We start from the raw sequence: 72,089 nt of genomic DNA on the forward strand, positions 1-72,089 counted from the left end.
AATTTATGTCTCACTGGAAAGCTTATGCTTAGTACAATAGGCTTGAGTTGTTTCTGGTGACAATCAAGAGATTATTATCCTGACCCACTTGTGTATGTCAATAAGGGGAGGGGGACAATTTTCTCAGGGACCTGCAGGATACATTCCCCCTGTATATAATCAAATGACCTAAAAGTATTCTACTTTTGCCTTATTATAATTCTATCAGCTTTTCACAAGAAGAGCACTTATGCTTATTCGGCACATGTGAATAGTGGCATCCCTAGGCAAATAGGGGCACGCTACTCTTGGAGTGAGTGTGACAACAGGGACATGCCCCACCAGCCCGTATATGGTGTGACTACACATTGGGGAGGGCAGCAATAGGGGCCTCTCCAGTCAAAGGATAGGCTAGTAGGACTGCTCTATACATCAATGAATGACTATACAAACATTTCTTTGTGTAATCACAAAGGATGTTTGAATGACCTAAACAATAGATAGGACAGCAGAAATACTGCATACAAACACAGGGCATTGAATGAAAGCAGTCCTGATGAAACCCTAGGACCTTTATATGGTTGTTTAGAAGGACTAAAGCTGTCAATACAGCAGTAGGGTACAGGGGTAGTAACACTCCCCTAAGATAATATCCCTAAGATAATATCCAAGTAGTAGTTTTTAATCGTAGCAGTTGCACCCAACATTAAAGGGGAATGTAGGTATTTGTAATAGTTTTATAGTCCCAGTTAGTTTAGGAACAATATCCAAAGTGCTCCCTGGGGTCTGGTTGAGCGCACCTTAGGTTTTTAGGGACTGGGGTGCAACCGGAAGATGAAGCATGACACTAATAAGGTGTGCGAGGGTCCATAAAGAATGACCATAGTGCCCTTCCTGAGAAAAGGTTGGTAGGATTACACCAAGGCAAAATAAGAAGGGGTGGTAGGATACTTTTAGGTAATTTGACAATCTGCAAATGTCATATGTCAGATGCCCTAGGTCTGATCTATTTATTATAAAACATTAGGAAAAATGCAGAAGGCCTGACTTATTTATTGCAAAAAGCATATATAAAAGCCAAAAGCCTTCAACTATGGATTGTTGTTACACTTTGTTAAAGCATGGTGATTAGTATTTTAATACATTAAGGCCCGTATTTATACTTTTTTTGCGCCGCATTTGCGTCGTTTTTTTACGCAAAAACGGCGCAAACTTGCAAAATACCATTGTATTTTGTAGGTTTGCGCCGTTTTGCGTCAAAAAGCGGCGCAAATGCGGCGCTAAAAAAAGTATAAATACGGCCCTAAATCTCAGATTATTGTATTAGGTAAAGGTTTTGATGTTGAATAACCTTCCTTCTCGAAGAGCCCTGTAATGTGGATTCTGACTGTGATAACCCTTCTTAGACCTTTTCTGGAGTTTTGAATGCTGTTTTGCCAACTGTTAACCTGTAAATATCTGTAATTGCCTCGGGGAAAAGTTATACTCACTACAGTAGACTTGAGTTTCTTACGAGTGCAAGGCAGTGGTAAAGGATATAAATATAATTTGTTCATTGGGAAAAAATATGTCAAATACTAAAGGAACCTAAGACACGGCGTTCCTTAAGTATATCTTCTTTATTCCATTCCAGGTGTATACATCCAACCCTGGCAGATCCCAGCAGCTAACTGAGTCCACCTCACATTCTACTCAACATTCCACAAGTTGCTAAGCACTAATAGAATCTTAACTAACACCACTATAATACAACATATCTCCCCCCTTACAATAACAACAAATTCAACACTATAAGAAAACTGATTATTCATAATACATTTCTATAAATAAAATAAAACATATATAGTTGAACATCAACCTTACTCAGTATAGTAGTTTTTCAAATATTCAGGTCTCTTTGTTACTCTTTGTAGCCCTTTCCTAAAACACCTATCAGCATGACCATCACCCATCTGTACCTGCTTTTCCCACATCTCCATCTCCTTAGCCCAACACTTAACTACATCCACCATGTTCCACTTCTTTCCATCATTCAACACCACACTGTATTTCTTTACCTTGACCACCTGTTTAGGTTCAGACCACTTAGACAGACCCTTTTTCGTGCCTTGCCACAACCTAGTACGCACCCAATCACCGACAACAAAATGACATGCTTTAAAGTTTCCCAGACATCTCTCGTCATATTTCCCTTGTTTTTTTTCTACAAGCGACAAGACACTTTTCACATTGCACATTCTCTTTCCTGCTCTTCCCATCCATCCAGGAACGGCTTTCGTACAAGGCTTCCTACCCTTTAATAACACAAACGGAGTTTCTAAAGTTGTTGAATGTGGAGTAGTGCGATAATTCCACAACATTTTTTTTTATTTCAGATCTCCAGTTCAAATTGTTCTGTAGTGAGAGTTGAATATTATCACCTAAAACCCTATTAAATCTTTCAACCAATCCATTTTCTCTAGGATGTGCCACAGCAGACCTAACGTGCTTGACACCACATTCCGCTAAATAATTTTCAAATTCTTGTGACGTAAACTGCGTGCCATTATCCGTTACAATCTCTTCTGGATAACCCTCCCTTTTCCAAATTTCTTCACAGAATTCAATCACTACATCAGACTTCGTATTCCTCACCATACTAACCTCTGGCCACTTTGAGTGATAATCCATCATGACTAAAGCAAATTGTTTTGCTCCATCACCAAATACAAACGGCCCACACATATCCATTCCCACTTTCTGCCATGGTTTCTTAGGAAAAGGTATTGGTACCACAGGTGTTTTTTCACACAAATGTGTTTTGTCACTGCAAGCACAACTCATGCAGTTTCTGACAAATCTTTCAACTTCCCTGTCCATTCCCGGCCACCAAAAATCCTCCCTGGCTTTCCTTTTCATACCTGACATGCCTCCATGCCCATTGTTCAATATTTCCAGTACTCTCTGTCTCAAATCACGAGGTACAATTAACTTGTCGCCTCTTCTAACCAGGTTATTCTGAATCGACAATTCCGACCATACATTCTTGTAATTCCTTACCGAATCTACATCATCACCTATATCAGACCAGCATTTGTTCAAATTCTTTTTCACTGCTAGTAACTCCGCATCTTTCATTTCTGCTTTCACCCACTCCTCCTCATTTATAGCATTTATCTTCACGTCCTAAATACTCGCCACAATCCAGTCTTCTTCTTCATCTACATACATATTTTCTAATGGCAATCTAGAAAGACAGTCGGCATTGACATTCATTACCCCTGGAACATATTTCACAGTGAACGTGTATTCTTGCAATCTATATAACCATTTTGCAATCCTTGAAGATGCTCCTGAAGTAGTGAAAATATCTACTAACGGTTTATGATCAGTATGCAACTCAAATTTCCTTCCCCAAACGTAATTTCTAAAATGCTGTATGCCCCACCAACAAGCAAGAGCCTCTCTCTCTACAGCCGAGTACGTTGCCTCAGCTCCCTTCAGCGTACGTGAAGCAAAAGCTATCACCCGCTCTTTCCCATCATGCACTTGCTTCAACACAGCACCTAGTCCATACATACTAGCATCAGTTGCTACAATCGTGTGATAATGTGACACAAACGGATTCAATTCAACAGCATCAACAATGTTTTTTTTCAACTTGGCAAACGCTTGTTGACATTCTTCTGACCACACATACCTTTGATTTGTTTTCATCAACATCCTCAGAGGTTGTGCAATATCGGCAAAGTTCCTCACAAACTTGGCATAGTATTCAGCCAGCCCAAGGAAAGACCTTAATTGATCTTTATTAGTCGGCCTAGGTGCTTTTTCAATTGCTTCCATTAAACTGACCTTAGGCTTAACACCATTTCCAGAAATCGTATGTCCTAGATACTACACGCTCTGACGTGCAAATTTACACTTGTCCGGTTCAACCGTTAACCCAGCATCCTCTAAAACACGACATACCTTACTTAACATACGATCGTGCTCATACATATTTTCTGCCCAAACCAATACATTGTCCTGAAAAAACCTAACGCATTTCATGTCTCCCAACAGATCTTGCATAACTCTCTGAAAAACTGCCGAAGCAGATGCAAGCCCAAATGGCATGCGTACAAACCTAAAAGCCCCTTCAGGAGTAACAAATGACGTGAGATGACGAGAATTAGGATGTAGCATGATTTGATGATACGCATTTGAGAGGTCCAATGTTGAATACACTTCACCCCCTTGAATTCCACACAACAATTCATTAATGTTTGGAATTGGATGTCTATCAATCCATATATTTTCATTAAGATCTCTTAAATCCACACACATTCTTAATTTTCCATTGGGTTTGCGGGCCAAAACAACCGGGCTTAACCACTCTGAAGTTTCTATTCTTTCAATCACACCTAAGTTTAACAATCTTAATAATTCCTCTCTCAGTGCCTCTCTCAGAACAACCGGTACACTCCTCACCTTATGCACGATCGGAACCGCCCCTTCCTTTAACACGATGGAGTGTTGAAATTTTTTTAAGCATCCTAACTTACTACTAAAAAGATTTGGAAATCTCTTCCTCCACTTGTCAGCATCCTCTTGTATAACCGATATAACCTGTTCCTTACTGTTAGGGTCCAACACTACCTTTAAACTCCTCTGTTCACCCCAACCCAATAGACATCGCCCACACTCCACAACATATACATCACAAACTACTTGTCTACGATTTAACATCAAATTTCCTTGGAAATACCCCAACACAGGAATTTTGTTACCACCATAACCCACCAAATCCACATCGGCATTAACCAACTCTTGACCACCCACCTTCTCCGATGTTGTTTTATCTATAAGAGTATATGGTGAACAGGAGTCAGCCCACATGCATACCATTACACCATTTACACTGATTTCACACTTGGGGGGTGAATACCTAGTAAGTTCTAATGTAGAAATATTCTTTTCCTCACACACAGACATAACATCAAGCATCAATATTTCAATATGGTCATCTTTTAACTCCTCACCACTGCTGGAACTTTCACGTTCACCTCTTGCTTGTGTACCCTCATATAAATAATTCACACTACTCTTTTTGTATAACCCTTTCTTTTGATTGCACATTTTTGAAAAATGCCCCTTCTTGTCGCATGAGAAACATTTGACATCTTTCGCAGGACAACTTGTCGAAGATGCCAAATGTTTTGTACTTCCTTATTTATAAAATTTTCTTTTTCCATCCAACTTGTTTAAATTTCTAGAGATCTTAACAGAATTCACTGCTTGTATTAATGCATTCTCATCATCTTTCATATTCAATTCTCTTACATACTTCGATGTACTTTCTACCCGTTTTGCAACCCTTAATGTCTCATCCAAAGATGGATTCTTCAAATTTAATAACTTTTCCTGAATCTTCAAACACTTTGTACGATTAATTAATTGATCTCTCATGATTTCCTCATGTAAATCTCTAAATTTACATGTATTTGCTAATGTGCGTAATGCACTAACAAACTGATCCACAGATTCATGCGCAGCTTGAGTTCTGGAAAAAAAACAATGTCGCTCAACAACGATGTTCAGTTTCCGACCAAAATGTTCTTCCAAAGCTTCCAATGCTCTTGTATACACATCGTCTACATCACCATTCTCTTCCTCATCTGAACCCCTACCTTCGCTAGTTGATAAACTTGCAGCCAGTAATGTTTTCAAAATTTTCCTACCTTCCACCCCCAAGTTGTGTTTTAATAAAGCAAGCTTCCTTTTATCAGTGAAAATCGCCCCACCTAAAGCTTCCAAATAAGTTTCAAATGTCTCTCTCCAATCCTCCCATGACATGCTTGGTTCACCAGGTGTGCCCAAAAATATAGGTGGAGGTGAAATAGATTGCATTTTACTACTTTATACAATATATTATATTTTAAAGTTAAATATAATGTAAAATATCAACACTGAATTAATGACTCAATCAAATAAAACAATAAACTAACATAAAAAACGTAGTCACCGTTGTCTTTCGATGAATCCACTAGAAAAGTCCTGAAGTTCCACGCGTGATCAAAAACGATGCTCTCCCATTTAAAACCACTGATCCATGTCTTTGTAGGAAAACAAACCAATGGGTTTGTTTCTATGGGCGGTTTCCCTTTTATTCACACACGCAGCGTTGTGACGTACCCACATCAATCTGCATTCTCCTTGCGGACCCGGTGAGTCAACACACGAGATAAGAGACGCGCGACTCGTAACCGACTGACACGCGACTTGTAACCGGCTGACGCGCGAGGGCCTCGCAACGGCAATCGCGCGAGCTTAAACAAAATTAAAATGAATAATATGTCTTCTTACACGCTGCCGCGTTTTCAATCAATGCGTAGACAATCAAACACGAACAATGGCACAGTGTCCCAGCTGTTCACTGGGCAAAACAAACAGCTCCTTCCGCTCTTCACAACGTCCGTCCACTGCCTCCAATTCGCGGGACCTGAAAACGTGTCCACTGCCTCCAATTCACGGGACACTGTGAAATCCAACAGTTTCAATTCGCTATTTTCCAATAAAAATGTTCAGTTCAGCAAATAAATGGGAAAAAAAATACCACATCCATCCAAATCAGATGCTCTGCCAGGGTTGATTCCTATATACGACATCCCATCCTCGTCGCCACTAAAGGAACCTAAGACACGGCGTTTCTTAAGTATATCTTCTTTATTCCATTCCAGGTGTATACATCCAACCCTGGCAGATCCCAGCAGCTAACTGAGTCCACCTCACATTCTACTCAACATTCCACAAGTTGCTAAGCACTAATAGAATCTTAACTAACACCACTATAAGACCATAAGTCTGACCTGTTTATAATGAAAGTTTTTAACAAATGCGGAAGGCCTGGCTTACTTATTGTGAGAACCAGATGCTAAAGCCAACCGACCTTCAACGGTGGATTGCAATACACTTTGGTAAAGCCTGTATATTGGATTGTATTGTATTGTAATAGTATTTATATAGCGCTTACTACCCCTGACGAGGCGTCGAAGCACTTTTCGGTGAGTAGCACGCTACTCTGGAACCCAACAAGAATTAGTGATGGATTAGTATCAGGAAATAATGAGTACAGTTTTAGTATTATTATGAGTTAATTTGAGCCGCAGATTTTAGAATTAATTTGTTAGATTGACTGGAGTAATGGAGGGGTGGAGGAGGAAAGAAACCCAGAAGTGTTAATTGGGAGTATATCCTTCATTTACTCAACCCAAAGGCTTGGGATGAGTAAAGGGGGATGAGGAGGGAAGAGTCTGTGGAGTCTGTGGAAGGGTTAGGGAGAGCATAGTAGCAGGGTGAGATAAATGAGGGAGAATTTAGTAGGGTTGTGTGGGAGGTCATGGTAGTAGAGTGAGGTTTGGTGAGTTAGATGTGGAAGCGGAGGGAAGAGCTTAGGCAGAGTTATTTAGGAGATGAAAGTAGTAGAAAGGATTTGGGATGAGCCAGAGTGGGAATGGAGGATAGTTTGATAGAGACATGACATATGATGATGGGTAGATAAGTGTGATAAGATGAGAGCAGGAATTCATAGATATCTAGTATAACAACCCATCCAGGAGCCATGCAATGACCCACGAACATGCCAAGCACAGAAACAACATAAACACATACATACATACATACATATATATTTATACATACACACATACACACACACATACAAACACACATGAATACACACACATATGCACATACAATACATAATTAGAACCATATATAGGTCTTTAGTTTCATGGAAGCTCACAGATTACGGTATTAATGGAAGCTCACAGATTACTGTAGTAGACAACATTTTTGGTGTTGAGTATTCTCTTTGACAAATCCTGGGGTAGAGGTTTTGCACTATGAGAATCCTTTTTAGGGCCTCTTAGGCGGAGTTGTATATTGTGTTGCAACTGTAGTTGTGTACATTTGTAATTTTATGATTGTATGTCTGATGGATGTCTAGTGAACCATAATATGTTCATTGCTATAATCAGAGTTGGTTATGGTGACAAACCAATGATAAAGCCGATAAGCCTTATTTGTTTGTTTGGAAAAGTCATGTCAGATGCCACAGGTTTTAGTATGAAAAGTCATGACAAGGCCAGTATGGATGACTTATTTGTACTGAAAAATATATGTTAAAGCCTATAGACCTTTAGCGATTAATTGTTATACTACTGTGTTAAGGTCTGTAAACAGGTATTTTGTTTCATCAAGTCATTCATAGTACCATAGTAGGCAAGGGGTTTGGTGTTTAACTGACAAGGTGGTTAGAAGATTTGCATGTGATAATCTACGCTTGACCTCTTAAGAGGGGATGTACGTTGTTTTTCTGATTTTAATTCTGTATATATTTGTCGTGTTTTGCTTAGCATTAAGCTGTGTATGCATTCAAGTAGTTTATAGAGCTGGTCTGTCCCACAGGCTATTGTAATAAAAATAAACATAAAACATATTTGTGTACATATACATACAGAAGAGCTTTGTGAAGCCCTCCTGAACCAGTTACATTTGATTTCTGCTCATAACAGCATGTAACATGAGGCAGTGAGTCAGATCTCTTCAACCACTGGTCTTTTGCCCTGAAAATGACCGTATTTTGCCTGGTCACATGTTCACATCTCCCTGAAAATGAGTGCAATTCAGAATCCTGGCTGGTAGTATAGTCCTTGAGTTTTCCAGGTTTTCCCTTTTCATATCCCCATTCAATCCTTTTATTCTCATTTTCTTGTTTTGTTTTTTTGTATGCTCCTGTTAGCTCTCCAGACACTACTACCAAACATCTTGATTGTTGTTCTTTTTATGTGCAGAGTGCCGCCCCATATGCGGGCACTGCTTTTTAACCAGGCACCCATCTTGTAGGGGTATTGTACTTAGTTTATAATTGTTTTACAGTTTCAAGATGATTACCATATTTGGAAGCAACACGTCAGCCATCTTGGGTTGATGCAGTGATTCCACAATGACCGCCTATTGTGAAGTTTACTGGATGGCTATCTTTGCATATTGTATTATTGTTTTACCCCTCCAAATGCCAACCAATTGCTTCTCATTGTGGTGGCGATGTCATCAATTTAAAACAATGATACATTATGCACACTCTTTGCCAGTATTAATAGTACCTTGTTACTTATAACAAGAGTTATTTCCAGTCAAAGCCTTTAAAAAGTATGAGTATAGTTGGATTTGTAACTCGCAGTTTCAAAATGTTTTCAAAGTAAATCCCTATTGCTTTTAACTGCAGAGGTAATGTGAGAAGAACTTCCATGATCTCTGAACCGGAAATGCAAAGGCAGGCATAAAAGTATTTCACAAAAATACCACTATTTTGAAGTGACGTTTCTTTAAAGCACGGTAACATATGATTTGTTTTTAAAATCGTGCTTATTAAATATGCCATAATGACCACATTAAATTTTACTGTGTGCCGTTGTAAATGATAGTTTGTGTAAATGCAAGAGGTGATGCATTTCCTTTAACACTAAACAACTATGGCAGTGAGAGGGTCTAGCAAGCTCAGCAGGGGGCTGGTATTTGTTGGTAGATTGTGAGTTGTACCAAATTATGGCATAAGTAGACACTACTGCCTAAAGCTGGTACTCTGCCTGCGTTCCCGAGGGATTCCTCTGTCATGGCTTGGGTATGTATGTGAAGAAGCTGTCCACTGGCTGCAGCAGGAAGACAGCTGAAAAGTGGCTGTGGCGTCTCACAAGGTCTATGTTGGTCAAAGGGTTTGCTGGGTATCCCCGTGATGACTGATATGGTGAACTAGCAGATTTTAGTTACTTGGGGTAACCAAGGGTATAGCGACAGCGATCACACAGAGTTCTGGAATCACCTGGGGCCAGATGTAGGTGCATTCCGAATTGTGACCTGCAAATTGCAAGTCAGAGCGACTCGCAATTTGCGAGTCTCAATGCGGAATGTTGGGGGGGTCGCAAAGGCCCACCTCATGAATAATCATGAGGTGGGTCGCAATTTGCGACCCCCCTTGCGAGTGGCGACCCTCACAGGGATGGTGACAGCAGGCCACCATGTCTGTGACTGCTTTTTAATAAAGCATTTTTTTTTTTTGTAATGCAGCCCGTTGTCCTTAAAGAAAAACGAGATGCATTACAAAAATGAAACGTTTTCGTTTCATTTTTTCAGAGCAGGCAGTGGTCCATTGGACCACTGCCTGCTCTGAAAATATGTTTGCAGTGCCATTCACAACGGGGAAGGGGTCCCATGGGGACCCCTTCCCTTTTGCGAATGGGTTACCACCCATTACAAAAGGGTGCAAACTGCGATTGGCTTGCAACCGCGTTCGCGGTCACAAAGCAATCCTGCATTGCACTGTGACTTGCAGTTAGGAAGGGAACACCCCTTCCTAATTGTGACTCGCAAACCCGTTTCGCGATTCGGTAACCAGGTTACCGAATCGCAAAACGGGGTTTGTGCATTGCAAAGTGCTTTTTGCACGCCGCAAACAGTGAAATTCGGTGTTTGCGACGTGCAAAAAGCTTTGTACATCTGGCCCCAGGGGTCTAGAACAAGGGTACTATCAGAAGCATAAAGGCTCAGAGGACATACAAACTAATCCTCCAAACCAGGAATCTTACATGGACCAGTCAAGACCAGGAGCAGCAGACCGCTGGTATGCCCTCTCAGGATCTGGGTGAGGTGCCAAAACCACAGGATCAACAACTATGCTGAAGTACAGGATTTGGGTTCTAGGCCTTATTGACACATGTTGCGTTCCGTGCCCAGCATGTCCTTACTATGTTGTGTGAGGGAGTCAGCATGATTAGGGAATAGTATTTATTTAATTTTCAATTGCTTTCAAATAAGTCTCGCGGCTTCCTCTCCGAGGTCGTGCTGAGCTTTTGCGAGTGTGCTCTACCGGCGCCAAATCCAGGTGAACCTCTTCGTCTGTTTTCCCGCGCGTTTTGCTTTGCTGTGCACTCTACAATGCCTCAGATGAGCCCAGCCTCCTGGAGAGGGCCTTGTAAAAGGCCAAAGTGCGTTAGACCTGCTTGCCTGAGGTAGAAGAAGGTGCACAGGAAGGATTTTTATTAACTGCATTTCATCTGTCTCTCTCTCTCTCTCTCTTTCTCTCTCTCCAGCAAAATCTCTCACCCTCCATCTCTACCTACTTCTCTTCTTCTCGTATTTGGTGAAGGAACACAACATGAAGAGAAAAGGACGAACCATACAGTTGAGATCATTGGTGAAGCACTTATTTGAGAATACGTACAATATAGTTTCAGATTATAAAATGACATATTACTCCAAACCTCACCCTGTTACTGGAGGAAATTCCACAGTTGCTGGGGTCGACTGTGATGTGCATCATAACACTCTGGCCAGTATACTCTAGGCTACATCACTACTCCCAGCCCTGAGTGGTTTGTTATGTATTTCTGACTTACAGCCCTGATGTGTCCATTGAGGTGCTCTTCACGGGGCTGATGAAGCGAGATGAACGAAGCACGAACATATCCAGGTTACAACATGAACAGAAAAAAAAAAATATCCCTTCAACATATAAAATCCCAATTCACTTCACGAGAATATTATAAACCTTGAAGGAGAGCGAGGCAGACATTAGTGGGGAAAAAAGGGCAGACAACAATAAGGAAAGAGTGGAAAGAAAGAGGTAAATAATAAACACAGTTAAATGCAGGATTTAAGACAGTGTTCTCTGAGATCCCCTGACGTGTTTCAGGCGGATCAAGATGCATTTTGCCAAGATTGTGCATGTAACACTTTCTAATATTATACCTTAAAAGTGCACATATGCCGTAACACTGAGAACTGACCACAGAAAAACAATACACTCGTAAGCTAAAAAAGACACCATATGCCTCATAGTCATTCTTATTAATAATGTCTTACTTGGCCTTATTCTATCAGTTTTTGGCAGTCCAGCCTAGTATATGTAAAACTCGTCTTGTCCAAGGTACAGTGAGGCATCTCACATTCCTCCCAGAGGGACTTTGATCCGAGGGTTACTGCGCAAGCATCTGGGTCATTTCCTTTTAACAACAACCACTGGAACAAACTATTGTGAAGTTAGAAAGAAAATGCTGCACGAAGGTTAAACGTCTCCTTTACTGAAAATCAGGCACCAACAGCTTCACAGTCAGCATCCCCTGTAGAACCCTCGCAGGCCTAAATCTGTTACAGGATTCTAAAGGGGGCAGCTATAAGTAAGGACAAATATAGGGTCAAAGCATCACACATATTCTCTTTGTCACTCAAAAACAGAAATCCATGAGAAACATTTTCCCCACCAACCGAAATAATAATGTAAGTCAATACTAACCACAGTTTACCATGAGTAAAGAAAAAAGTTAGTCTTTTAATTAGTAGGTTATCTTCTGAATTCTTCCAGCTCTAGTGAGAGTGAAATGAACACCCTTTAGTCCTTTGCATTTTGTTCTTTGAAGGAATCTCAACGTTCACACCATCTTGTTCAGCTTCACCTACTGTAGGACCTCCTCCAATACAGTGGTTGTGGTTAGGAGGCCTTTGAGGCCTTCCACTAGAGATACTCCCATTTTTCTAGTGATCAGACTGCTTGCACAAGATGCAAGACTCTGCTCATGTTCTGAATGTGGCCATCATTTGTCTCCACAGCATTGGTGAACATGTTCACAACCTCTCTCAGTTCAGGGAACTTGGTCCAGACAATTGTTCCTTCTGGTGCTCTAGTTCTAACCAAATCACCTACTTCAACATTCATATGTATCACACATTTGCTCAATTCATACCTTTACTTCCTGGCATCCATCTTCTTCAATTCTACTTCTCTCCAGCTACCTGAAACAGAAACATTAACCTATTATTTTCTCCATGGCACCCACCCTGTTAATAATAAAGAATGGGGCCTTCTACCATAGAAAACCTCTAACTGAGTTTCACCAGTGGCATGGGAAAGGGAGAGCATGAATGCTATCAAACATTCCTGAAGCACTCTCTTGAAGTCCAGCCTGTCCACTTTAGCTAACTTGATGCCCTCCTCGATTGTACCGTTAAAGCATTAACTATCCCATTAGTTTTGAGGTGCTTTGAGTATAATGCCACAGCTCTGAAGAAATCACTCTAGTTCCCTGGAACAAAGTTCAGCCCCTTTTCTGTTAATAAAATACAGGTAAAACCTTCTTGACGGAACAAACTTTGTAAAAAATATATAACACAGCTACATGTGATGCTACTCGCACAAGATATGTTAAGACAACCTTGAGAAGAGAGCCATAGACACAATAAGGCATGACGTGGTCCTCTAACACTTAATGGAGCTACAACAACTACAGTTGCCTCTTGCCATGCACCACTGGGCAAATCTCTACATACTGTGGTGGAACATGGTATGCTATATACCTTGTCACTGAAGTATACAAAAAGGGATGGATGAAATGCTTGACTTATTCTTAGCCACTAGTCAGTTCTTGGCAAATCTGTCTTGACCCTGCTGCAATGGGAACAGTCCAGACCGAGCTGCCAGGCCAGGTCCTCCCTGAACCAGAATGCAAGCAACACATGACTGTCTTCACCCTAGTTAGTAATCATCAGCCAGGTATAGCTTTGTTCCAGTGACACAGTGAGCACAGAACCCATATTTGGGCATTCCCATTCAACTTAAAAGACACACTAAAGTATACACAAAAGTGATGGATGGAAGGCCTGAATTAATCTCCACCACTGGTAATTACTCAGGGATGCATCTTGGTCCATCGTTATCTAGTATACTGTGTCACTTTTAATTACAGAGTAGTTAAGTTCAGCTCCTCTCAGCCCTCTGGAAGCATGAGCTAGTTCCTCTTTAAAAAAATCAAATTCTCTTTGACATTCTTCACTCCATACAAAAGCCACATTTGTTTTGCACAATGTTGCCATTCTGATTTGCATAAAATATGGGGTGTGTACTGGCTGTAAAATTCCACAATTTCAAAAAAAGGAGAACACTCCTTCTTTAGTCCCTAGTTTGGCTAAATCACAACTGGACTCAATTTGCTCTTTCTTTAGTTTAATTCCTTTGTTTTTACACAGAATAACACAGGGAAGTAATCTCCTTTTTACCAAACCTGCATTTGTCGACTTTCAGAGTCATACCTGCCTCCTCCAAATGCTTCTACACAACTTGTACCTTGGGATTAAGCTCTCTCCTTAGGCTGTATAGATGAACACATTATCTTGGAAGTACCTTACTCCAACCAGGTCTCCTTCCAGGTTGTGAATTACCCTTTAAGAAAACTGAAATAGCCAATAGTAACCTAAAGAGTATTCTAAGGAACTGGTAAGAACCCATGGTTTTGATGAACACTGTAAGCTTTAGAGAATGTTCATGTAATCTGATTTGGTGAAAAGTGGATGCCAAATCCAAGTTGGTGAAGAACTTTGTGTCCAAAATGGTTGACAACATTTCCATCAAACTGGAAATCTACTCCCACGTTGTCAGTCAAAGCTCTAAGGTCAGAGCATAACCTGATGTTTCCAATGGGCTTAAAGGCTACCTCCACAGGTACTAACCATTCAGTAGCCTCTACAGATACTATGATAACCCCCTCACATAATCTGCACAATTCATTTTTAATTGCCTCCCACAGATTCAATAACATTCTTCTTACTACTACTACTTGAGCTGCTCCTTTCTGCAATTTGATGTGGCGGGAATAATTCTTGGAGATGTCCCAGCTTTGAGATGAACACCTGGGAAATAATTTTGGAATATGCAAATAATCACTCACTACTTAACACACACACACTTTGGCCCTCATTATGAACTTGGCGGTCGAGACCCCCATGCCGGTGGTGGCGGAATTTACTGCCACCGTCATGGCGGTCTCGACCACCACATAATGAAGCCAGTGGGGACCGCCACAGGCGGCCTTCCACCACTGCCAGGATACCGCTGACAGGCAGCCTGACAATGGTGGAATTCTTCATCCGACAGGTCAGCGCTGCAAGAAGCGCTGCCCTGCGGAAAAAGAACCCTTGTTCCGCCAGCTATTCCCTGGTGGGTTCCCCACCAGGGAAAGGCTGGCAGAAGGGGTGCTCTGGGGCCCCCCTGGGGGGCCCTGCACTGCCCATGCACTTGGCATGGGCAGTGCAGGGGCCCCTGTGCAGTGCCCCGCCGTGCAGCGCGACGGGTGCTACTGCACCTGCCATACATCGGCATTGACGACGGCTCAATGTGGAGCCGTCGGCAATGTCCCTGCCCAGCAGAATGTTTATTATTCGGCTGGCGGTGTCTGAAGGGGCTGGTGGTCTGTGATAAGACCGCCAGCATGAACACAGAGGGGATTCCTTCTGTTTTCATAATGACCCCCTTTATGTTCAGCATTAGGATCAAGAAATACCCCAAAATCATTTTTGGGAGAGGCCACCCAAGGATGTTGTCACACCTTCAGCTAGGTAGACCTTACCTTACACAACCACCCTCTAAACTCTTTGAGAGCATGAAAAAAATGAATATTTTTTTCAAGTGAACTTCATACCCCCCTAGATGAATATTCATCTTGTTCAGAGGCATAAAAACCATCAAAGTGCAGTTTGTATACTTGCATTGAAACAATGGTCAGTCTAGAACATAAATGAAACAAAACTGTTATTTCATAATCATAGATATTCACTTTACCACAGATACTGCCTTTGCAGCTGCACCCAACCTGAAGAACCATAGCTATACACTTCCTTACTAACTCTTTTGATTCCTTCCCACACCTGCAATAATTTGCGAAATGACCAATTACTTTCATAGATGGATAGTCTTTAACATTGGCTGTGTGTTCATGCACCCCACAACAAAACATATACCACTGAAAACAGAGGAAAATTTAAACACATTTTCTACTTGCCTCGATCCCACCCCATTCACACTCATCTGTTTTCAAGTCCACATCACATCCTAGTACCGCCACATGCTTGAGCAGGTGCTCCACACGTTTTTCAGTAGCAATCACTTCACATACAGAAGGCTCATCTTTAAGCGATATCTCCTTCCTAATTTTGCCTGACTTGCACTATGATACAAATTGATCTCTTATTCACCCCTCGGCAAGAGCACTAAATTTTGAGGTTGCTGACAGTTTCCAGAGTGCTGTAATATGCATTCTCCCACAATTTCCTCTTCTTTCTGTACTCTTCTGTCAAAATCAATTTTTTCTTGGCTTGTACTGACTTTTGAGATCTAATGTAAATCCAGTTCTTTAAGAACAACTTTAAACTGATTAAATCCGTGTTCAACTTCTTGGTCAAGATCTGGTTGTTTTTCCAAAACTTCTTGCCCTTCTGTGACGAAACAGGGTGTAGATAAAGCCAGTTTTCTTTCTACTCCTAGACGTGCCCACACATATGAGCATAATTGGAAAAAACGTTGTTCCATTTACTCAAATTGAATATTGGTTCACCTGGATGAGAAAGAAAGGTTGTGTTGATACATTTTGCATGCCTGTCTCCAGTCTATTATAGCCGTGAACACCAGTCACAACTTAACGACTCCCATGTATGAAGAGACACAGAATAATAATACATTTTATGTGACTATTAAAATATGCAAGACAAATGTAAACACATTAATGAAATTTTCTGTCCACCAAATCACAGTGCAGTAACACACTGTAGAGCAATAGGCCATCTGTAGTTATATAAACAAGCCATTAACAGTTTTAAATTTTGTTCCAAACAAAACCCACCACAGGATCAGAATATTATCCAATTCCAGTTTGCTTCTTAGTTTTGTTTCTTCATGTCAACAATATTTCTGTCCTTTTGTTTTAAAAAGCTTTAGTGATCTCACAAAACCGCTGCTATAGTGATGCATTCATGCATTGTACAATGACAAGGTGCTCATTAAGTCTGCTTGATGCATGCAAGTGATCCCTGCATTCAGTGATGCAACATTGGGTCATGCACAGACGTGTCCAAAACACCGATCTTTGCTTGGAACACAAGGTTGTTGATGCTTGGTTTTGTCATCAATGTGTCCTTGTGCCGCCACTAAACTTTGTGCAGAGATATACAGGAAGTACCAGTCATTGCATGAATGCTGTTCAATTGATGCTTAAACTTCTTGTTGGAATGTGTTTTATTAGTAGGTGTAGGTAGGTACCCACCACTAGTGATAAGGCCACAATCACTATAAAAGGTCGAGTCAAAGTCTCAATAAATTATTCTCTTTTAGAAGACCGGTTTGGCTATCAGCCTTCTTCCTGACTTTTGCTCTGCAGCTTGCAGATCTCCACCCACCAGATGTCCTTTTGTCGCAATGCAGGCCACTACACACCTCATTAAGACAGGTTGGCTCAGTCTGGCAGAAGCTGGTCCATCAGAGAAGGTCTGCTGGAAGGCTGGATTTTGGCTCTTCAGAAAAGCAAGTTCTATAACTTCTTTTCTCTGATAGTTATTTTAAATATAACAGTGGCAGTTTGTTGGATTTATTCAAACTATTATTTTAAGTCTTTGTATGATGTTTGTAGCCCATTCCTAACACTAGATATACTTTAATAAATTATTCCCATGTTAGCATTTGGGGCAAATGTACTACAATGGGGGAAAACAAAATTGTTTTTCCTTCACCACGTCATATAAAACACATTTAATAATGTCCCTGCTTATAGTTACGAGGCACCCTACCCCTAGGGCACCGAGGGGAGACCTTAGGGGTGAATTATATGTACAAATAAGGTAGTTTAAGACTTTGGAAGTACCTTTAATTCCAAAGTCGAATTTGTATATAATTTACTTTTAAAAGCAGCCTGCAAAACAGGGCTGCCTGTAAAATGACAGCAGGCACCATAGCAGTGCACACTTAAGTGCACTAAATCTAGTGGGCCTCTAAACCTACATGCCCTACCATGTACTAGGGACTTACAGGTAGGCTGGCATGCCAATTGTAATTACACCTAATTACCATGTACATTTTTCTGAGCACACACCCTGGGTCTGGTAGCAGTGCCCAGGGCACAATCAGATTCAGAAAACCAGCATCTATTGGTCAAAATGGTGGCAAAAAGTGGGAGGGACACTGCAAAAAGTCCTAGTTTCTCACACTTTTTGAAGCTTATTTGTTTGTTCCAACGACGTTTCCTTGGTCGCTTAATGACCCGCAAGCCACACCGCCCCATTATTACTGGATTCCACTCCTACAGAAAAGTCTACTTGCACAGTATTATAAAACAGTACATACCATGTAATATGTGTTTGAACTCTACCATCCGGTACCTCATTAATAAGTAAACGATTACACACTTTCTCTCATCAGCTTTTGGAATATCCTAGTTGTCTTACACTGTGCCAATGTGTGCCTCACCAGTGTTATGTTGAGAAACCACTGCCCAAAGTTTGCTGTAATGTCTACTTCACTGAACCTCAGCAGCCAACAGCTTCAAAGTCAACTGTCCATTCTATAATCCTGTGCACAACATTAGAACCGTGAATAACTTCATACTCTCTTATGTCTATGTACGATATTAGTACACTTTTCTTACTTGCTAAGGCAGGGTGCTAGTTTTTGAATTAAAATCTATTCAAATGGATAGTGCGCTCACTGCCGCAATGCTACACCAACACTCATTAGGTGCCAGGAATCCGAGTTATTGTCATACTATTCACAGTTTCCTTCGGGGTTACAGAACAATGCTAGTTCTACTGAACCTCCTTCAATGCTTCAGAGCTGCACATGGGATGTTGTAAATCACACGCGCTCTCAGTCTTATGATCTGTTGTTAAAAGTAGTGGCCAGTTTTAGTCAGGATTGGCACCGAAACATAAGCCCTGCGCCTCTTTCGATGTCTATCCACCAAGTGCCCTTAACTAATATTGATGCATGATCTAGCTTTGTAAATCATGTAATCGACTACTGCCCAGCAGCCATTGACAACAGGTAAAACAAACAATTCCCTACTAATACATTTCCTGCTTCTTTATCCAAAGAAAATCACAAAAAGGCCTTGTATCCCTACAATCTTTTATGAACACAGATATGTAGGCACTCCACAGTCACATGAGCATAATTTATCGTGCTGCATTTCTTGAAATTAAATATGGGGGTCTGACTTTCAAGTGTAAAAATAAATAACTTACATCCTCCTCCATGAGGCAAGAATGTCTTCTGTCACTTGATATAAATTGCTGCCCTTTATGTGCCAATTGTTCTTCTTGAGTCCTACCTACATGCTCTGAAGGAACGAATCTGCATTATAGTACTTAGTCATATCCATAAATGCCTAACAACCATTCTCATGCATCACAGAGATCCAAACTACAGTAGGTATTTAGAGCCGCTGTAAATTTTAACTAACATATAGGGCCTCATTCTGACCCTGGCGGTCTATGACCGCCAGGGTGGAGGCCGGCTGAAGCACCGCCAACAGGCTGGCGGTGCTTCATTTAGTATTCCGACCGCGGCTTTGAAGCCGCGGTCGCCCAGCCGGGTCCGGCGGTTTTTCCACCGGATTTCCCCCAGCTGGGGGAATCCTCCATGGCGGCGCTGCTTGCAGCGTCGCCATGGGGATTCCGACCCCCTTCCCGCCAGCCTGTTTCTGCCGGTTTTCACCGCCAGAAACAGGATGGCGGGAACGGGTGTCGTGGTGCCCCCTAACAGGGCCCCATACAGATTTTCACTGTCTGCTTAGCAGACAGTGAAAATCGCGACGGGTGCAACTGCACCCGTCGCACCCCTGCAACTCCGCCGGCTCCATTCGGAGCCGGCTTCCTTGATGCAGGGCCTTTCCCGCTGGGCCGGCGGGCGCTCTTTTGGCGGTCACCCGCCGGACCAGCGGGAAAGCCAGAATGGCATCTGCGGTCTTCTGACCGGTCTGTGCATTTTATCAAGACTCTTGCCACAGAGGGTGTTTACTGGTTCTTCTTTTGACTATCTTGCCCACCCTGTCAATCTCCTTCTTCCCTCTTGGGATTTTGGTGAGGTTAGTTTATGTATAATAAGGAGGGAAGAAAGAAAAAATATGTCAATAAGCAATCTGTATGGTGTCTGTTACCTTTAGCTACTGTCGAAGTGATTCTTTTATCGTCTCCTTCAATCAAGCTTGGTTAAGTTGTAAGATGAGTTGCCTTGTTGGGTTACTATAGAGTGTGCATATACTTTCATGTACTTTGGGGTCTCACCTTTAACCATTTGTCCTTCAAATATGTCCAGTTCCTTTACACGTTTCACATCGGCTTTCTGAACCTCCTTTGAAATATTTTCTTAAAGTAGAGTGCAAAGGAAATGTCAGGGAGAGAAAACAGATGAAAGTAAGGAGAGAAGGCTCATGATTAAAGGTGCCACCAGGGAGCTACCCATATGGTGAGTCACAACCCCTCCTGGAGCAGTGATCGTTTAGGTATAATGAGAGGTGGGTGCTCTCAACCTTCCTTTCTGCTACGGTAGCACGTTTCTGCAGCGCAGAGATGAGTGGCTTCTCCTCTCTCTCTGCCAGAGGTTCCTCATGTGTTTTTGTCTTCAGGCCGGAGCTGGTCCCGCTCCTCTGGTGACATCAGGTCCTTCTCCTTTTGTTATCTTATTTCTTTGATGTGAGATGATCTCTCTCTTGTTCTCCATTCGTTGAGTGTTCCACCAAACTATTGGCAGTGAGACTCTGTTTGAAAAAACGTGTAAGTGAAGGGTGGGGTTTCAGGTCTCATAGAATTGCACGTCTAATGCAAACCTTTCTTTTGTGTTTTTCTTTCTAGGTGCAGGGCAGCAGAAGATGGAGAAGCATGGAGCATGGACCTGATCTGTTCCAGATAAGTTTCCTTCACAAATTTACTCCATAAGATTCTTCCAATCGGGAAGAGGTCTACGAAATCTCAAGAAGAAGCCTAGTCTTCCCTCTGGTTGTCCCTTCCTATAGAGCACTAGAAATTGGTATGGCTGAAGTGAAAGGAGCCACCTAGGAACTCTAAGATTATCCCCTTTATTCTATGCCAGTCTAGTGAGGAGTACATGGTCCGTACATAAGGTCAATTCTCTACCTTCTAAATTGTAGTTAATCTTCTACATTGCCCATTTAATGGAAAGACATTCCTTTGTAATAGTTTGATAAGCCTTTTCTTGGGAAACAAGCTTTCGACTAATAATGAGTAGGGGGTTCTCTAGTCCTTCTGTATCTGGAACAGAAGTGCAGTTATGCCCAGGTCTGAGGCATCCGTTTGTAACACAAACGGTTCAGCAACATCAGGAACCTATACAACTGGCTCTGAGGAGATGATCTCTTTAAGCCTTTGAATCACACTGATTATCTCGGAGCTGAGGGGGGAAATGTTCCGGGGTTGATTTTATTTTAACAGTTCAGATGGAAGGGCTGATATTTGTGAGAATTATCTGAATTTAAATGGATATTCAGAAGAGCATGACAGTTTGGTGTGTCAGTGTCAATGATCATTTCTTATAGGAGGACTGGCACCACTCCTGTCTGTTTCTGAATTCAGGAGGAGCTAGGTGGCTGTAGGAGCTCAACATGGGCTAAGGGATACTCTCGTACATCTCAGTGGATGCAATGACTTTTCACGGACTATTGAAGAGAGATGTGCTTCAGGGAGACATAAGAATCTTGGATTGCCAACAGCCATTATCTGAAAAAAATTGTACAGTAAGAGGAAGAAAGTAAAAGGAAGAAGATAAGGGGGAGAAAGAAAAAATGATAAAGATAAAGTAAGAGCTAGATGAAGATGGAGAAAGACAGGTAAAAAATGAATAATGGATAAAAGAAATGTAAAGGGCAAAAGGGGGGTGACTAGGACAAACAATAGGAGTTTGTGGGAGGATGAAAGATAGAAAGAAAGCACAGGGAAGATGTGAAAGAAAAGGAGGCAAAATATGTAAGGAAGAAACAGAAATGGACTGGACAAACAAGGAAAAGAGAGAAAGGAAGCAAGAAGGGAGGAAATATTGAGAGGAGTGAGCGGAATAAAGAGGGAAGGGATCTGCTGGAACATTTTAATCCTTCGCAGCAATCAATGCTCATCGAGGCCGACGGATATTTGGACCCTGCAATAGGGTGTGGAGGAACCATACAACTCAATTTCAATACAAACCAATTATTTTAAACAGTATGACCCAATTGGCCATACAAGGAAAACTCCAGCCAGTAATAAAGTTAAGGAATTTATTGCAAGCTCAAACTCAAAGTCATGTAGACAACTCTCAAGACATAATTATAGAGATACAGCATCACCAAGGGTTGCCCAAGGCCCGGAATAGGTTCAGGTGGTCCAACATTAAGAAAACTAAGTATTCAACAAGAAGAGTACAAAACATTAATACAGTTATCTGTGGTACAGAAATCAAACGTTGCTCAGGCTTGCAAGCATCAGTCAGTTTCATATCATCAGCGTTATAATTTTAGCTGAGCAAGGGATTAACCCTACCAATGCCGAATTAAAGGATTAACATCACATGTGGGCAAAAGACAAAACGGACAAAAAAGCAACAATAATTTGGAAAAAGGTAATCTCGGGCAACAAGTTAATAACTAAGGTGCACAAAAGATAAGTAAAAAGGGAAAGTGTCAGCATGTCAGAAGCTCAATCAAGAGCCTTCTGCAGGGGTCAGGGAGAAAATCTCAAAGTCTCAGCGGGGCATCTCAAAGGGGCAAAGCAGAGAGGAAGATACCTCTCCAAAGGGCTCAGCATTCAGGGATTCTTCACCAGCAAAGGTTCTGGTGGAGGGGCATCTGGAAATCTGAAGGTCTGACCAAGGGAGAATCTGACAAATCTATGATGCAAATCCAACTGGTCAGTGACATATTAAAGTTCATAAAATAATCTGATTTACTCTGAGAGACAGTACACATTATGTGGAAGGGGCATCATCCAATAACAATCGATTTCACGACTACAGGTTGTATCATTGGCACACATTCCCAGGACTGTTATTAGAGCCTCAAACAGGATTGAAAGATTTGTATAATTTGTCAGTGCATGATTCCAGATGTTCTACATTTAAGGGCACTGTTTCTCGTCTCTCTATGTATAAAACAATCAGGGTTTATCACCAAAGCTAGTTTACTCATGGGAATGAAGTCCTAAAGAAAGCTCACGTTATTAAAATGAATCAGCCTTTTCTGCACAGTCCCAAAATACAACCTAACACCCCTCACTTTGGCTAATGCAAGTGAAATATAGCAATAGAATTAATTAATATGTTTTAATAAACACATTTTTAGATGCAAACATGAATTCAACATTACTAATGCTTTATTAATATGCACGTTACATTCATTTTAAATCAAAAGACTCAATACATTTCAATTGGTATAACGCAGAACTGCAGTTCTCTATTTTTGCACATGTATTAAAACCTTTAATCTTTAGAAATTCAATATTGCTTCAATATAATCTGTTAGTCTAAGGTCTACATCATAACATAATATCAATTAAATCTTTCAAACATTTGATATATGAACGATACAACAAGAGTTTCTAATAATAGTTTATTTTTTTAATTTTTATTTATTTTTTAATAATTTTTTATTGCATTATAAACACTGCAGTACACTACAAAACCAAGGGGGGATCAAAGTCCCGACGTTTATAAACAGTTGTACATCAAAGAATAGGAAAGAACGGACGAAATAATAGGATAATGGCCTTTTTAGTACGAGAACATGATACACTGATATACTGTTCAAGTCGGACGTGCAGTGGGAGAAGGGGGATAAAAGAAATATAGATAGGGGTGAGAAAGAGGAAGTAAACAAATAGGCGGACAAACAAAGTTTCATATTGACGGTCACTCAGGGCGTGAACAAAAAAGGATAATGGAAGGAGACAAATGGACGAGCTAGTCGTGTAGCAGGGATTTGAGGGCAAAAGCGCCTGGTTTCCCAGGGGCACAAAATAGGTTTATCGCTGTGCCGATAATTGAAATCGGAACAGGTCAGGGAGCGCCGGTGCCGCGGGGCGCTCAACCTGACATCTTAACCTTAAGGGTCGCGACTCGTATATATTAATATACTCTAGGGTTGTAGATTGTCAGGGGAACAGCATGGTGAAAATAATAGGATACGGGTCTCCTGTTGCCGCTTGGCTAGTTCAGGCTGGTGCCATGTATTCTACTCGTGGCACGTGTTGAGGGATCTACGAAAAAGGTCACCTGAGGATGATGGGAAGAATCAATCAATATGTAGCCTCTAGTGAGGTTAAGAAAGAGAAAGGAAAGAAGAGGGAATCGGAATAGAGGAGAAAAGAAAAGAAAAGAGAGGAATAAGAATAATAAGGAGGAGAGAGAAAAAGAATACTAGATGGAGGAGGAAGAGGGGGGTAGGAAAAGGTAGGGAGGGGAGAGGGCAGGAGGATGGGGAAGAGTGGGGAGGGTGTAGTTTCCAGATGCTTTGCTATCTTCCCACTGTGAGGAAGGGGGCCCATACCTGAGTAAATACTTGAGCTCGGTCCTGTAGGTTATAGATAATTCTTTCATGTGTGGCCGTACGGGTCATGGCTACGATCCACTCCTCCGGGGCTGGTGGGGCCTCTGACCGCCAATGTCGGAGTATGCATATTTTTGCATTAGCTAGCGCAGTGTGTAGCAATCTTTTGTGTGGTCTAGAGAGGTCTGGTAGGGAGGTCGTATCATGCAAGAGTATGAGAGAAGGGGGGAGTGGCGACGGGAGCAGCATAGATCCGGCTAGAGTGGAGCTCACAACGTCCCAGAGTGGTTGAACTGTGGGACAGTTGGTCAAAATGTGCTTTAGATCACAGGATGTCTCTGGGCATCTCCAGCACTTCGCATGTGGGATGAGCCCTGTCCTGTGTAGTTTCGCTGGGGACCAGTGCTAGTCGTGTAAGACCGAGAACTTTAAGCGTGCCTCCCGCGTACCTCTGTCCAAGGCTTCCAGAGTGTCTTCCCAGTCGGCTGGGTCTAGGACTACCTGCAATCGGGTTTGCCATTGCAAACGTAGCTTATCTGCTAGGGGCTGGGAATAAAGTTGTCGGTGATTAGGTCGTAGAGGCCTGCCATTACTCATTTATGTTGCCCCCATTGTTGCAAATAAACCACTACGGGGGAGGTCTGGGACCCCCGTCGGACAACGTCACCTCCCAAGGAGATACAGTGTTTAAGTTGCAGATATCTCCATTCCTGGCTTGGCTGGAGACCGAACTCTTCGCGCAGCCTGGGGAAGGGTTTGAGCGTGTCGTTTTCTAGGACCTGCGAGAGGGTAAGGATGCCATTCCTCCTCCATTGTAGCCAGTTGAGTACCTCACCTCCTATCCGGAGGCCGCTGTTGCGCCACAAGGGCGCTTGGGCATGGATAAGGGGATGAACCCCAAGTAATCTGTGGACCCTTCGCCAGGCTGCCCTGGACGCTTTCAGAATAGGATTCACAGAGGTGACAGATGGAAGATCATCACGGTAAGGTCCCCCGAGGCCCTCATTCGCAAACAACAGCTGTCTTTCCACTGTGGTCCATAGAGGCGGATCAGGTGCTTTTGACAATGTTTGGGACAGTTGGGACAGTTGTAAAGCTAGAGAGTAATGCTCCACCGAAGGGAGCCCCATGCCCCTGTGTGAACGGCGGGCTAGGAGCTTGGCAGGTGATAGTCGCAGTTGCATTTGGCCCCATACGAATGATCTAATGAGCGCATCTATGCCTCGTAGTGTGGAGAGGGGTACCTGTAAAGGGAGGAGTCCCAGGATGTAGGTGAAGTGGGATACTGTAACCATCCTGACCGCCTGCACTCGGCCCCACATTGAGAGGCCCAATTGGGTCCATTTTGCAAAGTCCAGTTTCGTCCGCGCAATGAGGGGTTCGATATTGTCCGCCACCATGTGTGCCATGCCTGGGTTGACTAATACAACCAAATATTTGAGGCGTTTCGGCATCCAGCGGAATGGGTAACCTAGAAGTGCTGCCTTTGTGGTTACTCGCGAAAGGGGGAGTGCCTCGTTCTTATCCCAATTAATGCGGTAGCCAGAGAGGGTTGCGAATTCCTCGATGACCTCTAGCAAGGCTGGTATGGATCATTCTAGGTCCACGAGGGTTAGTAGGACGGCATCGGCGTACAGGTAGATTTTGGAAATACCTCCTCCGGCTAACGGTAGGCCGGATATAAGGGGAGAGGATCGAATAGCTACGGCCAAGGGCTCCATCGCTAGTAGGAACAAAAGGGGCGAGAGGGGACAGCCTTGTCGCATGCCTCTATGGATAGGGAAAGGGTCCGAGAGGAAGCCTCCACAGTTGACTCTGGCCGCTGGCCGATCATAAAGCAGCCGTACCATAGAGATAAATTTGTCTCCCAGGCCGAATCTCTCCATAGCCGCGAACTATGCGGTCAAACGTCTTTTCAGCGTCTAGAGACAGGGCTAGCGCCGTCTCCGGTGAGTCCCTTGCAGTCCATAGGGTATGACATAGGGTGTGCAGGTGGTTCCTAGAGGTGCGGCCTGGTACAAATACCACCTGCGTATGGTGAATTTAGGACGGTATTACTTTGCGCAGTCTGTTTGCCAAAACGCTTGCAAAAATTTTGATGTCTCCGTTTAGGAGAGAGATGGGTCGGTGTAGGAAAGTACCATCTTGCCTGCCATGTTACCCCCATATTTCACTGTATATATGTTGTTTTAGTCTATGTGTCACTGGGACCCTGCCAGGCAGGGCCCCAGTGCTCATAGGTATGTGCCCTGTATGTGTTCCCTGTATGATGCCTAACTGTCTCACTGAGGCTCTGCTAACTAGAACCTCAGTGGTTATGTTCTCTCTGCTTTCCAAATTTGTCACTAACAGGCTAGTGACTAAATTTACCAATTCACATTGGCATACTGGTACACCCATATAATTCCCTAGTATATGGTACTGAGGTACCCAGGGTATTGGGGTTCCAGGAGATCCCTATGGGCTGTAGCATTTCTTTTGCCACCCATAGGGAGCTCTGACAGTTCTTACACAGGCCTGCCAGTGCAGCCTGAGTGAAATAACATCCACATTATTTCACAGCCATTTACCACTGCACATAAGTGACTTTTAAGTCACCTATATGTCTAACCTTCACCTGGTGAAGGTTGGGTGCAAAGTTACTTAGTGTGAGGGCACCCTGGCACTAGCCAAGGTGCCCCCACATCGTTCAGGGCAAATTCCCCAGACTTTGTGAGTGTGGGGACACCATTACACGCGTTCACTGTACATAGGTCACTACCTATGCACAGCGTTGCAATGGTAACTCTGAACATGGCCATGTAACATGTCTAAGATCATGGAATTGTCACCCCAATGCCATTCTGGCATTGGGGGGAAATGGCATTGGGGTGACAATTCCCTGATCCCCCGGGTCTCTAGCACAGAACCTGGGTACTGCCAAACTGCCTTTCCGGGGTCTCCACTGCAGCTGCTGCTGCTGCCAACCCCTCAGACAGGTTTCTGCCCTCCTGGGGTCCAGGCAGCCATGTGGTGCATGCTCTGGGGGTAGCCTGCCTCCTCTCTGCACCAGGAGCTCTGAAGAAATCTCCAGTGGGTCGACAGAATCTTCCCCCTGCAACCGCAGGCAACAAAAGACTGCATCACCGGTCCTCTGGGTCCCCTCTCAGCACAACGAGCGTGGTCCCTGGAACTCAGCAACTCTGTCCAAGTGGCTCCCACAGTCCAGTGACTCTTCAGTCCAAGTTTGGTGGAGGTAAGTCCTTGCCTCCCCACGCTAGACTGCATTGCTGGGTACCACATGATTTGCAGCTGCTCCGGCTCCAGTGCACTCTTCCAGGATTTCCTTCGTGCACAGCCAAGCCTGGGTCCCCGACACTCTAACCTGCAGTGCACAACCTTCTTGAGTTGTCCTCCGGCGTCGTGGGACTCCCTTTTGTGACTTCGGGTGGACTCCAGTTCACTTTTTTTCTAAGTGCCTGTTTAGGTACTTCTGTAGGTGCTGCCTGCTTCTGTGAGGGCTCCCTACATTGCTGGGCGCCCCCTCTGTCTCTTCCTCCAAGTGGCAACATCCTGGTCCCTCCTGGGCCACAGCAGCACCCAAAAACCATAACCATGACCCTTGCAGCTAGCAAGGCTTGTTTGTGGTCTTTCTGCATGGAAACACCTCTGCAAGCTTCATTGCGACGTGGGACATTCATTCTCCAAAGAAGAAGTTCCTAGTCCTCTTCTTTCTTGCAGAACTCTAAGCTTCTTCCAACAGGTGGCAGCTTCCTTGCACCCTCAGCTGGCATTTCCTGGGCTCCTGCCCACTCTCAACACTGTCGCGACTATTGGACTTGGTCCCCTTGTCTTACAGGTACTCAGGTCTGGAAATCCACTGTTGTTGCATTGCTGGTGTTTGTTCTTCCTGCAGAATCCCCCTATCACAACTTCTGTGCTCTCTGGGGGTAGTAGGTGCACTTTACACCTACCTTTCAGGGTCTTGGGGTGGGCTATTTTTCTAACCCTCACTGTTTTCTTACAGTCCCAGCGACCCTCTACAAGCTCACATAGGTTTGGGGTCCATTTGTGGTTCACATTACACTTTTGGAGTATGTGTATTGTGTTTTCTTTTGATATTGTGCATATGACACCAGTGGTATAGTAGGAGCTTTACATGTCTACTAGTTCAGCCTAAGCTGCTTTGCCATAGCTACCTTCTATCAGCCAAAGCTGCTAGAAACCCCTCTTCTACACTAATAAGGGATAACTGGACCTGGCACAAGGTGTAAGTACATCTGGTACCCACTACAAGCCAGGCCAGCCTCCTACATTGGTTGTGCAGCGGTGGGATAAGTACTTGTAACTACTTACCACTTTGTCATGGTGTACTTTTCATAAGAGAATAATATACAAAACAAGTTCAGTGTATGTACACATAACCAAAAAGTTTTGCTTTTCTCCTCTTACACTTTCTACTAAGTGCTGAAAAGTACTCTAAAACTTCTAAAAAGTTTTCAAAAAGTTAGAAAATGTTTTTCTCTGTTCTTTAAAAAGTTTCTGAAACGTTTTCTTTCTTCTCACTGTCTCTAAACCTTCTTCTATCATGTCTGATGTAGAGTCTGCTCTTAAAATGGTCAATACTACCTATGACAATTTAAATTACAAGAGCCTAAGGAGCCTCTGCTTAGATAAAGGTTTAGTGATAGGAAAGAACCCTACAAAAGAGTTTCTATATAACATGCTTATTGTGAATGATGAGTCCCAAACAGGCACTTCAAATGAGAAGTTAATAGATGGCTCCCATTCTGACTCAGGGGATCTCCTTGATGGAGGTGGGGAGGGTTCTGTTCCAAATCTGCCCCCTAGCAGACCACCTAGTAATGCTGGTAGTAATAGAAGCTCCCATCATAGTAGGGGTGTTTTTATTCCTGGAGGCCAGGTTGTTAGAGTCCAGTCAGTTAGGGACAGATCTCCCTCTGTTGTTTCCAATTTATCTTCTGTGTCCAAGCATTCCCAACCCACCCACCCTGAAGACAACATGTTAGAAAGGGAACTCAAAAAGTTGGGAGTGGAAGAGACCAGACTGAAGCTTAAATAGCAACAGCTGGCTCTAGATAGGGAATCCCTAGACCTGGAGAAGGAGAGACAGAGATTTGGGTTAGGACTGCATGGTGGCAGCAATAGCAGTATTCCTGATAGTAATCCTGTTAGAGAGCATGATTCCAGGAATCTGCACAAGATAGTTCCCCCTTACAAGGAGGGGGATGACATCAACAAGTGGTTTGCTGCACTTGAGAGGGCCTGTATGGCACAGGGGGTCCCTCAAAGACAGTGGGCTGCTATATTTTGGCTATCTTTCAATGGAAAGGGTAGGGATAGGCTCCTTACTGTTAGAGAAAGTGATGCTAACAATTTTACAGTTTTGAAGGATGCACTCTTGGATGGATTTGGCTTAACCACTGAACAATACAGGATTAAGTCCAGAGACACCAGAAAAGAGTCCTCACAAGACTGGATAGACTTTGTTGACTGTTCAGTGAAGGCCTTGGAGGGGTGGTTACATGGCAGTAAAGTTTCTGACTATGAAAGCCTGTATAATCTTATCCTGAGAGAGCATATTCTGAATAACTGTGTGTCTGACTTGTTACACCAATATCTAGTGGACTCAGATCTGACCTCTCCCCAAGAATTGGGAAATAAGGCAGACAAATGGGTCAGAACAAGAGTGAACAGAAAAGTTCATCCAGGGGGTGACAAGGATGGCAAGAAGAAGGATGGTAAGTCTTCTGACAAGGGTGGGGACAAAAGTAAAACTGAGTCTTCATCAGGCCCACAAAAATCCTCTGGTGGGGGTGGTGGGTCCAAATCCTCTTCAAATCAAGTTAAAAAGCCTTGGTGTCATTTGTGTAAAGTCAAAGGTCATTGTCAACTGATGCCAGTTGTCCAAAGAAAAACACCAAACCTCCCACTACCACAACCCCTACTGCAAATTCTAGTGCCCCTAGTAATAGCAGTGGTGGTGGGAGCAAAACTACTAATAGCCAATCCAAGGGAGTAGCTGGGCTCACTTTTGGTAATTTAGTTGGGGTTGGTCTTGTTAGAGAGACCACAGAGGCTGTGTTAGTCTCTGAAGGTGCCATTGATTTGGCCACCTTGGTTGCTTGTCCCCTTAATATGGATGAGTACAAGCAACTTCCCCTAATAAATGGTGTTGAGGTTCAGGCCTACAGGGACACAGGTTCCAGTGTTACCATGGTGATTGAGAAACTGGTACACCCTGAACAACACCTACTTGGTCACCAGTACCAAGTGACAGACGCTCATAACAACACTCTTAGTCACCCCATGGCTGTTGTGAATCTCAACTGGGGGGGGGTTACTGGTCCAAAGAAAGTTGTGGTTGCCTCAGATTTACCTGTAGACTGTCTACTGGGGAACGATTTAGAGACATCAGCTTGGGCAGAAGTGGAGTTGGAGGCTCATGCAGCAATGCTGGGCATTCCTGGGCATATTTTTGCTTTAACAAGGGCTCAGGCCAAAAAGCAAAAAGGACAGGGTAACTTGGATCCTGGAACAATGGACCAAGTGCTCCCTAAAGCTAGGGTAAATCCCTACCCACTATCCCTCCCTCCACAGATGATTCTCCTTCTGAGGAAGAAGAATTTCCTCCCTGTGCAGAACCTTCGCCAGATGAGCTGGCAGCAGACACTGCTGAGCTTTTGGGTGGAGAGGGGCCTGCCAGGGAAGAGTTGAGTGTGGCACAGCAATCCTGTCCCACATTAGAGGGTCTCAGACAGCAAGCTGTCAAGCAGCAAAATGGGGATGTCAGTGACTCACATAGAGTTTACTGGGAGGACAACCTCTTGTACACAGAGGCAAGGGACCCAAAACCTGGAGCAGCCAGGAGATTGGTGATTCCCCTGCAGTACAGATAGTTCCACCTAACTCTTGCACATGACATTCCTTTGGCTGGGCATTTGGCACCGATCAAAACATGGGAAAGACTTGCCCCCCTGTTTCTCTGGCCTAGGATGTCAGAGGACACTAAAGATTTTTGCAAGTCTTGTGTGACCTGCCAAGCCAGTGGCAAGACTGGTGGCACACCAAAGGCTCCCCTTATTCCACTACCTGTGGTTGGGGTCCCCTTTGAAAGGGTAGGGGTTGACATAGTTGGCCCCCTTGACCCTCCTACTGCTTCAGGCAATAGGTTTATCTTGGTGGTAGTGGACCATGCCACCAGATATCCTGAAGCTATTCCTCTAAGAACCACTAGAGCACCTGCAGTGGCAAAAGCCCTCCTGGGAATCTTTTCCAGGGTGGGTTTTCTAACAGAGGTTGTATCAGACAGGGGTAGCAAGTTTATGTCTGCATACTTGAAAGCTATGTGGAAGGAATGTGGTGTAACATACAAATTCACCACACCTTATCATCCAAAGACTAATGAACTGGTAGAGAGGTTAAATAAAACTCTCAAAGGTATGATAATGGGACTCCCTAAAACACTCAGGAGGAGATGGGATGTCCTGTTACCTTGCCTCCTTTTTGCTTACAGGGAGGTACCCCAGAAAGGAGTGGGCTTCAGCCCCTTTGAACTCCTATTTGGACACCCTGTAAGAGGTCCACTAACACTTGTGAAGGAGGGTTGGGAACAACCTTTAAAAGCTCCCAAATAGGACATAGTGGACTATGTACTTGGCCTAACATCCAGAATGGCTGAGTACATGAAAAAGGCCAGTAAAAACCTTCAGGCCAGCCAAGAGCTCCAGAAGCAATGGCATGACCAGAAGGCTGTTCTGACCCAGTACCAACCAGGACAGAAGGTGTGGGTATTGGAGCCTGTGGCCCCAAGAGCACTCCAGGACAAATGGAGTGGGCCCCATCTAAGTGTTGAAAAAAAGGGCGAGGTCACCTACTTGGTTGACCTAGGCACTGCCAGGAGTCCCCTTAGGGTGATTCATGTCAACCGCCTAAAACCCTACTATGACAGGGCTGATCTCACCCTGCTCATGGCAACAGATGAAGGACAGGATGAAGAGAGTGTCCCTCTCCCTGATCTCTTCTCCTCCACTGAAGAGGATGCTTTAGTGGAGGGAGTAGTTTTAGCAGATTGTCTGACTGCAGAACAGAAAGACAACTGCATAAATCTCCTTGGACAATTTTCTGAACTCTTTTCAACTGTGCCAGGCACCACATCTTGGTGTGAACACACGATTGTCAAAAGTAAAATCTATAGGCAGCCTGACCATGTCAGGGACTGCATACAACAAGAGGTTCAGAAAATGCTTGTTCTAGGAGTGGTTGAACATTCTGAAAGTCCATGGGCGAGTCCTGTGGTGCTTGTACCAAAGCCTCACTCAAAAGATGGAAAAAGGGAGATGAGGTTTTGTGTAGACTACAGAGGTCTCAATCAGGTAACAAAAACTGATGCTCGCCCTATACCCAGGGCAGATGAGCTCATAGATACACTGGCATCTGCCAAGTATCTAAGCACCTTTGATTTGACTGCAGGGTATTGGCAGATCAAATTAGCTGAGGATGCTAAACCTAAAACTGCATTTTCAACTATAGGAGGGCACTACCAATTTACAGTGATGCCCTTTGGTTTGAAGAATGCACCTGCCACTTTTCAGAGGTTGGTGAACACAGTCCTGCAAGGGTTGGAGGCTTTTAGTGCAGCATATCTAGATGATATAGCTGTCTTTAGCTCCACCTGGGATGAGCACCTGGTCCACCTTTGGAAAGTTTTGGAGGCCCTGCTGAAGGCAGGCCTCACTATCAAGGCTTCAAAGTGCCAGATAGGGCAGGGAAAGGTGGTTTATCTGGGACACCTGGTAGGTGGAGAACAGATTGCACCACTTCAGGGGAAAATCCAGACAATCATGGATTGGGTCCCCCCTACAACACAGACCCAGGTGAGAGCCTTCCTAGGCCTCACTGGGTATTACAGGAGATTAATTAAAAACTATGACTCCGTATCAGCCCCACTTAATGATCTTACCAGTAAAAAGATGCCTAAAAAGGTATTGTGGACAGCTAGCTGTCAGAAAGCTTTTGAGGAGCTCAAACAGGCCATGTGCACTGCACCTGTCCTAAAAAGCCCATGTTACTCCAAGAAATTCATTGTTCAAACTAATGCATCTGAATTAGGGGTAGGGGAAGTCTTATCACAACTGAAATCTGAGGGCCAGGATCAACCAGTTGCTTTTATCAGCAGAAGGTTGACCCCTAGAGAAAAGCGTTGGTCTGCCATAGAGAGGGAGGACTTTGCTGTGGTCTGGGCACTGAAGAAGTTGAGGCCATACCTGTTTGGCACTCACTTTATTGTTCAGACAGACCACAAACCTCTACTTTGGCTAAAACAAATGAAAGGTGAAAACCCTAAATTGTTGAGGTGGTCCATATCTCTACAGGGAGTGGACTATACAGTGGAACATAGACCTGGGAGTACCCACTCCAATGCAGATGGACTCTCCAGATATTTCCACTTAGACAATAAAGACTCATCAGGTCATGGCTAGTCTTATTGTCCTTCGTTTGAGGGGGGGGTTGTGTAGGAAAGTACCATCTTGCCTGGCATGTTACCCCCATATTTCACTGTATATATGTTGTTTTAGTCTATGTGCCACTGGGACCCTGCCAGGCAGGGCCCCAGTGCTCATAAGTATGTGCCCTGTATGTGTTCCCTGTGTGATGCCTAACTGCCTCACTGAGGGTCTGCTAACCAGAACCTCAGTGGCTATGCTCTCTCTGCTTTCCAAATTTGTCACTAACAGGCTAGTGACTAAATTTACCAATTCACATTGGCATACTGGTACACCCATATAATTCCCTAGTATATGGTACTGAGGTACCCAGGGTATTGGGGTTCCAGGAGACCCCTATGGGCTGCAGCATTTCTTTTGCCACCCATAGGGAGCTCTGACAATTCTTACACAGGCCTGCCAGTGCAGCCTGAGTGAAATAACGTCCACGTTATTTCACAGCTATTTACCACTGCACTTAAGTAACTTATAAGTCACCTATATGTCTAACCTTCACCTGGTGAAGGTTGGGTGCAAAGTTACTTAGTGTGTGGGCACCCTGGCACTAGCCAAGGTGCCCCCACATCGTTCAGGGCAAATTCCCTGGACTTTGTGAGTGCGGGGACACCATTAGACACGTGCACTGTACATAGGTCACTACCTATGTACAGCTTCACAATGGTAATTCCGAACATGGCCATGTAACATGTCTAAGATCATGGAATTGTCACCCCAATGCCATTCAGGCATTGGGGGGACAATTCCATGATCCCCCGGGTCTCTAGCACAGAACCCGGGTGCTGCCAAACTGCCTTTTCGGGGTCTCCACTGCAGCTGCTGCTGCTGCCAACCCCTCAGACAGGTTTCTGCCCTCCTGGGGTCCAGGCAGCCCTGGCCCAGGAAGGCAGAACAGAGAATTTCCTCTGAGAGAGGGAGTAACACCCTCTCCCTTTGGAAATAGGTGTGAAGGCTGGGGAGGAGTATCCTCCCCCCGCCTCTGGAAATGCTTTGATGGGCACAGATGGTGCCCATCTCTGCATACGCCAGTCTACACCGGTTTAGGGATCCCCCAGCCCTGCTCTGGCGCGAAACTGGACAAAGGAAAGGGGAGTGACCACTCCCCTGACCTGCACCTACCAGGGGAGGTGCCCAGAGCTCCTCCAGTGTGTCCCAGACCTCTGCCATCTTGGAAACAGAGGTGTCTGTGGCACACTGGACTGCTCTGAGTGGCCAGTGCCAGCAGGTGACGTCAGAGGCTCCTTCTGATAGACCCTTACCTCTCTTGGTAGCCAATCCTCCTTCCTTGGTAGCCAAACCTCCTTTTCTGGCTATTTAGGGCCTCTGCTTTGGGGAATTCTTCAGATAACGAATGCAAGAGCTCACCAGAGTTCCTCTGCATCTCCCTCTTCACCTTCTGCCAAAGGATCGACCACTGACTGCTCAGGACGCCTGCAAAACCGCAACAAAGTAGCAAGATGACTACTAGCAACCTTGTATCGCTTCATCCTGCCGGCTTTCTCGACTGTTTCCAGGTGGTGCATGCTCTGGGGGTTGCCTGCCTCCTCTCTGCACCAGGAGCTCTGAAGAAATCTTCCGTGGGTCAACGGAATCTTCCCCCTGCAACCGCAGGCAACAAAAGACTGCATCACCGGTCCTCTGCGTCCCCTCTCAGCACGACGAGCGTGGTCCCTGGAACTCAGCAACTCTGTCCAAGTGACTCCCACAGTCCAGTGACTCTACAGTCCAAGTTTGGTGGAGGTAAGTCCTTGCCTCCCCACGCTAGACTGCATTGCTGAGTACCGCGTGATTTGCAGCTGCTCTGGCTCCTGTGCACTCTTCCAGGATTTCCTTCGAGCACAGCCAAGCCTGGGTCTCCGACACTCTAACCTGCAGTGCACAACCTTCTGAGGTTTCCTCCGGTGTCGTGGGACTCCCTTTTTTTACTTCGGGTGGACTCCGGTTCACTTTTCTTCTAAGTGCCTTTTCAGGTACTTCTGTGGGTGCTGCCTGCTTATGTGAGAGCTCCCTGCGTTGCTGGGCACCCCTTCTGTCTCCTCCTCCAAATGGCAACATCCTGGTCCCTCCTGGGCCACAGCAGCACCCAAAAGCCCTAACCGCGACCCTTGCAGCTAGCAAGGCTTGTTTGTGGTCTTTCTGCGTGGGAATACCTCTGCAAGCTTCATTGCGACGTGGGACATCCATCCTCCAAAGGAGAAGTTCCTAGTCCTCTTTTTTCTTGCAGAACTCCAAGCTTCTTCCAACAGGTGGCAGCTTCCTTGCACCCTCAGCTGGCATTTCCTGGGCTCCTCCCACTCTCAACACTGTTGCGACTATTGGACTTAGTCCCCTTGTCTTACAGGTACTCAGGTCCGGAAATCCACTGTTGTTGCATTGCTGGTGTTTGTTCTTCCTGCAGAATCCCCCATCACAACTTCTGTGCTCTCTGGGGGGAGTAGGTGCACTTTACACCTACCTTTCAGGGTCTTGGGTGGGCTATTTTTCTAACCCTCACTGTTTTCTTACAGTCCCAGTGACCCTCTACAAGCTCACATAGGTTTGGGGTCCATTCGTGGTTCGCATTCCACTGTTGGAGTATATGGTTTTTGTTGCCCCTATACCTATGTGCACCTATTGCAATCTACTGTAACTTTACATTGCTTGCATTACTTCCTTTTGCTATTATCTGCATAATTTTGGTTTGTGTACATATATTTTGTTTATATATCTTATCCTCATACTGAGGGTACTCACTGAGATACTTTTGGCATATTGTCATAAAAATAAAGTACCTTTATTTTTAGTACTTCTGTGTATTGTGTTTTCTTATGATATTGTGCATATGACACCAGTGGTATAGTAGGAGCTTTACATGTCTCCTAGTTCAGCCTAAGCTGCTTTGCCACAGCTACCTTCTATCAGCCTAAGCTGCTAGAAACCCCTCTTCTACACTAATAAGGGATAACTGGACCTGGCACAAGGTGTAAGTACCTCTGGTACCCACTACAAGCCAGGCCAGCCTCCTACAGTCGGTAGCTGCCACATAGTAGAGGGTCCCTCCCGGGTTTTGGTATAATGGCTATTGTGGCGTTATTGGATATGGCTCCCAGTGCCTGGGTTTCACAGGCTTCATTCAGGGCCTCGTGTAGGATATAACTTGCTTCTTTCCCTACCCACTTGTAGAATTCCGCCGGGTATCCGTCCTCCCCGGGTGATTTATGGTAGGGGAGGTCGGAGATGACTCTATCTAATTCCTGCCTGCTTATTTCCGCTTCCAGGAGACTGCATCCCTCCTCTGATAAGGAGGGGAGAGCAAGGCCTTCTAAGAAGGTGGCTGTCTTTGTCGGGCTAGCTGTTGTTTCCGGTGTATAGAGGCGTCTGTAAAACAGCGCAAATTCATTTGCAATAGCTTGCAGGTGTGTCAGTATTTCCCCAGAGGCGGATCGGATGGCCGGGATAGCCAAAGCGGCTGTTCTTTGATGAAGTTGGGCTGCCAGCAGTCGTCCGGCCTTCTCGCCTTGTTCGTAATGTCTCCCTTGTAGCCTCTGCAGTGCATACTCAGCCTGGGTGGTATATAGCTCGTTGAGAGCCATTTGGGCACGCTCTAGTTTTCAACGCCCTGAAAGGGAGGGGTGCGCTGTATATTGTCTAGTAAGTCGATGAATATCGAGTTCCAGTGCCGCCTTTTGCTCTTTCCTTTCTTTATTCGCCAGTGCGGCATCTCGCATGAGCTGACCTCGTATTGAGGCCTTAGCTGCGGCCCACATGATTCGGCTTGAATTTACAGTGCCTAGGTTGTCCTGGGCGAAAGTGGTTGCATGGTCCTGCAATTGTAGCTTACCCTGGGGGGATCGATAGCGATGAATTGGTAGCCTCCAGGGTTTGCGACCCGGGGATATTAGACCCAACTGGATAGCTACAAGAATGGAAGCATGGTCCGAAAGGTCTCCCTCTAGTATGCTATTGTCAACAGTATGGGCTACTAGATTGTCAGATAGAAGAAAGTAGTTAAGCCGGGATTGGGTACCGTGTACTGGTGAGAGAAAAGTACATTGTCTCTCTGCCGGGTGAGTCAGTCTCCAGTGGTCCACCAAGCCATTGTCCGAGCGTATATCAGTCTGTAGGGCCCTGTCTGTGTTGTTACATGTGTCCAGGGGTCCCGTTCTGTCCAGTACCGCGTCTCTAGCTATGTTCCAATCACCTCCTATTACATAGCGAGATGCCCCTATCTTGGTCAGGAGCCGATTGAGCTGTAGAAAGAAAAGGCGTTTGGGACCCGTTGGTGCGTAGACGGAGCCCACACATAGTGTAGAATCTCCAATCTTCAGTTTGGCGAATACATAGCGGGGTCGGTCCATGATTTGATGATTGTGAAAGGGAGGGTTTTGCGCAGAAAGATCGCCACCCCACATTTTCTTGGGGTGCTCTCTATATTGGATAGAGGTGGGTTACAGCTAAACAAAATGGTACCCACCCAGTCCCGTTGTAGTTTGTCCGATTCAAGTCTGTCCAGGTGTGTTTCTTGCAATAGGGCAATGTCAGCCTTTTTGGAGTTAAGATAGGATAAGACTTTTTTCCGTTTAATGTAATGGGTGAGGCCGTTTACATTCCATGAAACTATCCGTAGGGGTACTGGCGATGCATTGTTTGCGTTAGGCATGCCCCTCTCTTTTGTCGACCCACCCGGGGGTATGAGCGCGTGGGGTAGGGTGGCAGAGTAAGGGTAGGGGTCGGGGGGATGGAGATAAGTGGGGACAGGGGTAGGAGTCTTTAGACGGAGAGAGAGGGTAGAGGGAAAAAGAAGGGGGGGAAAGCAATAGGTGTGTAGGGTAGTAGAAAGAAAAAGAAAGAAAGAGATGTATTAGTGGAGAAGGGGAACTTGATGGAGATCTAAGAAGATAAAGAAAGAGATCAGGACTGGGGTCCCGATATCCGCGGGCTTTAACTGGCAGGTCTAAAACCTAGGCCAAGTGAGCATCAACGCTCGGCCAGCGGGCCCGCGCCGAGAGAGAGAGGCGGCGCATGTGGGGTGCCCAGGCCCCCCCTGCGCGGGTATCATCGCACGTATACGGATCTGGATCGTGCCCGGCAAGGGCAGGTGGCGCAAGAGAGGGAAAGAAAGAAAGAAAGAAAAAGGAAGGAGAGGAAAGGGAAAGGGAGGGGGTAAGGGAGAGGGAGCGAGAGAGAGGAGAGGAGAAGAAGAGGAGAGGAGGGGAGAGGGAGGGAGAGGGGGGACTGTGTAGAGGGCGCACACTACTCCTTCAGCAGCCCAGATCTAGGGGTAGGGTAAGGTTGTGATGTTTGAAGTGTGTTGTGGGTTTCTCTCTTTCCCTTATCCTCCCCAGCTCCCCCTCTCCCTCTCGAAGTGTGATGGTGTTCCCTTGCACCAAATTGGTATGTCCGTGGTCTGTTCTGCTCCCCCCCATCACCCACATTAGGTCCCCCAAGGCACTCATTTGAAGACCAGGGTACTGAGTCCCCCCTCAAACCTAGCGCCCCATCTTTAGCCAGGATAAACTAGCCGTAAGTGGGAGTAATATGCTGATAAAATGATAAAATGATTCCTGCAAGTCCTAGGAAGTGCACAAGACCGGTACTCTAAAGAGGATAAATGAGGTGGGGTAGGATTATCGTTTCTTAGTGAGAGCAGGAGGGGGAGGAGGTGGGAGAGGGGGGGAAGAGGTTCTGGGCCTCCGAGTGGGGAGAGGGCGGGGAGGGGTATCCGGGGGGCAAGTGGGAATAAGCAAAGGCATAGGTAACAATCAAGAACAATCCAAACAGTCAAAAACATTCGAAGTCTGTTAAAGGCACTGGTACTCAGCGTTAAAGTGTCTTAGAGATGTACATAGAACCGGTACTCATGTCTCCATCTGGCCATCTCCGCTGTAGGGTCTCTATGGCGCTTCTACAATAGCCCATGATTCACGACGGCAGAGGCCCATAGGGGAGGATTGTGCCCATTTTGCCTCAGGCGGAGGGCCCTTTGGGTTTCAAAGGGGGACCGGATTTATCTCTATCGGACAGCTGCGTATACATCAGCACCGCCTGTAGTACTTGACCCCTGTCGTCATAGTTTTTTGTTAGTCTCTCCAGGTCTCTCCCCCTGGTTTGAGAATCTGTAGCTGCTCTTCTGTCAGGGTCTAGTACAGCTTCTAGCTGGTCAGCTCCCAGGGCTTGGCCCTGTACGTCTTGGGAGGGGGAGGAGGACTGTGCCATTGTTTCCATGGTTTGTGACGTGTCTTGCAGTCCCTCTAAAAAAATTCTTAGGTCCTCTGGGTCATAGAAGGTCCGGGACTCTCCGTTCTTGGTGATCCACATCCTGGCTGGTTTGAATAAGCCGAATTTCACGTCTAGGTGACGGAGGCGAGGGCGGAGGGAGAGAAAAGCTCTCCTTCGTTCTGCGGTCTCTCTGGAGAAGTCGGCAGAGAGCCGTATTTCCAGGGTACCCAGCTGGAGTGGGCCTTGTGTTCAGGCTGTCTGTAGCAGTTGGCGAGCCTGTCCATGGCGCAGCATGCAGGCTATAATTGGGCGAGGGCGGCCCTTCCCATCCTTTCTCTTGGGACCAAGTCTATGCGCCCGTTGGAATTCCAGAGGAGGGTCAAATGTTATTTCGGTTAGTTTGGGGAGCATGTCTCGCAGGTAGGAGGGGATGTCCGGCCCTCCGTCCCTTCCGGGATTCTGAGAAGGCGGATGTCGTTTCTGCGGCTTCTGTTCTCTAGATCGGTTAGCCTGCTGCGGAGGTGCAGGAGTTCCTGGTCTTTGTTGGTCCAGGAAGCAGCTTGGGCTTCCACTGTCGTCACTCGTTGATCCAGCCCAGATTTGCGACTGGAAGCCTGCTATTTCTAGGCGCATAGATCTTGTCTCTGCCATCAGCGCCACCATGGCATTGTCCATACCTTCCAGTTTGCGGCCCACCGCTGATATTTCCTGTAATATTCGATCCATTGACGCACTTTGTGTATCCTCTGTCATGTTGGTGTGCGGGGGGATGAGGAGGTCCACTACAGGGGTTGTTTCTGCTGGCGTAGGGCTTCAGAGAAAAGCAGTTGACGAGCTGGTTTACCCGGTGCTTTGCCCGTCGTCTTGCCCCTAGGCAATGCAGATTTCCCAGTGCTAGTGGGGATCTGAAGGATGCTTGTCCTGGTCTTAGCGCTAGCTGGGAGCGTAGAAAGTGATGTGATGTGAGGGGGGGTGTTGAAGAGAGAGGGGAAGCCCTAGTTAGGCAGCAAGTTCGAATGAGCAATAGTTGATCCTTCTAGATGACCTCAGAAAGTCGACATCCAGATGCTTGGACAAAATGTAAGTCTGGGCAAGGGTTCGAATGTAGACTGTGCCTCGTCAGTTCAGAGGGGGGGGGGGAGAGAGGCCTCTTGCCGTCTTCCATGCCCTGCGTTGGTTTGGGGGGGGTCACGGTGAAGGAGAAGGAGTAGTAGTGAGGATGAGGTGGACCTCTTGGGTTGGGCCTCCTGGCTGCCTGGAGGTACTTTCACTTCGGATAGTCCTGACTTTTCTCCTTCCCCTCCGTCCCCCTCTCCCACCGTCCGTCCCTCCCCCTCCTTTGCTGTACTTGTGTAGTCTCTTGTTTTGTCATTCTTGCCGTATATTGTTTCCCCCTCCTCCTGCGCACTGTTGTCTGGCTCTGTTGTATTCCTTGGGCTGTTTTGTGCGCTGTTCGTGGTTGGTTGGGTCTTATTTTATTTTTATTTTTTTCCTTTTCCTTTATTTATTGTTGTACTTTTGTCTTTTTATTGTGTTTATCTTATGCTGCTCCTTGTTGCTCTTCCCCTTGTTTCAATGTTCGTTAGTTCTCTCCTCGTTTTAGTTTCTTTTTCTACATTCCTATCTCTTGTTTGCTTCCTGTTTTAATCTGTTTTCCCTCCGTTGTGTTTTGTCTTGCTGTGTCCTGTTTCTCATTCTCTGTTTTCGGCTTTCGGTGTTCCCCCCCTGCGTAGGTCTCCGCAGCAGTATAACGCACCACGAGGCCGTGGGTGCGTGGCCTCTGATCTCCGGCCAGGTGAAAGGGGGGGGGCGCCGTCGGAAGAGTCCAACAACACCCGCCGCCCCCAGGGTCCGAGAAGGGGGAAGGTGTGTCTCCGGCGCCGGGTCTCTTCTTTGTTCCGGGTCGCGCGGATCTGTGCCCCGTTCTCTGCTCTCCCCAAGCCTAGGGGAGAGCGGTCGTCGCACACGGGGGCGAGGCGTCGGCCGCTCGGTGCCTGCAGCGAGGGCAGAGGGGGGGTGCGCCTCTTACCGCAAGTCTTCGAGAGGCGCGTCCCTCCGTCGTGGCCGGTCCGCCACTTGAGGCCTCAGCTCGTGCTCCTGCTGCAGGCCTCAGGTCCGTGCTCCGCTCTCCCCACGGTACATCAGAGGAAAGCGTTTCTGCTTTGCGCCGGACATCAGCCCCCCCACCGACTCCGATCCCTCAGACGTGCTCTGGCGCTGCACGGGAGGGCCCCGATGCGCCCCAGGCGCCGCCACCCTCGTCCCGCGGCCCGCTGCCACGCAGAGCTTGGCTCTCAGGCGGCCATCCTGGATCGTGGACAGACCACGCCCCCTCTAATAATAGTTTAAATGAATGTACAGTTAAAATGGTTTCTCAGGGCACCTTTCTATGTTCAAACTATTAGTACTTTGATTAACACAATGCACATATTGTCACATATGGAGGACTTCTGTGACATGTAGGACAACAATCAATCATCAATTACATCAGAAGAAACATGGACGAAGGGAGAAAAAGAAAAGGGATAAGAAAAAAGTGATTTGCAGGAAACAAACTACAGACAAAAAAAGGAAAGAAAGAATGGATATAATAAAGAACAAGCATAAGAACAAATAATAGAGCGAAGAAAGAGTTCAGAAGTATAGGCGAGAGGAAAGAAAGGGCAGTAAAAAAATTGAGAAGAAACAAAGGGAGAGAAAGATGCAAAGAAAGAAAATGAAGGATTGAGAAAATGAAAGAATGAAAGAAAAAATAAAAGAGAGTTGAAAAGAAGGAGGCAGAAATGCAGATTTCTGAAAAAAAATAGGGCAAAGAAAGTGAGATTAAAGAAAAACAAAACGATAAAGGAAAAATGAAAGAAATAGAAAGAAAGATATAGAAAAAACAAAAAACAGGCACAAAGGAAGAAGGAAATAAGCAAAGACAAAAGACAGTCTAAATTGCAAATAGTGCAGCAGTAAAGAAAGGAAAGAAGAAAGATAGAGGAGAGAAAGAAAAAAATGAAACAAAGGGGAGAAGAAAAAATGGGCAAAAGTGCTGAAGAAATCATCTTACATGACAAGTTCAGAGTTTGAAAGTGTTTATTTACAAAACAAAAAGTAATGTGAATTACAGAGACATTCAGCCAGGGACCCCGTGAAATCATCAATGGATACATGCTCATAGAGGAATGTCAACACTCAAATGTAAACTCTAAACCACAGGTTTATAGTAAAGAATGCAAGCAGGTGCCTACCGGAGATCATAACAACAGGAAAACAGATTAAATTAAAGACTCAACCAGGATTTAAAAAGCACGACTAATCACCGAAAGGGTATCCAGGCGCTTGCAGATCACAGAGGTTTGCATGAGCTTCCAGCTGTCAACCAGAAGCTGAATGGTCCCGTTGATGAGGTGTGATCTTCCTCCTAGAGCTGAGACAAAAGCTTCAGGTGTGGGGAGGTGTTCTATTCCTTTAGCAGGATGATCATCTTAGCTGTGCCCAGGAACATAATTAACTAAAAAAAGGCTTACCCTTTCACAGGTAGATGCAGCTCACACATGGGCTTCTAGTCAGCCAGACTGCCTTCCCAGTGGGAGAGGAACTGCCCCAGAACTAATTTTCAGTGACCACAGTGGAGGTTTACTTTGCCGGGCTACACCTCTAGGGTGGGTGCAGAGCCCTGCATAAAGGAAGAAAAACATCTGCCATCTTGTTTTTCAGGTAGAGAGGGGCACCATGGGATTGTTTATAGAAGGGCAGACAGGACCTGTTGCAAAAGTTGTTAGAGTTACCCCTGGGACACTTTCCTTATTCGTTAGGGAGCAGCAAGGAGTCACCCCCTCAGAGTATAATGCCAGACATAAATGTGGCACCCTCTTCAGAAAAACTACTAGACCTGAGAAGGACTGCACCTGCTGCTGAGACTTTTGAGGAGACTTGAGAGACTGGTCATGCTCTGCTTGTACACAGGACAAAGTAGAGGACTCCAAGGGTCATTTGGCAGACAGCCCATTAAGCTACAGGGACAACACAGCTGCTACAAGCCCTTTTTCTGAAGAATCCAGCTGACCAGTTCCAACATTCAGCCCTGGACACTGCTGGTGGCTTCTGCTGGAGTGAGTCTTGAGTCAAGTGCTGATCCTGAGGTCCTGGTATCCTTGGCTGTGTCAAAGTATACTCCTCCTACCATCCTGAAAAACCTGGGACTTGGAAAATTGTAAGCTCCAAAGACCTCCGGAGGACAGGGACAAACCCGCAGTGTCAATCCAATGAAGGTGGATTGCCGTTGGGCCAAAGATTCAGGTTTCTCCCACTTGGAGCTTTTCTGCCGTGGCAATTCTGTTTCAGCAAGATATCATGGAGAGGGTATCTGGCTTTGTGGAGCCCTGTTTGTTTACAGCTTGTATAAATGCCTCACCGGAGGAATATGAGCTTTAAAAAAGTGACTAAACCCAAATGCAGACTCTTCACCAGACGAAGGCATCAAAAGTATCTGGATGGAAAGGGACCTTCCTTGAGGCAATTTTTCAAATTCGCCCACTAGCAGCTTTCCCGTCAAAAGTCAGTGGCTTCACCAGACCCTCGTCCAATGGCTATCCGGCCTGGTGGAGTCATCCTCAATGGAATTTTGACTTACATTTTAGAGCCAAAGGGTCTGATTGAGATCTTGGCGGAGGGAATTCTCCATCACAAACGTGACAGATATCCCGTCTGCCATATTACAATCCCAATAGGATATAATGAGATTGCAGTACAGCAGAGGGGATATCCGTCACGTTTGTGACAGAGTATTCCCCTCAGCCAAGATTCTAAATCAGGCCCTAAGTCAGAAGGCAAATCTTCTGACGGGATTAACCTGGTTTCTGTACCTGAACTGTGCTCCATGGCGGTCAGCTTTAAATCTCGCATTGATACCTGTCAGATGCAATCAGATAACAGTGGTTGGCCCTACAGCTTTTTGGCACAAACCTCCTCCTCTTTATTGAATTTTGCTGTTTTAGTGTCATTTTTTTCAATCAGTTATTCTCTGTTTTTATAAAATGCAGTTGGAGTTTTATTATATTATGTTTTCAACTTTTTAACTGTTCGGGTACTTCTAAAATCTTTACATATTTTCTTATGGTAAGCCTGTCTGCTCTGTGCTATGGCTATCAGGGGTTGAGCTCAAGTTTAAATTACTGAAATCTTTACTTGACCTAACCAGTATAGTGACCTTGCTAATTGTTGTGGAGTTACCTTTCAACCCAACTAATAAACCAATTTCTCAAGATTAAAATAACAATGTTTTCTCATAATGCCTCTTAACTATTCCTTATACATGATTTCAATACTTTTAGCTAAACAGATTGCAATTTGGGATGACCATAGTTCTAAGATGTAACATCCCTGATGAGGATGATACTAGAATGGTTTGCAAAACAGCAGAATTAATAAGACTGCAAGTATGGGGCACACCTGATGACTACATTGATTATTTTGGGGTAAAAGAATGCTCAAGGGTGAAAGCGTAACGATTTGGGACATCTCCATTTGATGAGTAATGTGGTGGCCACTCTTTCCTTCTTGCATGCCAATTTGTGGAGTAGAAGAACATTGTCACTGGGTTACTTAGAAAAGGGAATGCCTACCTACACCTTGCCACCTTCTAGCACAATTACTTTTCAAGACAGATCCGAGTGATATGCACAATGTAAATGCTATCATATCCCTAGAGCCGCCTTCTATAGTTCTTGAGCCTGGGATTACACAAAGTGAGTTTCTTTGTCAATCCCAGTCAGGAGTATCTCAAGCCTAGGAATAAAGTCCTGCAATAGTTTCTTAGCTGCAATAATAACGCCAGTTCAAGCACATTGATAACCCCCAATCCAACCTAAAAATATGCACACTAGTACCAGCACATAAACAAAGAACAACCTTGGATCATTTGGATTAAACTGATTTGTAGGTGAACAAAAAGGCCCACTGATTCCATCTCAACTAGCATGTGCAATACCATGATGAAAGTGGGCTAGATCTGGGAGTAACACCATACATTGGGGTCAGCCACCCTACCATGTTTGTCTTGCATAAGCCATCAGAATGTTTTTAACATTTTTAAATAGCATACCCATTATTTTGCATTTTGGGGTGGGATCATGTAAAACTGCAAGATCTTGGAAGGTGGGCAACTGTCTAGGACATATTTAAAGGTGTATGAGAATGAGGAGATAAAGAAGCGTTTGAGCAGCACAGCTGGAAAAATTACCTTTGGACCCCTCATGTTGACTGGATTGTAGAGTAGCAAACTTAACAATAGCTGTTTTCAGGGGCTATAGAAGGGCATCAAGCGAACCTTTAACATAGGATCCATTTAAGACAACAGTAGCTACTGAAATGAGAAATCCTTGCTGCATCAAGAGTAGTCCAAAATAACAGGCTGTTTTGAAAGGATACTTTGAGTCAGTAAAAATTGTAACCGTTTTCTGAATGACTAAGGTATAAACGCACATATGAGCATAAAATAAATCAGTTTAGTTACTTGAGCAGAGTGCACTTTGATTAAGCAAATAATGTCAACAATTTCATGTATAGTGAAAGAACACACTCAGAAACATATATTTCCTCTATCATTTATGAGGCAAGAAGCATCAACATAATATACAAGATCACAGTTTAGTAAAGGTGCATCAGTGAGACTGGCATGGTTTGTGATCAGATGGGCAGTGGTGAGAATAAAATCATGTGCATCTCCCTCAACTGAAGTAGGGAACAGTGACACAGGGTTTAGCGTAGGATACTCAACTACAGCACTATGAGAAGCAGAGAGAAATATTAGCTTATACCTTGGCAAGAGATGCGCTGGGGTTTGGTAGTTAACAGTAGTGATACCACACAATGAGGCATAGTAACAGTGAGGGGTGACCAGATGCAGTATTTTCAGAAACTTCAACAAGATGGCCTGCTGCTGCCGCAATGCACAGATATGGAAGCAACCACAGTATCAAGGGCAGAGGGGTAGTAAACTTGGATTATGTGAAAAGGGAGGACCCAATAATGTGGGATGATCAAATAATGTGCCAAGGTTGACTACATTATGCAGCAAGAAAAGACAAATGAATGCAGCACACTTTGTAGTTCACTGTTTGGTCATTTTTACACGTTAACACCGTCTGGGCAAACGTTTGATCTTATTAGCGTAATATTATCACCTAAATACAGCAATCAACAATTTAAAGGTGGGCTGCCACTATGAAGCAAGAAGCCCGAACATCAACACGTGGTAGCGTTTTAGTAACTTATGATTTTTTTTGGAGCTGCAATCAAATTCGGTCAAAATATGCAGAATTTGATGGATTATGTGGCCGGTGTGGCAAACCCACTATTATGTGGGAAAAACAGCAGCCACAGAACTGCACAATTCAAATGTCCCTGGTAAAAAGCAGTCAGTTACTTTTTGTCACTATAGTCTTACACCAACAACCCTAGGGTAAAGTCCCCATAACAGTACAGTTTAAAAGGTGTAACACGATTGGGTAAGGAGGTGCAGAAGAGAAAGCCTCTTTTGAAAACTCAAAGGCTTCTTTTGTTACCTTGAACCAGGGCACTGATTCCGGCTATCTCTTTTAATGAAGTCCCGCAAAGCATTAACAATACTAGCGTATCCTAAAATCCATTCCCTACAGTAGCTCGTAATTCTCTTAAGAGTGCATAGCTGGGAGATAGTAACACATTGGGGTTGCTTATGTGCCAGCTGATGCACATAAGCCTTACCCCAGTTAAGATGACCCAAATGCCAAACACGGTAATCAGAATTGCAAATAAATCATCAGCATAATGAACCAAGACATTGGCATGAGTTCCCAACAGGATTTGTGATGGGAAGGACTTGAGAGTTGCCACTGGTGGCAGTGGGTACCGAAAAGCTTTTACTTTAACAAAGCAGCAATAACCAGGCAGATTCCTCTTCCTACCACAGGACACAATTTCATAATGGGGAGTTTTTCCATTGGGCTCAACTTGATTTTGATCGAATCAGAGGTTAAAATACAACCTACAGTGCTAGCATGTTGAGACCATAAAGAGGAAAGTGCATGTTCACAGTACCAAGCGTGTTAGAGGAAAAACACTCCATCATAGCACAGCTAAAACATGAATTTCGTTGTCAATTGGCACATTCGAATAGACACCATCACTGGTACAGTCAACAGTCAGAGTAAGTCAGAAGGTAAAACTTCTAACCAGGATGAACCTGGATTCTGTACCTGGCCCATGCTCCATCGTGGTCACCTTTAAATCGCACCTACATACCAGTCAAATGCAACCAGACAACAGTGGTTGGCCCTAACGCTTTTTGGCACTATTTTTTATTTAAAAAGTTAAAAATTCATATCTCATATGTTACACAAGAGGTGAATGCCCAGCAGACATGCAAAATGCACTCAGAAGGAAGGTGTGCTGCTCTGTGACAGGGCCTCGAAGAAACAGTTACAAGATTGGTAATGATGTGAACAGCCTAGGTGTTTAAAATGCCAACTGCATCAATTGTTTTGCCCCAGAGGAGATGGGTAGGAAATTATAGGTTTTTCAGGACTGATGGACTATCACTAGTACCAATAAGGCATTAAGGGGGGTATTACCAGATGGAGCAAACTTTCCCCTTTCCCGCCCTTGATTTCTTCCCACTCTCTTCCCTCGGTGTCCACTCTGTCCTCCACACTGGCCATGTTTCCCTGTTCTTCAGCCACCTCTTACTTTGTTAGAAGCATTGCATCTGTAATGACACCAGCTTACATTCAGTTGATGTTTTCTTATGCTTCTGAACTGCAACACAGTGAATCAATCAATTCAGACATATTTATGTTTTTTTGCTTTGCCTGTAAATACATATAGTTTACAATTGCTCCTGCACCTTAAGTAACAACCCCTGAATAAAAGTGACTCCTCCTGCTTCAGAATATCAGAATAGTGATCAAATGTCATTTGTTTACATGTGTTAATCTTGGTCCAAACTGTTTTAGCAGGTCACTGTGGGAAAGTACCATCTTGCCTGGCATGTTACCCCCATATTTCACTGTATATATGTTGCTTTAGTTGTATGTGTCACTGGGACCCTGCCAGCCAGGGCCCCAGTGCTCATAAGTGTGCCCTGTATGTGTTACCTGTGTTATGACTAACTGTCTCACTGGGGCTCTGCTAATCAGAACCTCAGTGGTTATGCTCTCTCATTTCTTTCCAAATTGTCACTAACAGGCTAGTGACCAATTTTACCAATTTACATTGGCATACTGGAACACCCTTATAATTCCCTAGTATATGGTACTGAGGTACCCAGGGTATTGGGGTTCCAGGAGATCCCTATAGGCTGCAGCATTTCTTTTGCCACCCATAGGGAGCTCTGACAATTCTTACACAGGCCTGCCACTGCAGCCTGAGTGAAATAACATCCACATTATTTCACAGCCATTTTACACTGCACTTAAGTAACTTATAAGTCACCTATATGTCTAACCTTTACCTGGTAAAGGTTGGGTGCTAAGTTACTTAGTGTGTGGGCACCCTGGCACTAGCCAAGGTGCCCCCACATTTTTCAGGGCCAATTCCCCAGACTTTGTGAGTGCGGGGACACCATTACACGCGTGCACTATACATAGGTCACTACCTATGTATAGCTTCACAATGGTAACTCCGAATATGGCCATGTAACATGTCTAAGATCATGGAATTGCCCCCCCCAAGCCATCCTGGTATTGGGGAGACAATACCATGATTCCCCGGGTCTCTAGCACAGACCCGGGTACTGCCAAACTGCCTTTCCCGGGGTTTCACTGCAGCTGCTGCTGCTGCCAACCCCTCAGACAGGTTTCTGCCCTCCTGGGGTCCAGCCAGGCTTGGCCCAGGAAGGCAGAACAAAGGACTTCCTCAGAGAGAGGGTGTTATACCCTCTCCCTTTGGAATAAGGTGTCAGGGCTGGGGAGGAGTAGCCTCCCCCAGCCTCTGGAAATGCTTTGATGGGCACAGATGGTGCCCATCTCTGCATAAGCCAGTCTACACCGGTTCAGGGATCCCTCAGCCCTGCTCTGGCGCGAAACTGGACAAAGGAAAGGGGAGTGACCACTCCCCTGACCTGCACCTCCCCTGGGAGGTGCCCAGAGCTCCTCCAGTGTGCTCCAGACCTCTGCCATCTTGGAAACAGAGGTGCTGCTGGCACACTGGACTGCTCTGAGTGGCCAAGGCCAGCAGGTGACGTCAGAGACTCCTTCTGATAGGCTCCTTCAGGTGTTGCTAGCCTATCCTCTGTCCTAGGTAGCCAAACCTCCTTTTCTGGCTATTTAGGGTCTCTGCTTTGGGGAATTCCTTAGATAACGAATGCAAGAGCTCATCAGAGTTCCTCTGCATCTCTCTCTTCACCTTCTGCCAAGGAATCGACTGCTGACCGCGCTGGAAGCCTGCAAAACTGCAACAAAGTAGCAAAGACGACTAATGCGACCTTGTAACGCTGATCCTGCCGCCTTCTCGACTGTTTTCCTGGTGGTGCATGCTGTGGGGGTAGTCTGCCTCCTCTCTGCATTAGAAGCTCCGAAGAAATCTCCCGTGGGTCGACGGAATCTTCCCCCTGCAACCGCAGGCACCAAAGAACTGCATCACCGGTCCTCTGGGTCTCCTCTCAGCACGACGAGCGAGGTCCCTTGAACTCAGCATCTCTGTCCAAGTGACTCCCACAGTCCAGTGACTCTTCAGTCCAAGTTTGGTGGAGGTAAGTTCTTGCCTCCCCACGCCAGACTGCATTGCTGGGAACCGCGTGTTTTGCAGCTACTGTGCACTCACCGAGGATTTGCTTTGTGCACAGCCAAGCCTGGGTCCCCGGCACTCTAACCTGCATTGCACGACCTCCTGAGTTGTCCTCCGGCGGCGTGGGACTCTCTTGTGCAACTTCGGGTGAGCACCGATTCACTCCACTTCGTAGTGCCTGTTCCGGCACTTCTGCGGGTGCTGCTTGCTTCTGAGTGGGCTCTTTCTCTTGCTGGGCACCCCCTCTGTCTCTTCACGCAATTGGTGACATCCTGGTCCCTCCTGGGCCACAGCAGCATCCAAAAACACCAACCCCAACCCTTGCAGCTAGCAAGGCTTGTTTGTGGTCTTTCTGCGAGAAAATACTTTTGTACGACTCTTCACGACGTGGGACATCCATCCTCTAAAGAGGAAGTTTCTAGCCCTTGTGGTTCATGCAGAATCCTCAGCTTCTACCATCCGGTGGCAGCTTCTTTGCATCCACAGCTGGCACTTCCTGGGCATCTGCCCACTCCCGACTTGATCGTGACTTTTGGACTTGGTCCCCTTGTTCCACAGGTACTCTCGTCTGGAAATCCATCGTTGTTGCATTGCTGGTGTTGGTCTTTCCTGCAGAATTCCCCTATCACGACTTCTGTGCTCTTTGGGGAACTTAGGTGCACTTTGCACCCACTTTTCAGGGTCTTGGGGTGGGCTATTTTTCTAACCCTCACTGTTTTCTTACAGTCCCAGCGACCCTCTACAAGGTCACATAGGTTTGGGGTCCATTCGTGGTTCGCATTCCACTTCTAGAGTATATAGTTTGTGTTGCCCCTATCCTATGTGTCCCCATTGCATTCTATTGTGACTATACATTGTTTGCACTGTTTTCTATTGCTATTACTGCATATTTTGGTATTGTGTACAGATATCTTGTGTATATTTGCTATCCTCATACTGAGGGTACTCACTGAGATACTGTGGCATATTGTCATAAAAATAAAGTACCTTTATTTTTAGTATATCTGTGTATTGTGTTTTCTTATGATATTGTGCATACGACACTAGTGGTACTGTAGGAGCTTCACTCGTCTCCTAGTACAGCCTAAGCTGCTCTGCTAAGCTACCTTTTCTATCAGCCTAAGCTGCTAGACACCCCTCTACACTAATAAGGGATACCTGGGCCCGGTGCAAGGTGTAAGTACCCCTTGGTACTCACTACAAGCCAGTCCAGCCTCCTACATTGGTTGTGCAGCGGTGGGATAAGTACTTTGCAACTACTTACCACTTTTGTCATTGTACTTTTCATAAGAGAAAAATATACAAAACAAGTTCAGTGTATGTACACCTAACCAAAAAAGTTTTGCTTTTCTTCTCTCACTTCTTTACTAAGTGCTGAAAAGTACCTCTAAACTTTCAAAAAGTTCTTTAAAAGTTTTAAAAGTTTTTTTCTGTCCTTTAAAAAGTTCTGAAAACTTTTTCTTTCTTTTTCTCTCCCTTAAACACTTTCTAAAATGTCTGGCACAGGCCAAACTGTTGATCTGTCCAAGACTGCTTATGACCACCTTAGCTGGAAGGCAGCAAGGAGTCTCTGTGTAGAAAGAGGTTTAGGGGTAGGGAAGAATCCCTCTAGAGAACTGTTAGTTAACATGCTAGTTGAACAAGACAAGACGTTTGTTGGCACTTCTGGTGAGAAATTAGCTGATGGTTCCCACTCTGATTCTGGGGCACCCCTAGCAAAAGATTTGGGAGGGAATCTTTCCAACCTGCCCCTTAGCAGGCCACCTAGCATAGCTGGTACTGATGTGAATTCACATCACAGTAAGAGTGTTGCTTCACATCACAGTAATAGTGTTGTTTCTCATCACAGTAGAAGTGTCACTTCTGTAGGCCAGAATGTTAGTGTGACATCTGTTAGGGCCAGGTCTCCTTCTGTTCATTCTCACCATTCCTCTGTTTCAAGACATGCCCTACCCACCCACCCTGATGACAGATTGTTAGAAAGGGAGCTCAATAGACTGAGAGTGAAACAATCCAGGCTGAAGCTCAAGAAGCAACAGCTGGATTTAGATAGGCAGTCCTTAGAAATAGAAAGAGAAAGACAGAAATTGGGTTTAGAAACCCATGGTGGCAGCAGCAGTATTCCAAATAGTCATCCTGCAAAAGAGCATGATTCTAGGAATCTGCACAAGATAGTTCCCCCTTACAAGGAGGGGGATGACATTAACAAGTGGTTTGCTGCACTTGAGAGGGCCTGTGTTGTACAGGAGGTCCCTCAAAGGCAGTGGGCTGCTATCCTATGGCTATCTTTCAGTGGAAAGGGTAGGGATAGGCTCCTTACTGTAAAAGAAAGTGATGCCAATAATTTCACAGTTCTTAAGAATGCACTCCTAGATGGTTATGGCTTAACCACTGAACAGTACAGGATGAAGTTCAGAAAAACCAAAAAGGAGTCTTCACAAGACTGGGTAGACTTTGTTGACCATTCAGTGAAGGCCTTGGAGGGGTGGTTACATGGCAGTAAAGTTTCTGACTATGAAAGCCTGTATAACTTAATCCTGAGAGAGCATATACTTAATAATTGTGTGTCTGATTTGTTACACCAGTACCTGGTAGACTCTGATCTGACCTCTCCCCAAGAATTGGAAAAGAAGGCAGACAAATGGGTCAGAACAAGGGTGAACAGAAAAGTTCAGACAGGGGGTCACAAAGATGGCAAGAAGAAGGATGGTAAGTCTTCTGACAAGGGTGGGGACAAATCTAAAAATGAGTCTTCATCAGGCCCACAAAAACACTCTGGTGGGGGTGGTGGGCCCAAATCCTCTTCAAATCAAAACAAAGAAAAGAAACCACTGTGCTATTTATGTAAAATAAAAGGCCATTGGACAACAGATCCCAGTTGTCCAAAGAAAAGCACCAAGCCTCCTACCACTACAACCCCTGCTGCTACACCTAGTGCCCCTAGTAATAGCAGTGGTGGCGGGAGCAAACCTACCAATAGCCAATCCAAGGGAGTAGCTGGGCTCACTTTTGGTAATTTAGTTGGGGTTGGTCTGATTAGGGAGACCACAGAGGCTGTGTTAGTCTCTGAGGGGGCTATTGATTTAGCCACCTTGGTTGCTTGTCCCCTTAACATGGATAAGTACAAGCAACTACCCCTAATAAATGGTGTTGAGGTTCAGGCCTACAGGGACACAGGTGCCAGTGTTACCATGGTAATAGAGAAACTGGTCCACCCTGAACAACACCTACTTGGTCACCAGTACCAAGTAACCGATGCTCATAACAACACTCTTAGCCACCCCATGGCTGTTGTGAATCTCAACTGGGGGGGGGGTTACTGGTCCAAAGAAAGTTGTGGTTGCCTCAGATTTACCTGTAGACTGTCTACTAGGAAATGATTTAGAGACATCAGCTTGGTCAGATGTGGAGTTGGAGGCTCATGCAGCAATGCTGGGCATTCCAGGGCATATTTTTGCTTTAACCAGGGCTCAGGCCAAAAAGCAAAAAGGACAGGGTGACTTGGATCCTGGAAGAATGGACCAAGTGCTCCCTAAAGCTAGGGTTAGTAAAGGTAAAACACTACCTACTACCCCTCCCTCTACAGTGGATTCAACTTCTGAGGAAGAAGAATTTCCACCCTGTGCAGAACCTACACCAGAGGAGCTGGAAGCAGACACTGCTGAGCTTTTGGGTGAAGGGGGGCCTGCCAGGGAGGAGCTGAGTGTGGCACAGCATACCTGTCCCACATTAGAGGGTCTAAGGCAGCAAGCTGTCAAACAAGCAAATGGGGATGTCAGTGACTCTCACAGAGTTTACTGGGAGGACAACCTCTTGTACACTGAAGCAAGGGATCCAAAACCTGGAGCTGCCAGGAGATTGGTGATTCCTCAGGAGTACAGAAAGTTCCTCCTAACTCTAGCCCACGACATTCCCTTAGCTGGACATTTGGGGAAAATGAAAACTTGGGACAGGCTTGTCCCCTTGTTTCATTGGCCTAGAATGTCAGAGGACACAAAGGAATTTTGTGAGTCCTTTGAAATCTGTCAAGCCAGTGGCAAGACAGGTGGCACTCCAAAGGCACCCCTTATCCCACTGCCTGTGGTTGGGGTTCCCTTTGAAAGGGTAGGGGTTGACATAGTTGGCCTCCTTGACCCTCCAACTGCTTCAGGCAATAGGTTTATCTTGGTGGTAGTGGACCATGCCACCAGATATCCTGAAGCAATTCCTCTAAGGACCACTACAGCTCCTGCAGTGGCAAAGGCCCTCCTGGGAATCTTTTCCAGGGTGGGCTTCCCAAAAGAGGTGGTATCAGACAGGGGAAGCAATTTCATGTCTGCTTACTTAAAGGCCATGTGGAAGGAGTGTGGTGTTACATACAAGTTCACCACACCCTATCATCCACAAACAAATGGACTGGTGGAGAAATTTAACAAAACTCTCAAAGGCATGATTATGGGACTCCCTGAAAAACTCTGCAGGAGATGGGATTTCCTGTTACCTTGCCTCCTTTTTGCTTACAGGGAGGTACCCCAAAAAGGAGTGGGCTTCAGCCCCTTTGAACTCCTATTTGGACACCCCGTGAGAGGTCCTCTAACACTTGTTAAGGAGGGTTGGGAACAACCTTTAAAAGCTCCAAAGCAAGACATAGTGGACTATGTACTTGGCCTCAGATCTAGAATGGCTGAGTACATGAAAAAGGCCAGTAAAAACCTTCAGGCCAGCCAAGAGCTCCAAAAGCAATGGCATGACCAGGAGGCTGTTTTGGTTCAGTACCAACCAGGGCAGAAAGTGTGGGTCTTGGAGCCTGTGGCCCCAAGAGCACTCCAAGATAAATGGAGTGGACCCCACATAATTGTTGAAAAGAAGGGAGAAGTCACCTACTTAGTTGACTTAGGCACTGCCAGGAGTCCCCTTAGGGTGCTCCATGTCAATCGCCTGAAACCCTACTATGACAGGGCTGATCTCACCCTGCTCATGGCAACAGATGAGGGACAGGAAGAAGAGAGTGACCCTCTCCCTGATTTCTTCTCTTCCACAGAACAAGATGCTCTAGTGGAAGGTGTAGGTTTGGCAGATTGTCTTACTGCTGAGCAGAAAGACCACTGCATAAATCTCCTGGGTCAGTTTTCTGAACTCTTCTCTACTGTGCCAGGCACCACTTCCTGGTGTGAGCACACTATAGATACTGGAGACAGCTTGCCTGTCAAAAGTAAGATCTATAGGCAGCCTGACCATGTCAGAGACTGCATAAAGCAAGAAGTACAGACAATGCTTGAACTGGGAGTGGTTGAGCACTCTGAAAGTCCATGGGCCTCTCCTGTGGTGCTTGTACCAAAACCTCATTCCAAGGATGGAAAGAAGGAAATGCGGTTTTGTGTAGACTATAGGTCTCAACCAGGTAACCAAAACTGATGCTCACCCTATACCCAGGGCAAATGAGCTAATAGATACACTGGCATCTGCCAAGTATCTAAGCACTTTTGATTTGACTGCAGGGTATTGGCAGATCAAGTTATCAGAAGATGCAAAAGCAAAAACTGCATTTTCAACCATTGGAGGCCATTACCAATTCACAGTAATGCCTTTTGGATTGAAAAATGCACCTGCCACTTTTCAAAGGTTGGTGAATACAGTCCTGCAAGGGCTGGAAGCTTTTAGTGCAGCATATCTAGATGATATAGCTGTCTTTAGCTCCAGCTGGGATGATCACCTGGTCCACCTATGGAAAGTTTTGGAGGCCCTGCAGAAGGCAGGCCTCACTATCAAGGCTTCAAAGTGCCAGATAGGGCAGGGGAAAGTGGTTTATCTGGGACACCTGGTAGGTGGAGAACAGATTGCACCACTTCAGGGGAAAATCCAAACTATTATAGATTGGGTTCCCCCTACAACTCAGACCCAGGTGAGAGCCTTCTTAGGCCTCACTGGGTATTACAGGAGGTTCATAAAGAACTATGGCTCCATTGCAGCCCCTCTTAATGAGCTCACATCTAAGAAAATGCCTAAAAAGGTATTGTGGACAGCTAGCTGTCAGAAAGCTTTTGAGGAGCTGAAGCAGGCCATGTGCTCTGCACCTGTCCTGAAAAGCCCCTGTTACTCCAAAAAATTCATTGTCCAAACTGATGCATCTGAATTAGGGGTAGTGGCAGTCTTATCACAACTTAATTCTGAGGGCCAGGATCAACCTGTTGCTTTTATCAGCAGGAGGTTGACCCCTAGAGAAAAGTGTTGGTCTGCCATAGAGAGGAAGGCCTTTGCTGTGGTCTGGGCACTGAAGAAGTTGAGGCCATACCTGTTTGGCACTCACTTGATTGTTCAGACAGACCACAAACCTCTACTTTGGCTAAAACAAATGAAAGGTGAAAACCCTAAATTATTGAGGTGGTCCATATCCCTACAGGGAATGGATTATACAGTGGAACATAGTCCTGGGAGTACCCACTCCAATGCAGATGGACTCTCCAGATATTTCCACTTAGACAATGAAAACTCATCAGGTCATGGCTAGTCTTATTGTCCTTCGTTTGGGGGGGGGGGGTTGTGTAGGAAAGTACCATCTTGCCTGGCATGTTACCCCCATATTTCACTGTATATATGTTGTTTTAGTTGTATGTGTCACTGGGACCCTGCCAGCCAGGGCCCCAGTGCTCACAAGTGTGCCCTGTATGTGTTACCTGTGTTATGACTAACTGTCTCACTGAGGCTCTGCTAATCAGAACCTCAGTGGTTATGCTCTCTCATTTCTTTCCAAATTGTCACTAACAGGCCAGTGACCAATTTTACCAATTTACATTGGCATACTGGAACACCCTTATAATTCCCTAGTATATGGTACTGAGGTACCCAGGGTATTGGGGTTCCAGGAGATCCCTATGGGCTGCAGCATTTCTTTTGCCACCCATAGGGAGCTCTGACAATTCTTACACAGGCCTGCCACTGCAGCCTGAGTGAAATAACGTCCACGTTATTTCACAGCCATTTTACACTGCACTTAAGTAACTTATAAGTCACCTATATGTCTAACCTTTACCTGGTAAAGGTTGGGTGCTAAGTTACTTAGTGTGTGGGCACCCTGGCACTAGCCAAGGTGCGCCCTCATTGTTCAGGGCCAATTCCCCGGACTTTGTGAGTGCAGGGACACCATTACATGCGTGCACTATACATAGGTCACTACCTATGTATAGCTTCACAATGGTAACTCCGAATATGGCCATGTAACATGTCTAAGATCATGGAATTGCCCCCCCAATGCCATCCTGATATTGGGGAGACAATCCCATGATTCCCCGGGTCTCTAGCACAGACCCGGGTACTGTCAAACTGCCTTTTCCGGGGTTTCACTGCAGCTGCTGCTGCTGCCAACCCCTCAGACAGGTTTCTGCCCTCCTGGGGTCCAGCCAGGCTTGCCCCAGGAAGGCAGAACAAAGGACTTCCTCAGAGAGAGGGTGTTACACCCTCTCCCTTTGGAATAAGGTGTCAGGGCTGGGGAGGAGTAGCCTTCCCCAGCCTCTGGAAATGCTTTGATGGGCACAGATGGTGCCCATCTCTGCATAAGCCAGTCTACATCGGTTCAGGGATCCCTCAGCCCTGCTCTGGTGCGAAACTGGACAAAGGAAAGGGGAGTGACCACTCCCCTGACCTGCACCTCCCCTGGGAGGTGCCCAGAGCTCCTCCAGTGTGCTCCAGACCTCTGCCATCTTGGAAACAGAGGTGCTGCTGGCACACTGGACTGCTCTGAGTGGCCAGTGCCAGCAGGTGACGTCAGAGACTCCTTCTGATAGGCTCCTTCAGGTGTTGCTAGCCTATCCTCTCTCCTAGGTAGCCAAACCTCCTTTTCTGGCTATTTAGGGTCTCTGCTTTGGGGAATTCCTTAGATAATGAATGCAAGAGCTCATCAGAGTTCCTCTGCATCTCTCTCTTCACCTTCTGCCAAGGAATCGACTGCTGACCGCGCTGGAAGCCTGCAAAACTGCAACAAAGTAGCAAAGACGACTACTGTGACCTTGTAACATTGATCCTGCCGCCTTCTCGACTGTTTTCCTGGTGGTGCATGCTGTGGGGGTAGTCTGCCTCCTCTCTGCACTAGAAGCTCCGAAGAAATCTCCCGTGGGTCGATGGAATCTTCCCCCTGCAACCGCAGGCACCAAAGAACTGCATCACCGGTCCTCTGGGTCTCCTCTCAGCACGACGAGCGAGGTCCCTTGAACTCAGCAACTCTGTCCAAGTGACTCCCACAGTCCAGTGACTCTTCAGTCAAAGTTTGGTGGAGGTAAGTCCTTGCCTCCCCACGCCAGACTGCATTGCTGGGAACCGCGTGTTTTGCAGCTACTCCGGCTCCTGTGCACTCACCGAGGATTTGCTTTGTGCACAGCCAAGCCTGGGTCCCCGGCACTCTAACCTGCATTGCACGACCTCCTGAGTTGTCCTCTGGCGGCGTGGGACTCTCTTGTGCAACTTCGGGTGAGCACCGATTCACTCCACTTTGTAGTGCCTGTTCCGGCACTTCTGTGGGTGCTGCTTGCTTCTGAGTGGGCTCCTTCTCTTGCTGGGCACCCCCTGTGTCTCCTCAAGCAATTGGCGACATCCTGGTCCCTCCTGGGCCACAGCAGCATCCAAAAACCCCAACCGCAACCCTTGCAGCTAGCAAGGCTTGTTTGCGGTCTTTCTGCGGGAAAACACTTCTGTACGACTCTTCATGACGTGGGACATCCATCCTCCAAAGGAGAAGTTTTTAGCCCTTGTGGTTCATGCAGAATCCTCAGCTTCTACCATCCGGTGGCAGCTTCTTTGCATCCACAGCTGGCATTTCCTGGGCATCTGCCCACTCCTGACTTGATCGTGACTTTTGGACTTGGTCCCCTTGTTCCACAGGTACTCTCGTCTGGAAATCCATCGTTGTTGCATTGCTGGTGTTGGTCTTTCCTGCAGAATCCCCCTATCACGACTTCTGTGCTCTTTGGGGAACTTAGGTGCACTCTACACCCACTTTTCAGGGTCTTGGGGTGGGCTATTTTTCTAACCCTCACTGTTTTCTTACAGTCCCAGCGACCCTCTACAAGGTCACATAGGTTTGGGGTCCATTCGTGGTTCGCATTCCACTTCTAGAGTATATGGTTTGTGTTGCCCCTATCCCTATGTGCCCCCATTGCATTCTATTGTGACTATACATTGTTTGCACTGTTTTCTATTGCTATTACTGCATATTTTGGTATTGTGTACATATATCTTGTGTATATTTGCTATCCTCATACTGAGGGTACTCACTGAGATACTGTGGCATATTGTCATAAAAATAAAGTACCTTTATTTTTAGTATATCTGTGTATTGTGTTTTCTTATGATATTGTGCATACGACACTAGTGGTACTGTAGGAGCTTCACTCGTCTCCTAGTTCAGCCTAAGCTGCTCTGCTAAGCTACCTTTTCTATCAGCCTAAGCTGCTAGACACCCCTCTACACTAATAAGGGATACCTGGGCCTGGTGCAAGGTGTAAGTACCCCTTGGTACTCACTACAAGCCAGTCCAGCCTCCTACAGTCACACCTTTGTAACAGCATTCAAAAAGGCACCCCTAGCAGCGACTAGAGCAGAACTATTTGCAAATGTTTGTGGTTATCAATTGGCTATGATGACCAGCTGGACCTTTAGATTTCTTTGCATAACACATAGCAATTGATTAACATTGGTCGAGTTAGAACTGCAACATTCTAAAACAGTATTCATTTTTCTTTACATGTATGTGGATTGTCCCATATCTTAGCAAAGTGGTGGGTGATGTTCAGAAGGTCATATGGTAACTCAGGTTCATTGGTAGTGAAATAACCCCTCTCCTGGCTCAGAGTAATATCGCAAGTCTAAGAATGCATCACACCACTGAAGTAATCACTATCCTGATTACTGAGTGAATGAAGGGGCCCATCTTTTGGATCGCAGCACATGCTCCAGGTCTCTAGCTCTCTGATGTGCATTTGGCCTCAGGCTATCCCACGTAATAGTCTGACTGGATGCCTAATTGCTCTGAACCAGCATTTTGGATTGGAGGGCTAAGGAACAAGTTCATATAATAGATGGTAACTGTGTTATAGTTGAATCAGCATCTCATATTTCCCTAGTAGTTATCCAGTGAATGTCAGACTTAGGCGGTCATTCTGACCCTGGCGGTCATGGACCGCCAGGGCCGGGGACCGCGGGAGCACCGCCAACAGGCTGGCGATGCTCCCAAGGGCATTCTGACCGCGGTGGTATGGCCGCGGTCAGAAACGGAAAACCGGCGGTCTCCCGCCGGTTTTCCGCTGCCCTGAGGAATCCTCCATGGCGGCGCAGCTTGCTGCACCGCCATGGGGATTCCGACCCCCTCACCGCCATCCTGTTCCTGGCGGTTTTGACCGCCAGGAACAGGATGGCGGTGAGGGGTGTCGTGGGGCCCCTGGGGGCCCCTGCAGTGCCCATGCCAATGGCATGGGCACTGCAGGGGCCCCCATAAGAGGGCCCCTAAAAGATTTTCAGTGTCTGCCATGCAGACACTGAAAATCGCGACGGGTGCTACTGCACCCGTCGCACCCTTCCCACTCCTCCGGCTCCATTCGGAGCCGGCTTCCTCGTGGGAAGGGGTTTCCCGCTGGGCTGGCGGGCGGCCTTCTGGCGGTCGCCCGCCAGCCCAGCGGGAAACACAGAATAACCACGGCGGTCTTCTGACCGCGTAGCGGTATTCTGTTGGGGGAACTTTGGCGGGCGGCCTCCGCTGTCCGCCAATGTTAGAATCACCCCCTTAGTCTTATGTTCCATGTTATTCTTTGCAGCACCCTTTGCACACACTGTGCCCAGTCGTGAGGTCCCTACCTCTGTCACATACTTGTGTTCATAGGCTAGTGTTGAACTGTTCCCAGGTACAACTGGTGAGCATCTCATGCCTCCTCTTTTGCTTCGATTGTTTCCTGATCAACCTATAATTATGGACTAATTTGGGGAGATAAATATGGAGGAGGTGATGCAATAGGGCTACAAGCTCATGCTCTATCTGTCAAAAGCTAATTTGATTAGGGATTCCTGTTGGCATTTCCTGCCCTTGTCATACTACTTTCAGAAAGCTAACCACTGTTCTGGACTAGGTGCATTTTTGGGATCTTTCATTTTTTCTTTAGGTTATTCAGTTACTAAATGTCAAAGGGGCCTGCTTCTGCAAATTACTTTTTACCGTCATTGTTGGTGCACTTACCCAATTCTCTTTATACCTGCATGTGCTCTTGAAAATATTGGTGGTACATTACATGGATGGGTGTTCCTCTACGTAGGTCTTATTCAGCTTAGGTCCTCACTTTATTTAATGTACCCTCATTCACACCCATGGGTACATTTAGAAAGTCTGCAGTCTTGCATAGCATCTTATCCCCATGGAGGAAATGGCAAAGAAGGGAAATAAAGAGAATGAAGGATCTAACAGTTCTTTCTGTCTGCCATCTAGGTGGGAGGTCAGAAAGTGCATGTCCATTGGCCATCAGAAGAGCTCTGGTCACAACTTCACTGAGGCTCCTAGAAGGTTGGGGTTGGCTGAACTAGTTACCTCTTTCAACCTATTCATCCAATTGGGTGTGCATATAAAAGGTGGTACAGATGAGACTTTGGGGGAGATTGACAAAGTTGTCATGCAGCGTATCGCAGCAAACAAAGTTTTTGCGCTGCATTATGTGAGAGGCAGAGAGCAGCATAGAGCCATATGGCTCTGCCCTTCTCTCTGTCCTGCTCTTTCCTTAGCTCCCTAGCCTTAGCTCTGGCTACCTAATGCCACACTCATACCTCTACACCACAGTGAAAAGATGTCTGTGTCACGTCTTGTATACATTTTGCACTGGAAGGATACCCTCTTCCAGTACACAATACTATGTCCGGGAAAACGTTTTCCACTTTGGGTGTGTGCTGTAAACTGCAGCACAGGTGCAAGTCACAAACATTTGGAGAATTAAAAAAGCAATTTTATGTCAAGCCTGGAGGCCAATATTATGCCGTAAATCCATTACTGGTACCACTCAGCAGCATCTTAAAGGTTTTAGACAGTAGAACTTACAAACATCCTGAACATATAAAAACCACCCCCCGGAAGCAGTCCTCTTCCTTTTTATATCACTGCTGCTCACCCAGTTAAGTACCCCTGTGTTGTGTCCAAAGTTTAAATGAATTGTTTAAAGGGGTTTTCTGTTCAAGTCTCGTTTGAGAGATTATTCTGTACAGGAGAGCCGTTGGTGAATGTACTGTATGTCAAGTAAAAGTAAGGTGTGGTTTGATGGATTTTTTTGGGTTGTTTAGATTTACCCTATAATGCCTTAAAAGTTTATTATTGTTTGCGCCCCAGGATACATGCGCTCGAAGGTCTTTGAAGTGCGGTGTATGCGCATTATTTCTGAGCGGAGTTAATGTCAACCGTACAGTCTGTACAATCAAAAGAGGAGGGTATAATTATGTCCACTTCTAGTAATGTGACTGATGTCTCCAGTATTTCAAGTGAGGGGACCGACCCGCCAGTGGAGGGGGCCTTAAATACGACCCTATCAGCGGGTGGTACATGTTCTTCTTTTGTAGAAGAATTGGAAAAATACAGGAAAGGCAAAATTACAACAAATCCAACATAAACACCAGAAAGGCTGTTCATGAGTTGTTTGACAAAGCAAGGATTGATTCAGTTGATTGAAATTGTTGATATCTAGCAACTTGGCAAGAAGATCTTTCCATTTCTCAATCAATAAAGACTACATTGGACTGAGATCTTCACGACTTTCTGCATTCCAGTTATACTACATTGGAGTAATGTTGAGTACTGGGGTTTCGCAGTGGTTTCTTGCATCAAATGTGCTCTGCTAGGTACATATTTACCCCCTGGGGTAGTAGGCCATAGGTAACCATCCAGCACCAACTTCAATCGTACTGAACTGTACAAACCGCTAGCTTTATTGTTGGACACTAATAGGATGTGTAGTTTAATATACCACTACTACCCTCTTTTTTATTTTGTTTGCATTGTAAGACATGGTTACTTGCACTCCTGGTCATTTTATTGAACTTTGACATGATTTATTTCATACTAGGGTCCACAATAGTATGCACAACATGGCATCTTTTGAGGATAATAGGGATAAATTGACTAAAGAATTATTTTCTATGCACCCTCTTTCAACTGAGGAGAGTAATATTGGGCTGACGCAGGAGGGTCTACTGCAAAAATTAATTAGACTGGAAAGTCTTAAAAAACAAGAACTTTCCCGATGGTGGGATGCCACTACACTAAAGAGATATCTAGAATTAAAACAAGTTCCTCTTGGACTTCGGGTAATTATCTTTCCATCCTTTGAAGATTTAGACCCAGATCTCTTGGGAGAATAGGAACATCTGATTATGTAATCCTCTGTCAGCAGGATCAGCATCATAATTAGACATTCCAAAAGGAAAAGAGACAAACTGCTAGTAGAAATCACTACCCTAGAACAGGAACGTACTTAATGCACACCAACTAAACATCAACGATAAAAATCTACAAAAAACTCAGAAGGGATGACAACGACTCCCGTAGTGGTCGTGTTTTTACATTTGCCCGGAAATTTGATGACATTAAAGTCACCGCGCCGTCTGTACTATCAAAAGAGGAAGATGTAATTGTGTCTGCTTCTAGTAGTGTTGTGACTGACGCCTCCAGTATTTCAACTGAGGGGACCGACCCCTCAAATGCGGCCCCATCAGCGGTTGGTACATGTTCTTTTTTAGAAGAATTGGAAAAATACAGGAAAGGGACAAGGGGAAATTACAACAAGTCCAACATAAACACCAAAAAGGCTGTTCATGTGTTATTTGACAAAGCAAGGATTGATTCACCTGAATGAAATTGTTGATATCTAGCAACTTTGCAAGAAGATTTTGGCATTCGTCAACCAATAATGACTACATTGGACTGAGATCTTTGTTACTTCCTGCATATCAGTTATACTATGCCAGAGTAATGTTGAGTGCAGTCTTTTCGTTGTGGTTTATTACTACTTTGCATAGTTACAGACAACATTTTTTGTGCTGGAAAGTAAATTCTAAATAAACACTTTGCACCAATTTGCTTGACTTTTGTGATGCCACCCTGGCACAAAATGTTAGCAAATGTGCCCCTTTGGGAAAAGCGGAAATTAGTTATTTCACCATTGAGAGGGAAGAATGAAATGTCAGCTTGATGGTGGGGTGTAAATTATTTTAAATAGTGCACCGCTGAAGTTTCTGATGATGAGCGATCACAGACCATTGGTAGATTTATTTTCTACCAAATGTGTGGAAAAGTGACACCAAGGATTACAAGCTGTGAGATAAGCACTCAAGCATTTTGCTTTACGTTTAAACATATTCCTGGAATAAATAATTCAGTGACCACTTTTGCCCAGTGTGCCAGTAGAAAATGTTGATGGTGTGATCGAACACGATTACTGTACTACAGTTCAAGCAAAGAAAGTCACCTGCTCCTCCTCCTCCTGACTCTAAACCCAGTAGCATGAAAGTTGTGACATTTTGGCTGAGGACCTATAAAGGGTGCTGGGCGAAGGAGTGGTCGAGGCCTAGGGTCAACGGAAGGAGGTAACATCCACGAACATTTCTTTTCTCTATCTCCTGAGACTATTTTGTGTAAATATTGACCTTGCTGGCTTAGATCTTGGGTGATTCCCTGAGACTGGGCTAGGATGCTTTACGTCTCTTCACTCTCCTCTTGTAAGTCAGTCATCATGCCTGCTAAATACTTAGAGTTATTCCCTGTAGATCCTTGTCACTCGGTCAGGCCTTCTGACTTGGCGTTTCCGTCATGTCAGATTAGGGCACTAAACTGTGCTTTCCTCCCAAAATAGCAACACACATCCACCAAGTAGCTACGCCCACCTCACTACTACCTCTCTAGGCCTGCCCCACAAATTGACATGAAGGTTAACACCAAAGGAGTAGGAGAATGTGTGTAGGAAGGAGAACAGAAGTGAGATGAACAATGTTGTGAGATACTGGAATGGTATAAGGTTGTTTTGAACTTACTCCTAGTGTGGTTCTGCTGGATTGTGGTCAAAACTAGAAAAGGTGGCACAACTACTTCGAAATCAATCAAACTCTCCAACTCTTTTCCTAAGAAGATTCCCTCAGTGGATGTTCCGGTTGAGTGGTCACACTATACCCACCTAGGTGTTCCCCCTTTTCCATGTGAGGGCTGGGTGGTAGATCTCTAAAGTGATAAAAGGGGCTTTCAAAGGAAAGAGGTACAAAAGTATTAGCCAGAGTCACCCTTGATTTCGGGAGATCTCCTAAACACACTTGAGGGAGAATTCCCTGATCCCTTCCTTGGGGAATAATGATTCTTTTTTGTTCACTGAATAAAGAATTGCAATTTAAAGATTTAAGAGAATGAGGCTGGCATTATGCATGAACATTTATTCATTTCTTCTGAGCAGCAAACCATTAAAGGCTTCCAAACAGAACTTTAAAAAATATATAATGAAAATAGAATGTTCAGTCCCATAAAAAGTAATTGATCTCCAATTTATTCCTCTTTTGTTTGTTTCTCTTCCCAAAACACTACTGTATTAGTGTATTAGTATTCATTATCAAGTCTATCCATGTTTGATTATCTGCAAAATAAACCAAGATATAAAACCAATTCATGGTCTCTTATCACCATTGTGAAGAACCTGCTTCAACTTCAAATTCTGAAACATCATCATGAATTAAACATATTAACTGCATTATAACTCCCTTAACCCTTCACGCTCCCTCTAGGGAAGGGTGGGTGGTTTAATGCTAGCCTTCTTGTCTTTAACACCTTCCCAGAGAGCTGGAAACATGCCAAGATCAACGCCCTCCTCATGAAACCTAAGACGGACCCAAAGGACCTCAAGAACTTCTGACCCATCTCCCTGCTCCCCTTCCCGGCAAAAGTCATAGAGAGAATTGTCATCATACAACTGAACTGTTTCCTCGAGGTGAACAATACTCTAGACCAATCCCAATCTGGATTCTGCAGCAACCAAAACTGCCTTCATCGCCACCACCGACGATATTAGAACCATTCTGGACATCGACAAAACCGCGGCCCTCGTCCTCCTAGACCTCTCAGCCGCGTTCAACCCTGTCTGCCACCACATCCTACGCGCACGCCTCAGCGACGCAGGAATCCGCCCTGGTCTGGATCACCTCCTTTCTCACCGACAGAACTCAGAGAGTCCGCCTCCCTCCATTCCACTCTGAAGCCACCAAAATCATCTGCGGCGTACCCCAGGGTTCGTCCCTCAGTCCGCCCCTCTTCAACGTCTACATGGCTCCGCTCGCTAACATCGCTCGAACCCACAACCTCAACATCATCTCATATGCCGATGACACCCAGCTGATCCTCTCCCTCACCAAGGACACCACCAAAACCAACCTCCATGAAGGAATGAAGGCCATCCCCGAATGGATGAAGAACAGCTGCCTTAACCTGAATTCTGACAAGACCGAGGTCCTCATCTTCGGCTCCACCCCTTCCGTGTGGGACGGCTCCTGGTGGCCTGCCACACTGGGAACGGCACCGACACCCACCGACCACGCACGCAACCTGGGATTCATTCTGAACTCATCACTATCTATGACCCAGCAAGTCAATGCCATCTCCTCCTCCTGCTTCAACACCCTCTGCATACTTTGGAAGATCTACAAATGGATCCCCGCTGAAACCAGAAGAACAGTCACCCAAGCCCTCGTAAGCAGCAAACTGGACTATGGCAATGCACTCTACGCGGGAACCACAGCCAAACTCCAGAAAAGAATGCAACGCATCCAGAATGCCTCCACATGCCTCACCCTGGACATCCCCCGCCACTGCCAAATCACAGCCCACCTAAGAGACCTGCATTGGCTCCCTGTCAACAAGAGAATCACCTTCAAACTCCTCACCCACGCTCACAAGGCACTGCACAACTCCGGACCAAAGTACCTCAACAGACGGCTCTCCTTTTACACCCCGACCAGACAGCTTCGCTCCGCCGACCTTATCCTCGCCACCGTCCCACACATCCACAGGACATCCACCGGCGGCAGATCATTCTCGCACCGCCGCCAAGATGTGGAACACTCTTCCCATCTACCTGCCTCAGACCAAGGACCTCCTTACCTTCAGAAGACATCTCAAGACTTGGCTGTTCGAGTTGCAGCATCCCCGCTGGCCCCAGCTTCTTGAGACCCTCAGGGGTGAGTAGTGCACTTTACAAATTCCCTGATTGATTGATTTAATAAAATTATGATTCTTTATTCAGTAACCTCTAGGAATCAGCATTTTATGCCCCGACAGGAGGCTAGAATTATGCATGTTCAAAGTTTTCCAAAACACATTTTGAGACATGTTCTACAGCTTTGAAATAAATCTCCTAAATGTCTCTGCAGATAACCAATTGGCTGCCTTCATGATGTCCTCAAACGACCATCCATAATACAAGCCTTACTTGCCATAGCTCTCCAGACTGAATGAGTCATAACACATTCACACCTGCCTGTTTCATAGCAGCTTTCACACATCTTCAAATGGTTGCACTAGTAACTGCTTAAAATGACTTTGCATAAAAGATTAAAAACTGATAAACCCTAGTTCATCTCTTATCCAACATCCTCACTTCAAATTCTTTTTGACACCGCACCACACACAAATTGGGTGAATTATCAATCCTTGGACACAAAATAGACCCAGACATAGGGGGAAATTGTGATTTCGGCAGATTGTTTACACCGTCCGCCAAAGTCACAACGGTCAGGTTGCCGCGATTGCGGCCGCCTTCCCGGGGGCCCCATTAACAGTTCCCCACTGGCCCAGCAGAGAACGGCCTACAACATTGAAGGTGTCTCATAATAGAGACAGTGGCAATGCTGTACTGCGTAGGGTGCACCAGCACCGGTCGCAATGTTCACTGTCTGCAAACTAGACAGTGAACATCCCAACAAGGCTGGCCAGTGGGGCCCCTGCACTGCCATGCCACGTCTCTGCCAGCCTTTACATGGCGGTGCTACCGCCATGTAAACGCTGATGGAGAGGGGGGTCGTAATCCCCAGGTCGGTGCTGCTTACAGCACTACCCTGGTGGATTAGGACTATCAGTCTCTCCTGTGGAGGAAAGCTGCCGGTGCTGGTGATCTGACTGCGGCACGACCGCCATGGTCATAATGTGGAGGTCGGACCACCGCTTTGGCAGTGCTCAGAACCCCTCTGAGACCCGTCGTAATCAGGCCCAAAGTCTTAGTCAGTTTACAAATCTCAAAAACTACTCCATCATGCTGAAAGAACCTACATGACACTTCCAAAGCCCAAACATCCAAGACCCTTTGAAAAGAAATAAGACAAAGCAACATTGCTAACTTCCAAGACAACCCCCTCACTTCCAAATATCTGTTACTTGGCTAATTCACAAATAGCTGTAAAACCAAATCAACATTCCATAGTGTTTGATACCTTGCACTAGCCAGCCTTCTCAACTGAATTTCCCTCACCCGGCATACCAGAGGAGTTCTACCAACAGACAAACCTTGCTGTAAAGAAATGTCCAGCTGCCACTGCTGACCTATAGCAATTAATTGTTCTGTATGACATACCTTTATCAAATAAACCTGTTAGGAAATTTGCCAACTCTACCTCATCAGCTTCCACGAGATCCAAATCTCTCTCCATGCAGCAATGTAACCACACCTTCCATGGCCCTCTATACCTTTTCTTAGTTTCTGGTGCCCAAGGTTCATTGAGTAAGCTGGTAGCTGAACCCGAACGTTCTGCGAATCTTCCAGAACGCTTGATATCCTCCATATTGGAAGGTTGAGAGAACCCAACTCCACCAAAGGATGTTATTTGCCATCTGCGCCTAAAAAAATACCCTTGCAGGACATTATCAAACATGTCTCCTCCACTGCCATTTCTATTACTGTTGGAAACCACACCTGAGTTTTCCAAAAGGGAGTAACCAGTACCAACCAACATCTCTGTCGTCTGACCTGTACTAACACTCTGTGAATTGCTGAGAATGGGAGGAAAGCATATCCCCTCTTTGCTTCTCAATTCTGCATAAACGCATCCACTGCTACTACTGTCAGATACGGCCTCCAAGTATAATTTCTGGAAGTAAATAATTTCACCTCCAAAGGTCCCATCATCCTTAGAATACTCTGAAAAATGCCCTCTTGAACTTCCAATTGCTATAATCAGTTACATTGCATGAATTCCAATCTGTCATTACATTCTGAATCCCTAGAAAATATTATTTTGCTAATTCAGGCAATCACATGGCCCTGCTTTCTCCCAACTTGTTTATATATGTAACCACACCAAGTTGTCCATCTTCAACAACACCGAACTTCCTTTCAGCTTTGTCCTGAAAATCTGGAGTACAAACAAACCTGCCTGCATCTCCAAACAATTTATATGACTCTCCTTTCCCATGGAGTCCAAACTCCACCAGTTTCCTGACCCAAGCATAGAGCCCCCCAACCTAGGTTCTTTGTAAACATCTCCAACACAAAATCTGGCTTTGTTCCAAAAATAGCCTGACCTTTCCAGGCTTCCAAATTCTCCTTCCACCATCTCAACTCCTCTCTCGCATCCACAGAGACACCATGGCCCTCATTACAAGTGTAGCGGTCCTAAGACTGCCACACTTGCAGTGGTGACCTTACCGCTGCGGTCCTTGCGTTAAAGGTTCGGTGGTTTGTCTGAAGCAAAACTGCCACAACGTCGCCAGTCCTGATGGTGCGGTCGGACCGGCGCAGCTGGCGGTGAGCTCCTCCAGGGCTGGCGGGATGCCTAAGACCGTCGGCCATATTAGGAGGCAGCAACCCGCCAGGCTTTTTGCGGTGGTCGCCTCACCACGAAAACCCTGGCGGTAACGCACCCGGCGACAGGAATCCCCATTCCTGACGGTGGCACACGCATCCCCACAAGTCCACACACTTGCAGACACACACACCCACACGTGCAGACACCCCCTTACCCGACCACATACATACTGACACACCCCACCCAACTGCACGCATACATACTAACACCCCCACCCAACCCCACGTATACATCCAGACACCCCCACCCAACTGCATGCATTCGTACTGACATCCCCACCCAACCGCCTGCAAACATATTCACATCCCCACCCAACCGCACGCATTCATACAGACACCCCCACTCGCTCACACACATACATGCACCCCTACCCACCAAACACAGACATGCACCCCCACCCAACCGAACACAAACAGACACGCACCCCCACTCAACACACCTTCATACATGCAACCCACTCACCAACACACTCCCTGACATACACCCCCACACACACCTACTCACTCGCATCCCCAACACCCTGCTCCCCTCCTCTTCCATTTAGACACACATATCCTCCAGGCACACATCTATACACACACACACTCACGCACACCCAGACTGCTACACATACACTTACATGCACACACCACACACGTATACACACCACCCCCCCATAACCCTCTTTCGGACGGTCCACCTAACTGTCTGGGTGAGGTGGTCATCGGGGAGGGATGGGTGTCGATGTTTCCCCTGCCAGTGCTGCACTGCCGTGCAGGAACCGCCATGCCGTATTATGTTTCTGTGGAACCTCCTCTCACCTGCCGTCAGCCAGTCCAATGGTGTTTGATTTTTACCCTTAAATGGGCGGAAATCCTGTGGTGAGTCCTGATACGGCGGTCTTTGGACTGCCAACACTGACAGTCTTTTGGCGCCCTAGGCGATGACAGTCTTTCCAAAAGACCGCCAAAGTTGTAATGAGGGCCCATGTCTCTGTACCACAAACTTCATGCCAGACCAAAAGTATTTAAATGCTGAAGTGCCCTGTAATGCAATGGTCCTGGAAAAAAATACTTGGATTGATGATGACAATAAACCAATCACTCAAGCCAGCCCTTTCAATTTGACCTTCTCCTTCCTTAACATCATCTGCACCTCCAGCTTTATTTTTTTCATCTTCACCAGTAACCATAATTGGCACAACACTGTGTCCACCACAAAGCCTTGGAATTCCAAATTGTGCGTGAGAACCAGCACAGATTCCTCCAAATTTATTACAAATCGTAGATACTGTAACAAACTCTTCACAATTTCCAAATGCTCCATCCACACGTCTGCATCCTGATTCATTTTCAAGCTATCGTCCCATTCAATAATCATCCTTAATTCCCTTCTCTCAGGAAACCTACAACCGGTCTCAACACCTTTGTGAAACACCAACAGTCTGCAGACAACCCAAAAGGGAGATTCTGAAACTTATACCTCTGTCCCTTCGCTATCA

The sequence above is a fragment of the Pleurodeles waltl genome, chromosome 3_1 (genome assembly GCF_031143425.1).
Source record: "Pleurodeles waltl isolate 20211129_DDA chromosome 3_1, aPleWal1.hap1.20221129, whole genome shotgun sequence".
Taxonomy (NCBI): Eukaryota; Metazoa; Chordata; class Amphibia; order Caudata; family Salamandridae; genus Pleurodeles; species Pleurodeles waltl.